This window comes from Trichechus manatus, unplaced genomic scaffold, assembly GCF_000243295.1.
Source record: "Trichechus manatus latirostris isolate Lorelei unplaced genomic scaffold, TriManLat1.0 scaffold00028, whole genome shotgun sequence".
NCBI lineage: Eukaryota > Metazoa > Chordata > Mammalia > Sirenia > Trichechidae > Trichechus > Trichechus manatus.
Window position 1 is genome coordinate 22382099 of NW_004443964.1, and position 59341 is coordinate 22441439.

General features: G+C 49.7%; 4 protein-coding genes across 8 annotated transcripts; 1 reads left to right on the forward strand and 3 right to left on the reverse strand.

Annotated features, from left to right (window-relative positions):
• Positions 1-259: 259 nt before the first annotated feature.
• On the forward strand, positions 260-7248 carry ATXN7L3 (ataxin 7 like 3). Of its 4 annotated transcripts, none has more exons than XM_023729408.1 (12): positions 260-1355; positions 1656-1788; positions 1980-2151; positions 2344-2441; positions 2631-2653; positions 2954-3020; positions 3228-3256; positions 3578-3646; positions 3901-3962; positions 4228-4299; positions 4390-4547; positions 4650-7248. In XM_023729408.1, the coding sequence occupies exons 1-12, from the start codon at positions 1164-1166 to the stop codon at positions 4796-4798; spliced, it is 1224 nt and encodes a 407-aa protein (XP_023585176.1). In that variant the 5' UTR covers positions 260-1163; the 3' UTR covers positions 4799-7248. The 4 variants fall into 4 exon arrangements, with proteins under 4 accessions (XP_023585176.1, XP_004374364.2, XP_023585177.1 ...); XM_004374307.3 differs by having other exon boundaries at positions 3919-3962; XM_023729409.1 differs by having other exon boundaries at positions 2975-3020.
• A 124-nt stretch (positions 7249-7372) lies between these two features.
• TMUB2 (transmembrane and ubiquitin like domain containing 2) lies at positions 7373-11508 on the reverse strand. Of its 2 annotated transcripts, none has more exons than XM_023729410.1 (3): positions 11269-11508; positions 8811-9377; positions 7373-8568 (listed from the first exon to the last, which is right to left on the reverse strand). In XM_023729410.1, exons 2-3 carry the CDS (start codon positions 9350-9352, stop codon positions 8205-8207), a joined length of 906 nt encoding a protein of 301 aa, XP_023585178.1. In that variant the 5' UTR covers positions 9353-9377; positions 11269-11508; the 3' UTR covers positions 7373-8204. The 2 variants fall into 2 exon arrangements, with proteins under 2 accessions (XP_023585178.1, XP_004374365.1); XM_004374308.2 differs by lacking the exon at positions 11269-11508 and adding an exon at positions 10638-11113.
• A 5165-nt stretch (positions 11509-16673) lies between these two features.
• ASB16 (ankyrin repeat and SOCS box containing 16) lies at positions 16674-22548 on the reverse strand. The gene is made up of 5 exons (XM_004374309.1): positions 22171-22548; positions 20145-20412; positions 17876-18368; positions 17408-17521; positions 16674-16877 (listed from the first exon to the last, which is right to left on the reverse strand). The coding sequence occupies exons 1-5, from the start codon at positions 22469-22471 to the stop codon at positions 16692-16694; spliced, it is 1362 nt and encodes a 453-aa protein (XP_004374366.1). The 5' UTR covers positions 22472-22548; the 3' UTR covers positions 16674-16691.
• Positions 22549-27606: 5058 nt separating this feature from the next.
• Positions 27607-40554, reverse strand: HROB (homologous recombination factor with OB-fold). The gene is made up of 10 exons (XM_004374451.2): positions 40240-40554; positions 39329-39379; positions 35726-36919; positions 34163-34246; positions 33039-33179; positions 32161-32269; positions 31885-31970; positions 31504-31629; positions 30037-30157; positions 27607-27770 (listed from the first exon to the last, which is right to left on the reverse strand). Exons 1-10 carry the CDS (start codon positions 40552-40554, stop codon positions 27679-27681), a joined length of 2319 nt encoding a protein of 772 aa, XP_004374508.1. The 3' UTR covers positions 27607-27678.
• Between the last annotated feature and the right edge of the window lie 18787 nt (positions 40555-59341).

A 59341-nucleotide genomic window follows, 5' to 3' on the forward strand; every position in this document is an offset into this window, starting at 1 on the left:
GCGCCCCTTCCCCTCCCCCCGGGCCGACGCGGAAACGCCCGGCTTCCCGGCCTGGCCCGGGCCCCCTGCTTTCCCCCTGTCTGGGTCCCCCTTGGGCGGGGCAGGGCCAGCCGGGGAGGGGGCGCGGGGCCTTTGTTAGGGAGCCAGGCCCCAGCACCCCGGACAATAGAGACACCCTCCCGGACTCCTCTCCCCGGCTGGCCGGGGCTGTCGGCGGGTGGGGAAGGAAAGGGGCCGGGACGCGTCCCACTCTGCCCACTCTCTGGGGGTCGGGTTGTCCCGAACCGGCTCTGGCCTCCGGCGGCTCGGCTCTCCTCCCCCCAGTTGGTATGATGCAGCAGCAGTGCCGCAGGGACGGGGGAAGAGCCGAGGCCCGGCCTCCTACCCTCCCCAGTGCCCCTGGCTCATTTGTCAGTCCCCACCCCACTCTAGGCCGGCAGCTCCTCAAACTCGTACCCTCCACTGAGAGGGGCCCCGCACTTGGGGCGCTGTGTCTGAATCCTTTGGTGGGGGTTCCTGGACTTTGAGGCTCTTAGAGAGACTTCCGGGCTGGTCCTGAGGGAGGGAGGGTGGTTATCTAAAAGAAGAACAGGTAAGGGGAGTGCCCACTCCTGGCATGCCATCCCACGGGGCCACCCCCCTCTTGCTCACAGTGGCTAGAAATGCCCCTTAGCGCTAGGCTTCAGCGGGCTCTGCTCCTCTCCGGTAGTGGCAGGCTTATTTTAAGGGAAGGCAGAGTGGGGTGAAGGTTGTAGAGGCCTAGGGCCATTTCTACTTCTGGTAGCAGTACCCCCCCAAGTGGACATCCTGGCTGAAAGCAGAGGTGACTCTGAGGAGAGCCTTTAGGGAAGGGAGGGTGTATTTAGGAGTCTGTGCAGTTCTTTGCCACACCCTGTGGGTTTGCTTTGAGGCCTTAGAGTTCCTTCTCCTCCCCCTGCTGCATTGCACCATGGGTATCAAAGAGGGGTTTGAGTTTTGGGGACCTAGGGTGAGCTGCTGCCTCCTATAGAGCCAGATCTGATTGGCAGTAGATAGAGTCCAGAGCCTAAGCTCAGGCCTGGGAAGGACTAGGCCACCTTTGGGTTTCTAAGCCTTGGAGGACCATCCAGAATTAGTGAGCCTGGGCCTTGGGGAAGGAGAGATCTTGGTGCCAGGATTAAGCTATGGGCTTAGGTGGGAGGGGAGGTGGCAACCTTCAGAGATACCTTGGACTCATACCAACACCCCCACCCCCATGTGTACAGCCGTGTTGCCACCCGCTGTGCTATGAACAGTCAGAGTGCCGTCTCCACAAGAGTTTACAAATGAAAATGGAGGAAATGTCTTTGTCTGGCCTGGATAACAGCAAACTAGAGGTGAGGGCTCCCCCACGTGTGCCTCTAGTTTTTTCTCTTGATGTCTCTATGTTGCTATACCTGGCATCCACACCAAAGAGGAATTTGGGTAGTCAGCTTTGTTTCTTAAAGGGAATAGCCAGCCGAAAAGGCCCAAGGATCCATGAAGAAGAAAGAATACAAAGTCAAGATGGGGAAAATAGCAAAGAAAGCATTATTTTTGGCCAGGGTGAGGTGGCAGGAGATTTAGTTAGTGAGAGTCACAATTAGTCCAGGGGGCTGTGATTTTCGTGACCGCGGATGTTCTCCCCTGGGGCCCAGGCCATCGCTCAGGAGATATACGCGGACCTGGTCGAGGATTCTTGTTTGGGATTCTGCTTTGAGGTACACCGGGCTGTCAAGTGTGGATACTTCTTCCTGGATGACACGGACCCTGAGAGCATGAAGGATTTTGGTGAGCTTCCCAGTCAAAGGAGAGTAGTTAGCCTTGCCCTGGGAGTGCTGGAGCTTCCTTCTCTGGATGCTGCACTAGATGTAGAACCTGGAGCTTAGACGGGGTATTTGAAGAGGTCATGGGGCCACGGGTGGGGACAAGGGGGGAGGCTCCCCTGCCCACCCTGATCGCCACGCCTCTCCTGTCCCCAGAGATCGTGGACCAGCCAGGGTTGGACATCTTTGGACAGGTTTTCAACCAGTGGAAGAGCAAGGAGTGCGTTTGCCCCAATTGTAGCCGCAGCATTGCTGCCTCCCGCTTTGCTCCCCATCTGGAGAAGTGCCTGGGAATGGGTCGGAACAGCAGCCGCATCGCCAACCGCCGGTGAGGGTCCCTCTCCCTGCTCGAACCACAGCTGCTTCTCTTACGCGGTCTGCACTATGATGTGGTCCCTGGGGGCTTTTGTAGGCTACAGAGTGTGGGGTTGTACTTGGCCCTAAATGCTCTACTCTACCTTTAACAGCAGGGGCAAAGAGGCAGTTGCCTTGACCCTTTTCCCTTCCCTACCCTTGGCAGGATTGCCAGTAGCAACAACATGAACAAGTCTGAGAGTGACCAAGAGGATAACGATGACATCAATGACAACGACTGGTCCTATGGCTCAGAGAAGAAAGGTGTTTGGGGATCAGGGGGATCTTGGCGGGCTTTGATGGTGAGGCGGGCAAGCAGAGATTGGGTATACAGTGGCCATAAGTTGTTTTCTTGAATAACGGGAGGAAGACTGAGTTTTGCACTTTTTTTTATATAGCTTTAAGATTAGAAACTGAAGGTAATCCTGTGCTTTATCCTTTTGTCCCACACAGCTAAGAAGAGAAAATCAGACAAGGTGAGAGCTGGGGCAAGCATAAGGGAAATTTGGGCGAAGGACAGATACCCTCCCCTTTGGGCAGGGAGTCCTCTCAAGGGTGTCTTGATTCAGGTCTGAGGTCATTGAGGGCCTCTCTTGGTTCGGGAAGAGGGTGTCTGTGGTGGGCAGAGGGCAACAGGCCTGGGGGGAGGGGTAGGAATATGGGTAGACTGATTTTACTGGGGGAGGAAGAGGAGGAATTTGAGGATGTTTCTTTGTCAAATCTTTTTTCCTTCCCTGGGTTCTCGGCTCCCCCTTATCGTTACCCTTTCCCCAAAGCTATGGTATCTCCCATTCCAGAACCCCAATTCCCCTCGAAGATCCAAGTCTTTAAAACACAAAAATGGTAAGTGGGCTAGAAAAACGGGAGTGCTTCAAGCTGTATTTTCTGGGACTCATTGCTGGAGGGTGGAGGTGGGGGCCTGGGGGAACAGGGGTATTGAGGGAGGGCCTGTGATCCTTCTGTCACCCCCACTTCCTCTCTGGTTATTTTCAGGGTTCTCTGTCTGTACCTCTGCATCAAACACCCTTCCCCTTCTTTTTTCTTCTTCAGGGGAACTTAGCAATTCGGATCCTTTTAAGGTGAGTAGAGGCTGTTCTTCTTAGATTCTTTCTCATTCTCCTTGTTGGGATTTGGACCAGTGGGGAAGCGAACTCTTTGTTAGGGGATCAGAATGCTGACAGCCAGAAGCGCTAGATGGGGTGATTTAAGTCTTACGTATTTATGTTCTTCGTGGGCCCACCCCCTACCCATATGCAGGTGGGATAGAAAAGATCACTTGGAAAACTACTAGGTAATCCTGAAGGCTTCTCACTTAGAAAGGAATGAAAGAGACTGATTGTCTACTCCCACCACTATTTCCTGTGCCTCTTCTCTAACCTACACCTCTGGTTCTCCCTCAGTATAACAACTCAACTGGGATCAGCTATGAAACCCTGGGGCCGGAGGAGCTGCGTAGCCTGCTCACCACGGTGAGGGACCAGGGAAGGGGAGGCCCTTGGGAGTGGGCTGGAGCCCCAGGCAATGGTCAAGGCCCTGGAGGAGGCTGGTGACGTAGCAATCAGGGCCATACAGTTCCCTCTCTGGAATTAGGTTTCTGGCCAGTAGTGGTCTGGGACCATCTGTTCTGGACACCTGGGGGCTGCTTCTGCTTGTGCAGTCTAGCGTTCGTACAGAAGGGAATATCTAGTTTCTAGAGTAGGTTCTCCTCCATCCCTCCTTTCAGCTTATATTCCTCTTCCAGCAATGTGGGGTGATTTCTGAACACACCAAGAAGATGTGCACAAGGTGAGCACAGAACCTAGAAAGGGGGCCAGGGGGCCTTCTGCACACTCACCCTGGGCATGCACCGAGAGTCCCCCTGGACTTGAGCAGTGGGACTCCTCTCCCCCTCCCTTCCTCTTCTGGTCAGGCCTTAGGCCACCATCTGGGGGCTCTTCATTCATCCCTTCCCTGTGGCCATTCTTCCTGCCTCTGCTGAGGGGAAGGGCTGCACCTGAGTTCCTCAGATACTCCCCTGCTTGCTAGGGTCTGAACATTCTCTCCCCTCTAGGTCCCTACGCTGCCCCCAGCACACAGATGAGCAGCGGAGAGCTGTGCGGATTTATTTCCTCGGGTCCTCAGCGTAAGTGATCCTCCAACAAGGGCTGGGGGTTGTGGGTTGGGATGCTGATCAGGATCCCTGAAGCCATTCTCTGGTTTCTCCCCTTTCCAGCGTCCTTCCAGAGGTTGAGAGCTCGCTGGATAACGACAGCTTTGACATGACGGACAGCCAGGCCCTGATCAGCCGGCTTCAGTGGGACGGCTCCTCTGACCTCTCACCTTCTGATTCAGGCTCCTCCAAGACGAGTGAGAATCAGGGATGGGGTCTAGGTATGTGAGATAGCTGAGCCTCTGACTGAAGGGGTGGGAGCACCTCCTCTTCTGCCATAGTCCTACCTCTGAGGCTCATCCCTTGTGCCTCTTCCTCTTCAGGTACCAACAGCTCCGAGTCACGGAAAACCAAGAAAAAGAAATCCCATCTGAGCCTGGTAGGGACTGCCTCCGGCCTGGGCTCTAACAAGAAAAAGAAGCCAAAGCCACCGGCACCCCCAACGCCCAGCATCTATGATGACATCAACTGACTTGGGTGCAAAGGATAGCCTTTGGCTGAGCAGAGCCCTCTCTCCCAACCCCCACCCAGGTGGCAGAGCCTGGCAAATGGACGGCTGCTGGGGGTTTGGGCTTGGGAAGCTTGGTGGGCCAGGCGGGCAGAGGATCCAATTACGCACCCCTGGGGGGTGGCAGGGTCCTCTGCAATGGAGCACGGACCCTCGGCGTGCAGGACTCAGACCTGGACATATTATGCCTTGGACATAAGTTTGGTGGGGAGACAGTTTTCCTATTTATTCTGTGAGTTACTGGATGTCCAGCCAGGCCAGGGGCCTGGCTTGGGCACAGTGCCAGGGCACTGCCTGCCCCCCACCCCAGGAACTGGACTACGCCCTGCTGAGGGGCACTGTGGCTACCTGGGAGGCTGTGGGTTGGAAGCTGAGCCTGGAGGGGGCTTCCCCCAGCTGCCCTCAGCAATGTGAATGGGTCCGGTGCTTGGAGCTGAGGGGCAGGGCTGGGCCGTGTCCTGTCTGCAGAATCCTATCAGATGCCCCCATTTCTAGGGGTAGGCAGGCACAGAGCGCTGTCTGCTGAGGTAGGCGTCTAGAACTGCCGCCACCTTCCCTGCCCCTTACAGGGGCAGCCCTTTCCCCTCAGTCCCCATGGGCCTCCTTGGCAGGAGGAGCTGTCCTTGTGTTGTTGGGTGCCAGGAAAGGGCCTCCAGCCTCTGCAGCTTCAAGGAATGGGAAAGGGGAGGGTAGAAAAAGGGAGCTGTGTATCAAAATTACTCCCCACCCTACCTTTCTTCCCTGCCCCAGGGCTGGTGAGGAGTGGGGCCCCAAGGTGAGAGGGAACGGTGCTGCTTTATTTGAAATGTTTTCTTACCTCATTCCCTGCCCCAGGAAGGGGCCCAGCCTCGCCCTCCTGGGGTGGCCCCATGTTCCTCCTGCCTACCCTGCCCTACTGGGGCAGCCCAAGTTCCCAGCTGCTGCTTGCTACCCCCTCTTCCACTTGATCAGCTTCAGTTCCTCTCTCCACGCTCCTGCCTCCGAAGCCTGCCCTCTTTCCCCTTCCTTGGCCGCTTTTAAGTTATTTATTCTGTACTTGTGGTTTGGGGCTCTGAGGAAATCCTGACCTTGTGCCTCCCCCCATTTGCTTAGGAGTAGGGTGGGAAGAGAGGGTACTCTCTGTGTTCTGGGTTGTTAGTGGAGGGGGCAGGGATGTCATGCCTAGGCATTGCCCCTCTGTGGGACTGTCATGCCAGTGTGCCCACCTGCCTGGTCGACATGCTGAGATGTACTATCCCACCTGTAGTGGGCACCACCACTCCAGGAGCCGAGCTGGAGGACCTCAGTCTGGGCTGGGAGCAGAGCTGACTGACAGGGTTGGAGTTAGTGACCCTGAGCCAGGTTCGTTGGCACTTGCTGGACATGTCCCCTGTCCTCCTCCCAGGAGGAGCCACCCCACATTGGGTAGCTAGTACCCAGGGCTGGTTGGACTAGAGAGTTAAGGGAACAACAGAGATGGGGCTGCAAGACCCTGTCTGGAACCCCAATCTCCCCCTGGGGTGGTTCTAATTGTGGCTGATGCCTGGTTACAAATTGGTTTTTAACCCAAGAATTGTGATTATTTTTTAAAACGCCAAGCAAATTTTGGCAGGAGTTAGGATACATCCTGGGGCCTGGGCTCCTCTGCTCTTGACCCGTCATAGCCTTCTCCCTTTAAGAGGAAGCCAGAGGGAAAGTCAGCAAGCCTCCAGCCTGCTTCCAAGTGAAGTCTTGGGAGTAGGTTGAAGGTGGAGGGAGGAAGGCTGGGGGGGCCACTCTCCTTTCTGAGAGGCAGCTGCAGCTCAGGTCCTAATATATCCTTTTCCCCTGGCCTCTCCCTTTCCCCATTCTGGCTGGAGGACGGAGAAGTGGGAAGTAGTTTCGGAACTGGTTTGTCCACATCAACTTCCCCATTGTTCCTTGGCCCACCCTCAGGGCAGAGCCCCCTGCCCAGGCTGGGTAAGAGATGGGCTTGGTCCAGCAGGGACCCTGAGGGAACAACCCCCTTTCCTTTTGGGGAGAGCGCCCCCCTACCATGTAGTTGAACAGGGGCTAGGAGCTCCCCACTCCCCTCCCTCTTAACAGCAGGCTGTGTGGGTTTCAATTCCCATCCTTCCCACCCCAGCTAGGTGTGTCCACCCTGTATCCTATCATGTGTCTTGAGTGTGTGTGGGGGGGTTCTGTACTGATTTCCATGGCCGGTGGCTTTTCCTTCCATGCATCACTCCCCCCCGCATGCCCAGGGGCCACCTGCCTGGCATTACCGCATGCTGGGGTCATTGGGGGAGGGGGGTGGGGCTCACGCTATCCTGTGGTCTTGAGATTTTTATTTTTGCATATGTAATCCATCCTGTACAGGTAGCTAACTTTGTAAACGCTGTGTATCCCCCGCCCCCATGGCTGCTGGTGTAAATAAACTGCATCTCCCATTGGTAGCCCGGCCTACCCACCCTCATTACCCATGTTACTGGGGGTAGAGCAAAGCCATTTTCTTACTATCACAGAAGGAGGCTCCACAGCCACAAAATGGAACTTTATTCAATCACAGACACTGGCCCTCCATCCAAGAGCCCCGGAGGCAAGGGCCTGGGGCCCAGTGCTCCATATGGAGCTCGTCCTTGGAGCTGGGCAGGGTAGGACACTGGCTGAGGGCCAGTGCTGTCTTGCTTACAGCCTTAGGCCTAGGGTAGCAGCAGCTGTGGCCTGGCTTCTCCCAATGCTGGGGGCTTGGCTTTGTGCCCCAATCCCCTTCCTAACTGGGCTCTATAAAGGATTATTAAAAAAAAAAAGAAAAGTGTTTAAAAACTGAGAACACTGGAAACTGTCCAGAACCTGGAGAACACCCTATTCCTGCTACAGGGGTGGAAGAAGAAGGTGGGGACGGCTAGGTGCCTGTAGGGAAAGCGGGCACAATCCTCATTCCTGCCTGTGTCATTTTAGTCTCAAAAGATCGATAACTATGGAATCGAAGGATACTCCAGGCTCCCTACAAAAGTATGCTGGGGCATGCTAAGCTGCCCTGGCAGGCAGCCCTGGGGGCGGGGGAGCAGACATGCAGGACACTGGGGAAAGGTACGGCCGCAGCTGGGAGGGAATCCTTAGAGCCCAGCCTCCCCAATGAGCTGGGCCATCGGCTCTGAACTGCTTTAAGACCCTAAAAAGTGAGGGAAGATGATGTCCTTGTTTCTACCTGAGTTGTGCTTGCACAGAGGGGTATCTGTACCCTCGTGGACATAAAGAAGAGGTGCCACACCTGCCTCCTGTGTCCTATGGAGGGAGCACCCACAACCTTTCCACCCCCCACTCCCAGGCCCTTGGGCACAGCTCTGGCCAGGAAAGGGGGGAGGCCACAGAGGAGGAAGACCATGCCTTTCATTTTCTCCCTATGTCCTTATCGTCCATACATCCCAAATACTAGGAAGCTGAAGAAGACCGTGACTCCCACCAGGGAGACAGTGGCAGGTGCTGTGAAGAACTGGCGGTAATTGATACGGAAGTACCAGACAACACTCAACAGAACCACAAACACAGGCACCATGAGGCTGCCCACGTTGACGCCGAGGCTGGGTGGCTCAGTGGTGGAGGGGGCCAGGGAGGCTGAGGGGCCTGGAACAGCTGACCCTGGGGGTGAGCGGTGGCAGTGAATTACACAGTTGTCAGTAATGTTCAGGGAACGCAGTGTGCGGGCTGGGTCCTGCAGCAAGCGGCCCTGGTAGATCAGTTTCATCTGGCTCTCCTGTCCAGGGAAGTATTTGCTATAAGAATGAAAGAGAGAGAGGGAAAGACAGGGCGAGGATGAGAAGGCCAACTAGCCTGGACCAACAAAGCACAGGGCAGTGGGGGAAAACGAGTGGATTTCTAAGGCAGTAAGTACCTTGCCCACCCTTGGTAGAGGCTGAACCTGACACTTCCCTGCTGCTCCTGCCAGCTTTGTCAGAGGTGACCAAGGGCTGGGGGACATGGGGTACAACGGCTTCCCGCCTTCCAGTCCACTCACCTCTTTAGGGCACCCACAGTATCCTCTGGCCTGGCCACAGCCAGCTCCTCAGTGTCATTAAGGAATTTGAGCCGTACATTGATGAGGCCGGGGCTAGGAGGGAGGCAGGTGCTATCCTCAGATCTCAGGGGGCTCTCTGGGCTGCCGCTCTCTGGGCCTGCTTGTCTTTTGGGCAGGCCTTGAATGTCCAGCAGATGCTCAAGGCTGGGCTCAACACCACCCCCAGCTCCAGGCTCCCCTGTGGAGTCTCCTCCACCTTCGCCAGCCTCTTCAGCCTTCTCGTCATTACCCTCTGATGAATGAGGGAGTTCAGTTGGCTCTGGGGTGCCTTGGCTTGCCATCAGATGGTCCACATGCCCCAGGTGGAGGACAGAGGTGTCACCTGCTGACACAATAGTGCCCAGGAGCTGGTTGTTACTGCTGTCTGCTACATAGGTAGAAAGCCAAGCTAGGACCAAGGCTAGAATCAGTACCACCACACCTGCCACCACCGTCACCTCATTACCCACACCCTCAATGAGTGTGACATCAGAGAGCTCCATGGTCTGGCTGCTGACTGGATCCACACTGCAGGAACAAAGGGGGACAACATCAGTGGGGCCTGTGAGGTTGCAACCAGGTTTCTAGTTTGTTTAGATTCTAACTGATCCAGCCCTGAAGGAAAATGGGAGTTCAGTGTCCTGTAGAAGGGGAGACAAACCTTCCTAACTCTGGACTCCCAACCTAAAGCTAAGGACTTACCCTTTGCCTCTATTGTGAAACTCTAGCTTTCAGATTCCACGCCCTTCCTCTCTCACATCCCAACCCCCCAACAAGCATGGATGGTCAGGAAAACCGCATAGCCTTGCTGTTGCTGTTGCTACTGTTTGTTGTTTCGGTAGGTAGGAAAAAATTTTTATTTCTTTGAACCCTCAGTTTCTCTAGGATTTCTATCACTAGCACAAGCAAATATGCCCCCTGAGCAGCCTCCACGGTGGCTTCAGGAAGACCAAAAAGCCTAGAATATTTTATTTTGCAGCCCTTTTAGAGGCATAGTGCAGCCATCCTTGCAAGATTGTCTCATTTGAACCCTGTCTCATTCATGGTCACAGTGCCAGGTCCAAATGTCAAGAGCCAAAGAAAATTATCACCAAAAGCAGAATCAGACCACTCAAAGGAACAACTCTGTAGGGGCCATCAGCAGACATTATATCTGCCTCCTCTGAAACCCTTCTGGCAAGCCTGGCGGAGCCAAATAGAATGGGCACCAGAAATGCCACCCTCCTTGGTCACCATGGGCTCACAACTGCAAAATGACTACCCAAGTGGAACTACCCAAGCTCTCACAATCCATATCTCAATCTCCCTTCTTGTACTGGGAAGGTTTTCCCTTGGCACGTTCTTAGAAAAGTTGGAAGGATCTCAGCTTGCTCCTTGGAGTACCTACTCTTTCCCTTGGAGAATGTGCTGGTTTCACAGCTGTCCCTGAGCCAATCCAGCCTGGTAATTATCATTATCAGACTATTCTCACAGCACCTACAAAACTTTACTATACTTATCTACCTGCCCATCTCCCACCACTAGATTCCTGGAAGACAAGGATCATATGTATTTCCTCTTTGTACCATAATGCCCAGCATAATGCCATAGTAGTTGTTCAAGGGAATATTTGCAGAACAAATCAACATCTGAATAGTTTCCAAATCCTTATTTAGCCCATCGGCCCTGGAGTCAGAAAAAACTAATTATAATCCCGGTCTTGTCTCCTACTAGCCATGTAACCTTGAACAACTGTTTTAGAGCCTCAGCCTCCTCGTCAGTAAAATGGAGTTAAAAAATAGTACCTACCTCATAAAATTATTTTGAAGATGACGCGAAATCATCGAAGCAAAATACTTAGCACAGTGCTTGGCACATTGCAATTGTTCAATAAAAAAATGGCAGCAATTACTTATCACTCCCACAAATAAACCCTGACGGTAAACAGGTTAGTAACATTAACCTCGATCTTCGGAAAAGGAAACTGCTGCGAAGAGGCGAAAACAACTGGCACAGACACAGTGCAACTTCTGGTGGAGGGGCCGGTCAGGACCCCAGCTCTCCCGCCTCAGAGGCCTTTGCTCGCTCCGCAGCCTGTGAGCGACCCTGACCGCGAGGTGACGAGGGGTCCCCGGCCTTTCTTTTTTTTGCGGCGAGGGCTCCGCGTTTGGGGGGCCCTATTCCCGCGGCGCTGGAAAGGGATCCGTGAGTCCACCCGAGCCGAAGGACTGTCGGGTCCCAGTAACTGCGCCCAAGCCCAGCTCTCCCAGCCCGTGAGGGGTAGTAGGGTCAGGTGAGGGGGGTCACAAACCATGCACACCCCTCAGTCTTCGGGGCGGGGCTGGTGGGCTGGGGGCGGGGCTTGAGGACGCGGGGTGTCATGGGAAATTAAAGGGGGCTGAGATCGGTACCTGGCCTGGGTTGGGAAGGAGGTCCTCACCTGAAACGGCCAGACTAAGTGTTTTGACTTCGTCGGGACGACCCCTGGACTCGCTTTTCCGTAGTGATCGGTCAGGGGCCCGGAAAGGGGCTGGCAATCACCGATTCTGTCCAGGGTCCGGTCTTCCGGCTTATCCCGGAAGCTGTTATAACCAGAGACAGGAAGTCCCGCCTCCGCGCCTTGCACTGATGACGCAGGGTTACGTAAGGCGGGCTGACGTAAACGTATTCTTTAAATAAAAGGGACAGGTTTCTCAGCGGAAGGAGGGGCGGAGTCATTGTTGGCGGGATCGGGGCCCTCCCGGGGCGGGGCCACGCCTGGTGGGCGGGGCCTTAGTTGGCCCAGGGGTGAGAGGCGTGGCCAGTCGAGGAGGAGCGAGTTGGGAGAGGTGCTTGGGAAAGGGGCTAGGGTTCGCTGCTGGAAGGCTGAGCGGGCTGGCGCTACGGAGGAGGAGCAAGGCTTCCTTCTCCCTTGCCCTGTTCTTCCGGCCTTGCTCCCAGCTTCCCAGGCTGATTTGTGTCCATTACTGCTCTGCAACGCACACTAAGCTCCGGGTTAGCGGGATGTGTAAGGACTGGTTTCTCTGACCTACAAGAGCTGAGTACAGGCCTAGTACAGGAGACGGACAGGAGACAATTTAGCTAGAATTCAGTGCTCCAAGAGTGCGGCCCCAAGTAGTATGGGACCGTGATAATTAGGCGGGAAAGCATTTCACTTGAAAGGCTTTTGACGAGGGCAGTGACGCTTCAGCCCCCACACGGGTCCCCTAAGGCACAGATTCAGCACAGGCTTGGTGCAGAAGAACAGGAGAGAGCTCCAAAAACACAGGGAAAAAAGTTCAGCTTCCAAAAACTTAGACTTTTGCAATTAAAAAATTCTGAAAACATACTGGGATTTGTTTTTGTTTTCTGTGAATTTTGGATTTAAGTATAAACGCACATGGGGCAAACACGTAAGCGAAAAGGTCGGCGGTTTTCATCAATTGAACATACCAGCGCCCAGATTAAGAAATAGAAAATTACCCTAGAACTTCCCTTCCAGTCTGCTTCCAGCCACTAACCTCCGCTGAATAACCACTTCTGATTTCTGTCACCATAGATTAATTCTCCCTGTTTTTGTACTTTGTATAAATGGAATCACACAATGTATACTCTTTGGTCTGGCTTCTTTTGATCAGCAGTATGTTTGTTAGAAGAAAAGTACTGTTTTAATTCCAGCATACATTTTGAGTGCTAAGGTTTAGTGTTTTTATTTTGAAGAACATGGCAAGGGGGCAGGGCATCATAGTCCAGTTAAACAGAATTTTGAAGAATGAGTAGAGATTTACCAAGCAGAGTTCCAGAGAGAACAGCAGAACAGATGCAAGGGCTCTCAAATATTTGTTGAGTGAATAAATAAACGACTGAGTTGAACCACTGTTAATGCTTTAGTATAATAATAGCCACCATGTGTATTAAGAGGTTACTGTTATCTCATGGTGCCCTATGAGGCAGCTATTATTATGCCCAATTACAGTATGGAAACTGTCTAAATTATACAGTTAGTGGTATAGCTAAAGTCACCCAGATCTTTTTTATACATATGTATATACGTATGGTGGCCCAACAGTTAAGCACTCAACTGCTAATCTAAAGATTAACAGCTTGACCCCACCTAGTAGCTCCGTGGAGAGAGACCCGGCAGCCTGCTCCTGTAAAGACAGTTGTTGTTGTGTGCTGTCCAGTCGATTCTGACTCATAGGGACCCTATAGGACAGAGGGGAATTGCCCCATAGAGTTTCATAGGCTGTAATCTTTATGGGAGCAGGTCGCCAAGGTCTTTTCTCCTGAGGAGCAGCTGGTGGATTCAAACCATTGACCTTTCAGTTAGCAGCTGAGCGCTTAACCACTGCACCACCAAACCTATAGGGAAGTTCTGTCACATGGGGTCAGTATAAGTCGAAATTGACTGGACGGCACCTAACACCTGCAGCTTTGCTGAGTGTGTACAGTAAAAGGACAAGATGCAGTGCAGTTAAAGGAGTTTTGAAAGAGCCTTTCAGGAGTGGGTTTTTGAGGGCGGAGGGATTACAAGAGAAAAGAAAAGTCTGCAGCTGGGACTATATCACTGCCCAACACTGGTCTCATTTAAATGTAACAACTAAAAACAAACAACGCAGTATATTTTAATGGATCATAACTCCTTGGACATTTTTCATGATATAGTTAATGCAATGTTTATTTTTCCTAAACTATTGAATTTAGGTATTTTTATACCTTTGTGTGAAATGTGTGATGGCTACAGAATGGTGAATGAATACATTTCTAAATCCTGGATGCTGCCTTAACTTGATATGTCTGTAGTAAATCCATTTTATAAAATTAAAAAAAAAAAAGTGCCCCTTTCCTAACCACTAGATTTTCATGTTTGCAAAGTTGATAGGCAAAAGGGTGTCATTTCTCTCTTAATTTGCATTCATTTGATTACTAGTAAGTTTGCACATTTTAAATGTTTCATTGACCATTTTGTAAATTATTTGTATGTGCCCTTTGCCCTTTCTTCCCTTAAATTTTTTTTTTAATTTTGCAAGAATCCATAGAAACCCTTTGCTAAGAAATTCAAATACAGCCCCAAGGCCTAGTCCCTCTCCCCTTCCCAGAGGGAAATTTTGGGAAACAAACCTTCCAGGCTTTTTTCTATTCATCGACAGTCATGTAGTTTTGTTTGCTGTACATACTGTATTCCAACCTACTTTTTTTCTCCTTAACAACAGTCTTGGCGATCTTTTCAAGTCAATCCACATGCTGGCCACTTGGAGTCCCTCCTCAGTTCTCTCCTGCTGTGGGTACTGCCTTCTGTAAGGGCTGAATTGTATTCTGTGAGTATGGATTTGTTTAATCACCTCCCACATTTTGGGTTGTTCTGTTTTCTACTGTTGCAAGCAATGCTGTGATGAATATACCCACGTTGTGAACTGGGGAGCAATTTTTAAAGAGACTGCCAAATTGCCCGCCAAACAGGCAATTCCTTTCCACCAACAGGATTTGCAAGTACTTATTTCTCCATATCTTATGGGCACTGAATATTATCAATCTGGCACTGAATATTAACAATCTTTAAACATTTTTCCAATCTAGTGGGTGAATAATATCTCATTGTTGTTTTAGTTTGCATTTCCCTCATGGCTGATGAGGTTGACCACCATCATTCATTGATTTGACAAATATTTGAGTGTCCACACTCTGTGAGTCACTCTACCAGGCACAATGGTGAACACAATGGTGAACGAAACAGATGCTATCCTGTCTTCACAGATCAAGGAAACGAAATCTTTTAGCTGCAGATAGTTTTTATAACATTTGCCCTTTACTTGTGTTCATGATTTTTTTTTAAATAACCAAATTGACACTTTTCTGTAGCTGAATCTATTAGTCTTTTTTCTTTTATGCTTATTACCCTGGAAAATCTCCTATCCCAAAATAATATACATAATCACACATGACTTTTGTTTTTTTTTTAAACAGGTATATTGTTGTAGTTGTAAATATAAGGGAAAAGGCCCAGCTAGCTGGGGCCTGCCTGCTGTCAAGGTGTGGACAGCTGGCATCCTCCTTTCAGAGAAGCTTCCAGCCGGGGCCTAGGATTTGAGGAAGTTCCTTTCTTTTTTCAGGCCCTCTGGCTCTGTGAAGGAGCCCTGGTGGCACAGTGGTTAAGTGCTACAGCTGTTAACCAAAAGGTCAGCAATTCGAATCCACTAGCCGTTCCTTGGAAACCCTATGAGGCAGTTCTACTCTGTCCTACAGGGTCGCTATGAGTTGGAATGGACTCCATGGCAACAGGTTTGGGGTTTTTTGTTTTTTGGTTTTTTATTTTTGCTCTGTGAAATTAAATCAAAAACCCTATCCTGCAAGAAGTTGCTGCCTTGCCAAACAAGGTAAAAGACTGCCTTTGCATGCAGGTGAAAGGAAATCTCCATAGATAGGAGACTCCACAGAGGAGAAAGGGCAGGGCAATGGCTGCAGGAGGTGGACCCCAGGCCTCCTGACCTGTCTCTACCATGTGACTCAATTGGTAATGGCTGTGCAGAGCCCAGGGTCACCAGCAAAAAGACAGGAGAACAGGCTGCTGGGAGCCTTTCCCCAGTTCTCTCCTGTGGTGGGTAGTACAGGCTCTGGGTCTATAAGGGACTTTGGGACCTATTATTATCTGTGTTGCTCCTATAACCTTTTTCCTATCACCAGAGTTAAGAGTTGCTCAGTGCAGAGAACTTGGAAGAGCACAAAGGGGGGAAAACAACTATGGAGTGGTAGGTTTCTCCATCACATTTAAATCCAACAACATCTATGCTTTGGATCTGTGCACACATCATTTATGTGCATTTGTTGAAACTGGGTTCCTTGAAATCTTCTTCTTAAAGATGAATGGTAGTATTTTTAACTCTGGAACCAGAGGAGCAAGTGAGAGAAAGAGGGTATGGCTGGTGGCTGGTCCACCTGTTATGGGGTCTCAGGGACCATGAGCCTGGTGACCACTGTTTAAGAGACCATTCATCACTTGCGGGACACAACCATAAATGGTCCCAGCCTCAAGCATTTCCTCCTCCCTCAACAACCATTTACTGAAATGCCTGTTTAAGGAAGACAGTCCCAGTCTCAGAAACAGACACAGCCACTTAACTTAAGTAAGTACACTACTAAGCAGAGACAGTACTATTTGAGCTGAGTCTTGAGGGTCAAATCAGCCTTGTCCAGGCCAAAAAATGTAGGAAGGGTATACCAAACAGAGGAAACAGCACATGCAAATGCCTGGAAGCAAAGGAGAGCAGGTCAGATCCAGCAACCAGGAAACAGTTTCCTAAGACTGGAACCTCAGAAGGGAGAAGGTCAGGAGGCCAGAGAGTGGGGCAGGGTCCAGGGTCCAGAAGCTTTGTCTGCCTTGTTGAGGAGTTTGGATTTCAGCCTGAGGAGCCACTAAAGGGCATGATCAGAGCTGTGATTCCCAAAGATCATTCCACACCAGTCAGTGAAGTCCTCCTTGAAATGACAAAAGCAGGTCAGGCAGAGGCAGTGAAGGTAGATGCAGAGTTCACCACTCTTTAGGAGGCTGAACAGGTACACGGGTAGCAGGGGAAGAGGCAACAGGAATCACCAACTCCTGGCTGCAGACCTGGATGCAGGGGCCCTCCACTTAGCAGAGGAGGAGGAAGGTGGGCAAAGGCTGAGTCTGGGGATAGGCCAAGTCTGCAGACCTTCCCGTTGGAGAAAAGATCTGAAGCTCAGGGCAGGCTGGAGGTCAGCAGGTGACTCAGGGAACCAGCGGAGGAATGAGCTGGCCAGAGAACGCATTGGGAGGGCGGGAAAGCGCCAGAGAGACTGATCCTCTAGGGTTGGGGGTGGGGGCAGGTGGAGGGGGCAGAAGCTGTGGGCACAACCTGGCCGTGAGGCTCACTGGATGCATCCCTCCACACGCAGCAGCAGGTAGTCCCTGAGGCGTGGGGGCAGTGGGAGCTGGGTGGCAGCCTGGCGGCAACGGCCACCCAACTGAGCACGCACAGCCAGCCGGGCCAGGTGCTGCAGCCGCCTTGGCTGGTTCACCATGCACAGGGCCGAGCAGTAGAAGGCTTCGTGCTCCTAGGTCAGGAGTGAAACAGGGTTAGATGGCCCAGCACTTTTAACTCTTTGCCCTCCCACCTGGCGTGAGCCAGTAGCGGGGGGGTGGGGCCTGAGATTTTTGCAACATGCATCCACCTGGGTAACTGGTGCATCTCAAGACTCAGATTATGAGCCAGAGAGGTTCTACAGGGGTGATGGGGGCTGGGACCACACTGCAGGGCAGGGTCTTAGCTATGTCTGCACCCACCCTCACCCCAGAAAGGCTGACACAATGCCCGGTGTCACAGGTGACTGGACTGGTCAACGTCTGTGCTTGATGCAGATGAGAGAGGCTGGAGAGGGTTGTGGAATCAGAGGTCAGACTGAGCTGTTAGGGGGCTGGAGACTCTGGAACCCAGGGGATTCACTCCGCCCATCTTCCTGCAGCCCCACGGACCTCTTGCTCCCCCCAGGAAGCCCGTCCTGGAGGGATAGGCCTGTGGCTCATCTCTCTTCTCCAGATCCCCTGTAGGGCCCAGGAAAGAGCTCTGTACCTGGGGTGGTCATACCTGCCACAGTTCTGGAAGCACTGCCTCAACCCAGGTATCACAGGATGGAACACAAGGGTAGGCATTAAGCAGGACTTCCAGGGCCCGAGGGAAGGAGGCACACAGTTTCAGCATCTAGGAATCAAGAGAGGGTCTCAAGGCACCATGCCTGCCCCAACCAAGGGCAGACCCAAATCTAGCCTACCCCCCTCCCCCCCACCTCACACCCTAATTTGGGGGCTAAGGTCTGAGTCTCTCCTCATCCTTTTCCAAGCTTCACTCTACTCCAGCCTTCAAGTATGCTCCAGCCTCTTGGCCCCAGACAGTTTCCTTGGAGGTTCTTTCCTCCGGGGGACCTCCCTTCCCCCACAATACACATAGCACTCTGGACCTCCTCCCAAGATGGAGACAGACCTCTGGCAGCTGAGGGTGGGCTTTCAGTCCAAGTGTCTTGGACCTCTCTATTCCCAAGACAAGCTTTCCACCCACCTCAGGGCTCACAGTCTGGGCTCCGTAGTCCAAGAGCACTGCAAAGAGGACCTCAGGCTCCCAGTTGGGGGCGTCCTGGACGGCCTGTAGAGCGCAGTCCATGGGTGTGTGGCCCGCTCCATTGGGGACCTCAACGTGGGCCCCATGGCGCAGCAGCAGCTCGGCCAGGCCCCCGCAACCATTAGCACAGGCGTTGTGCAGTGGCGTGTGGCGCTTGCGGCCAGACACCCGAGCATCAGCACCGGCCTCCAGCAGCCGAAGCGCCACGGCTGCTTGCTGCCGGTCGCAGCCTGGGTCCTCGGCTGCCGCACATGCCGCATTTAGGGCGGTTTCGCCTTGGCTAGTGCGCAGGCCCACGTCAGCACCATGATTCAGGTAGAGGGTCACGTGCTCCTCTAGGCCGCGCGCAGCTGCCACGTGCAGGGGTGTAACCTCGCTCTCTTGCGCTGCCAGGTTCACTGTTGCTCCCGCCTCCAGCAGCAGTTTGGCACACCTAGGGGCAGGCGCAAGGCCCCAGGGCAAATCTTGAGGGTCCAAGGCCTGACCTGGGAACCCCTCAGCCTCCTTCTACAGGAAGCCTGCAGTCAGCCCCACCCCTTTTCTTCCCACCCCCTCGCATCGAGGGCCAGCCTGGTGTCTGTCATCAGAACCACAGAGGCCCACGACGGACAGCAGAGTTAGAAGGACCGTCGAAGTCACCAGGAGCACCTTGGGTTTTTCAGATGAAAAACTTCAGACCACAAAGGTCTCCGTGCAGCCAAGACACACAACAAGGTAGTGGCTGTGTCAGAATTAGAACTCACTGACCCGCACAGTCCCTCCCAGAGTCTAACCTAGCAACTCCAGAGGGGGAACCCCAAGGCCTGGTTCTGAGTCATTTGTCAGTGGTCTCCTAACATTTTGACGGTGCAGAACTTTGAAAACATATTAATATGTACTTTATGAAGCATGGAAAATTAAAGAGTATGAGCTACAAAGAATAATAAATAAAAAGAGACATTTTTCTTCCTGCCCCCAAAACTAGAAGACCATTCTTCTAGACCAGCCACACCCACTCAGGCAAGGGGAGGCCCTTGGGGACCCACCTACTCCACTTTCCCCCAAACAAAACTAAACAAACAAAACACAGGTTTGGGGAGCACATGGTTCACAGTCTTCTAGTTCCTGGAAAAATTATAGGTCTAAACACCGTTGCTGCAAATATGCATCATTATGCACTGCGGGGTAAACCACAGATGCAACAAACTAAATTAATAATGAGAAAATTAAACTAACAGTAATTTATAATTAAAAAGCCAGAAAGGCAGCCACTTGGAAACTCAGGAGCAACTCCCTCAACCCTGAGGAAGCCCTGATAAGCAGGTGTCCTTCCCCCAAATGGCCAGAATCCCAGCGCTCCTGCACTGCACAGGTTCAGTAGGTGCAGGTCCAGTAGATGCTTTGTTCAGTGGCCAACAGTTGGCAGCAGCCAGTCTTCCATAAATGACTGAATTTATTTTCTCAGTAAATTCTAATCATGGGCTAATTTTGGTTTCTGAATGCTAAATTTAAGTAACACTTTAAAACTCATTCAGTAGGGTTCTAGAAAGTGGCTGTTCTCACCTTCCTTAAAAGGATATAGAGTCTGTGGAAAGGTACATCACATGCACATAAGAGCCCAAGAAAGGGCTGGCAAATCTGGATCACTTCTAGGTCCATCACTGACCTAGCTGTAGCTGTGGACAGATCCCCAGCGGGTGGGCTGTGGAGTGTCTCCCAGGAATCGAGTCCTTACCACCGCCAGGTCTGTAGACCTAATTTGTGAGAGCGCAGATACCATCAAGCAGGGAGTTAACTTCAGAAAGTGGGAGAAGGAGATATGGGGCCTCATACTGAGGCTGGGAAACACCAGGATAGGTCTTTTTTGGTGCTCACCTCAAAACAGCTAGGAATTTGGCTACAGAAGATTCACAGGAAATAGGACGGTGCAGTTGGAACAGGGTTTTTCCAAAAAGCAGCTGGGCCTCTGCCTCCAGGGCCTAGCATATGTGACCTTGGACAAGTCCCTCAACTTTTCTGAGTCTCAGTTTTCTCATCCATAGCATGAGGCCTGTCTCCCCGGTTATTGCGGGAATACATGTATGTGAGGTGCTTCGGGACTACAGAGCTGCATATAGATGTTAAGTTCTCCCCTTCTCCTGGCCGTGTGAGTGGGACACACACACACACACGCACCCCACCCCCACCCCCCCACACACCTCCCCAACCATCTCATCCCCTGGGCACCTACTGCAAAGAATTGGGGGCTGTACAGAGGTGCAGGGGGGCAGTGCCCTCCTCGGACAGCACATTGGCCTTGGCGCCAAAGGTCAGCAGCAGCTGCACACAGTCAGACTGGGACCGGGCGCAGGCCTCGTGCAGGGCAGCCCAGCCCCCAGTGCGGGCATCCAGCTCAGCCCCCTGCCGGATCAGGTGGCGGGCGCAGTCGGTGTAGCCTCGGGCTGCAGCAATGGTGAGAGGTGACGTCTGCTTGGTCTTGGGGGTCATCACCCAGAACCCTGGAGAGAGCAGGCAGTGTTGGGATGGGGAGTGTGGCAGACCGGTGGGCAGGGCAGGGAGTGGGGATGCTGGTCTGTGGCCAGTGGCTAGCCTTTCCTCTGCAGTTTGCTGAGCGCAAACACTGTGCCAGGCCGTACCACAGAAAAGGGGTCCGAAAAGCCGTGCAATGGGAGGGTAAACTGGAATAGCCTTTTAGAACGCTTTGGCAATCTAACCATAGTGTGTGTGTCATAGGAAAAAAAAAATTAATTGCTCTTTAAAACCACAGAGAGCCAACGAAGAGGGGTAGATCCTTTAAGGAAACAGGGTCTTTGAGCTGCTAATAGAGTTGATGGCTCTTTTTGTTCACCTGGGCCCTCAGGCTTTGGGTGTGGAGGGAAGTTATTATACAGAGGAGGGCCTGGAGCCCAGCTTGTGAGTGGCCAAGGAGCAGAACTGGAGACGTTTGGAGATTGGAGTTTAAGCATACTCCTTGGGGTAATGGTGAGGGGTGGGAAGTGGGGAGAGAGTAGGAGGAGAGGGGAGAAAGAGCAGGGAGAGAGGCGGATCCATGTGACTGGTGTTATACCCCAAACCGTGGAAATAGTCAGGACTTGTTTAAAGGACATAGATGCCTAATGAAAACCAAACCCATTGCCATGATAGTGAATTGTAAATTGTTTGCATTGCAGCAAAGTAAATCCGGTCTTCCTAAATTTTGGGTAAAGCCTTGTTTTGTTTTGCTTTGTGTTTAGGTTTGAAATTAAGGAATAAGAGGTTGAGTTTCATTTGGGGGATGACTGACATACTGCAGGACAAGATCAGGATGCCAGGGGTGGGGTCACACCCAAACTGAACTGTTGGCAGCCAAGCAAGAATTTAGAGCCTGTAGTGACTGTGAGAGTCCCTGGGTGGTGTGAATGGTTAACGCTCTCAGTTGCTAACTGAAAGGTTGGAGGTTCGAGTCCACTCAGAGGCACCTCGGAAGAAAGGCTTAGTGATCTACTTCTGAAAAATCAGTCACTGAAAGCCCTATAGAGTACAGTTCTGCTCTGGCTACATGGAGTTGCCATGAGTCGAAATCGACTCCATGACAACTGGTTTAACTGGTTGGTGATTGTGAGACCATAAGTTCTTCCAAGGATTTTGAACCCCCAAATCCATGGCTGTGGTTCAGGCAATCTCCTATTGATCTAAAGAGCAGGGCTGCCTCAGTTGAGGTATTTGGTTTATATATAGAAACCTCTGGTTTCCTAAGGAAATCATCTGGCAAGTGCACAAAGATGTTTATCATATTGTTATTTAAAATAGTAAAAAAAAAAAGAACCCAGTCTACTTGGGGGTTAGTGAAATAAATCATGGCACATGCATACAGTAGAATTTATGCACCTATGTAAAATATTATGTGGGCTATATTTACTGAGATGGAAAGATGTTACATGAAAAATGCAGGTTATGTAACAGAAGGTGGAGTGTCTCATTCTATAAAAGAAAAATATTCATATGTGGATATCTGTATATATGCAGGAAAAATTTGTGTTAGAATATAACTGTGTTACTCTTAATAGGTGTGATTATTATTTTTATAGACAGAAAAAAACTCCTAATTCTGAAAAGACATAGAAACCACTAACTGACTCATCTCTGTTTAGGAAGGAGTAGAATGGGTGGTGGAGAGGGACAGTCCGGTCTATGGCTTGGAAGGGGGATGGCGCCTAGACTTTCCCCCTCCATTGCTCTCTCTCCCTCCTCTTCTGCCCCCACCTGGTGCTCCCTACCCTGTTCGGCTGACCAGGCCAGCTGGTTGCTCATGGTCTCCACAATCATGTTGGCAGCCTCTTCATCTTGGAACAGGGCTTGGACCTGCTGTAGGTCACCGGAGAACAGGGCATTGTGGACAGCTGGGTCACGGCAGGAACGGCGAGGCCTAGTGAGTCGGGCTCGGGGGCTGGGGGGGCACCTGCGGCTCCGGCACTGGTGGGCGACAGCCCGCCGCCTGTCCTCCCACTCCAGCCACTCTTGCTGTAGGCGGAGAGAGCGCAGCGTGGAGGAGGTGAAGGGGAAGGTCTCCCTCGCCATGGGGAGGGGCACAGGTATCTGGGCAGGGACACCTGGGCAGAGCCAGGTTCCCTAGGCCCAGCTACCACCCTTGTTCTGAGGAGCCACCCTGCCCCCTCACGCATGAGCCAGAGAGAGGAGCAGCTGAGGCTATAAATAGGCCCCTCTGCTGCTCCGGTAAACAGTTTGCCCAGAGTCATGATCCTGGTGCAGAGGTGCTGGGCCAACCCCCAGCCCAGGGCTAGGGCCAGCCTCTGTCTCTGCTAATACCCTCTGATTTGGCACCGGGCCCTCAGCTGAGGCCACCCCTGGACCCCAGAGTCCCCATCCTTCTACTTCTGTTGGAGGAGTATGTCTTGGTTGGCAAGGTGAGTGAAACAGTCATTCAGGGAGATAGGCAGGCCAAGGAAGAAGAGGCAGGGTCCTCCCACCGCTCTGGTGTTGGCTCACTCCAAGGGGAGAGGGCAGACCTCAGCCCAGGAAGTAAGGGAGGTAGAGAACAACTTCTCCAGGCATCCGTAGTAATATGTACAAGAGCTTTACAATATTCAAATCACATTCACATTCATGTTCACTGGGGTGAACATACTTCCCAGCTTGCCCAGGAAATCAATAATTTGGCTTGGACAGTAAATTACATGGTAAGGCTGTCTCACAGTTCAACACCTTTGAGATGGGTGGTCTTATCCCTCTTTTACAGAAGAGGAACTCAAGGCTTAACATGGTCAAATGACTCACTCAAGATCACACAGCTTGTGAGGGGTGGAGCCAAAACTAGGACCCCAGTCAGCCTGACCCCATAGGTGGCGCTCTTCCCTCCAGCTGCTGTGGCCATGTAGCAAAGACCTTTGTGAAAGCCCCGCTCCCTCATCCCCACGTGGACAGCATGGTCTCTAGAAACTACACTCTCTGATTCTTGAAAAACATTTTTTTTTTTTAATTACCCACATCCCTGCCTGAGGAGGGCCAAGGGTTGACTTCACGACTCTGGGGTCTCTGACCAAAGGGGCTGTGAAGCCACAAACCCATTCACCCTTAGGAGAAAGCAGCTTTGCTTCCAGGAGCCTCTAGGGGGAGGAATGCGTCCATGAAACAGCACCTGGCTGGGCCTGGGAACAGTTTGTGTGGCTGCCAAGCTGCAGAAAGGGAGGGAGGGTCAGCCCTTTGCCCTCAGAGGTTCTCCTAACCCAGGACCTCAGTCAATGTGCGAGCAGCTGACCTCTCTGTCACTGCCACTCAGGGTCTGTCTGTCAAGCCCAAGCCCATCCAGCTACAGGTCTTAGCTGGTCTGCCTCCTACAGCAATTCACTTCCTCCTCTCCCTGGCCCTGCAGCAGCCCCCAGCTCAGCTCTTTTTGACTTCCTCTTCTCCCTGGGTCCTGGGTCCCCTCATACAAGTTCTAGCTCCTGCTCTAACATTTTCAGCTACCATAGGAAGTTCAGACCCTTGAAATTTCTAACCTGGATCAAGCCAGCCTCCTACCTGGTGTTCCTTCTTTGGGCTGCACCCCTCTCTGCTGCACTGGCCAGAATGATCTGTCTAAAACAGATCATTCTCTTGCTAGAAAATGTCCACTGACTTCCGACTCCTACCCTCTCCAGCTAAGCCCCAATTCCTCTGCTTGGCTTCACTTTACAAAACATTCTCATTACAGCTCCTCACCATTCCCTCTCAGGGCCCTTCCCTCGGCTTGGAATTCCCTTCTGACTTATTCCTCAAAGTCCATTTCAGAGGTAGCCTGCTCTGTGGAGACATCCCTACGGCAACCCCAGCCCCCAGCCCCACCCGCCCGCATGGTTCTGGCCACTTCCCAGTGTGTGCTCCTGAAGGACTTCCCGTGCACTTGGTAGAACACTTATCCCAGTGGGCTCCAGAGCAGGACCTGAATTTATTCAGTTGTGTTTCTGGTCCTGGCACATAGTAGGTTGGGATGTGGTATTTAGGAGCACTTGGCTCATAGCAGGCCAGCCTCTTACGTGTAGTGCATTGAATGAAGGGCCCTATTCTCTTCCAGAACAAACACCCATCTGCCCAGCAGCCTGGGCTTTTTCTGCCCTTACCCAGCTGATCTTCTACTCTCTGCCTGGCCCCAGCTTCCTGATGGTATTCCCGGGTGGGGGATCCCAGAGGTGGGATTAGATCACGCCCAGCAAGGGCTTGGGACTGTTATGGATTGAACTGTGTCCCCCTAAAATATGTGTTGTAAATCCTAACCTCTGTGCCTGTGGTTATAATCTGATTTGGGAATGGGTTGTCTTTGTTATGCTAATGAACAGTGTTTGTGTAGGGTGTGTCTTGAGTCAATCTCTTTTGTGATATAAAAGAGATTAAACAAGCTAGCAGAACAGAGATGGGGGAAGAGAGATGCCAAGCCACATGAAGACCGCCCAGGAGCAGAAGCTCAGAAGAGACAAGGACCTTCCTCCGCAGCCAACAGAGAAAGCCTTTCCCTAGAGCTAGCACCCTGAATTCAGACTTCTAGCCTCCTAAACTGTGAGAAAATAAATTTGTTTGTTAAAGCCACCCACTTGTGGTATTTGTTATAGCAGCACTAGATAACTAAGAGATTCTCAGAGAAAGGCACCTCTATAAATGCAGCTGTGATTAACCCTGTTGGAACCTATTCGGTGTTTTAATTGCCGTGCCAACGGCCTGACCGAGAACCCACAGCTGAGTTCCCAGGGTTGGGAGACTCGCAAGGCAGGGTGGGTATCCTCTTTCTCCCTGAGGCACACAATAGTCATGGCTTGTGGGCCCACGGCTATGCTGACCTCCCCAGCATCTATCCTGCCTCCCTGCCACACAGGCCTGAAGGTGCTGACTATAGCTTAGTCCCCAGAGCTAGTGTGTTCTGTCTGTCTCCTCATCCTTAATGTTAGCATCCTGAAGGCAAAAAAAGGCCTTTATTTCAATCCACCCATGGGCCCATAGGGAGCCCAGAAGTTCTGATGGAGGAACAGTGCCTGGCAATTAGGTGTCCAGCCTGTCTTCTGGGAGCTCAGAGCCTGTGGGGCCAAGAAGCATAGCACGAGAATGCAGGACGTGAAGCAGTTGGGGATCCGTCAGGACCATGAGCAGCAGATACCAGGGCTCAGGGAGTCCAGAGTGGGGAAGAGCACTGCAGGCCAGAGGCACCGGGTGGTTTAGGTGCAGGAAGACCACACGGAGTAGATGGCTGTGGCCCAGATCTAAGCCACATAGGCAGAGCTGGGGAGTTAGCAGGGGTGGAAGAAGAGTGGGAGAAAAGTGCATGGTCTACTTAGGCAAGAAGACCAAATGGCAGTGGGAAGGGACAAGGCTGCTGGTTGAGTTAGCCCCTTCTTGATCCTGGCCTAGGAGCACAAAAGCCTCCTAGAAAAGGGCCCCACTACAATCAGCAACCAGCTGAGCATGGAGTTCTTAAAGCACTTGCTCACTTCAGCCTTAAGACTGGAATCCATGGCATCAGCTTCTCTTTGGGAAAATGTAGAGATTAATGCCTTCCTCCAGAGCAGTGCCAAGCCTACAGGAGGCCCCCAGCTCTTAGTTGCTTAGTGAACTCTAAAGCTGAGAGGCAAGGGAGGCTGGCAATCAAACTGGGATCTTTAGACCACCCCCTCCCCACCACCCATGAGTTGGGAGTTTTTCCCTTCTGCCCTTCATTCCAGATAGGAAAACAAGGTTGGCAACTTGGTATAATTAGACCTACTACACCCTATCCATGTCCCTTGTCCAACTTGGGTTTGAAAGGTGGTACAGAGAAGTTACAGCAATAAAGAAGTTGCTTGGCATCAAAATAACCCAAAGAATAACATAAATATCCACAAGTCTACACTGATATAAATAAATGATTAAACAACTAAATGAGGGAGAATAGACGAATCTCCCAAGCAGAATTCCAGATTGTTTATGTAGATATTCTACCCTTAAGGAGGTGGAGCATTAACCCCCAACTCAAGTGTGGGCTGCTCATAGCGCTTCTTCCCAAAGAGTACAATATGGAAAGGGGAGCAGGTAACTTTCCAGTGGAGAAACCTGGCAAACACTACCTCAGCCAGGGATCAAGGTCAACATCAAAAGTGATGTTGACAGTATGTATATACTTTGAGATGATGGCATGAGAATGGCACTTTATGGTCTTTTCCCCCAAAACCCACACCCGACTCTAATTATTAAGAAACATCAGACAAACTCCAATAGAGGGTGTCCCTACAATATGCCTGCCCAGTCCTCAAAACTGTCAAAGTCATCTAAAACAAAGTCTCAAGAGACTGCCACAGCCAAGAAGAGCCTAAAGAGACATGACGACTAAATGTGTGTGCTATCCTGGCTGGGGTCCTGGGACAGAAAAAGGACATCAGGGAACTGAGGAAATATAAATGAAGTATGGACTTGAGTTAATAATTATGTATCAACACCAGTCCGTTAATTGTGGCAAAGGTACCATACAAGTGTAAGATGTTAATAACAGGGAAAGTTGGGTATGGGGTATGTGGGAACTCTGTACTATCTTCTCGATTTTCTGCAAATCTAAAACTGTCTAAAATAAAAAGTTTATTAAAAAACAAAGAAAAGAAAAAAAGAGTTGCTTGGCTCTGCCCTGGTCTGGGCATCTGCCGGAGCCCCGATCTGGCCAAGTACCGCCGGCAGGGCAGACAGGACAACCAGCAGCAGCCGGGGCAGAAAGGAAGGGGAGGCAGTTGAGGAAGGGCTGCTTTATTTCAGAACACGGTACAACAGCCCACACCCCTGGCCCTGCACCTTTATGTAGGCAGCTACAGGCCTCAAGAGACAAAGCAGAGGCAAGTCTGAGTGTGTCCTTCCCAGGTCAGAGGGGCAGGTCGCCACTTCTGTGGTGTGGCTCCTCTCAGCTCCTCAGCTGTCCAGGGACTAGGGAGTAAAGGGATGAGGACGTGAGATCCAATCCCCTCTAAAGTCAAGATGAGGTGGGGAGAGTGACACTGGAGGTGACACATCTTCCCTGTTGGCAGAAGAAGGACTGATGCACCAGAGGGCTGGAAGGCTGGAGAGCCAACCTTAGGCCTGGTTCTGGAATGCCAACAGAAGACCCGAAGTGACGGCAGTGCAGAATCCCAGGGATGAAGACGTGCTCAGGGAAAGCATCCAGGGTGTAGCATCCACAGGGGCCCCATGCTTTATGTACTCTCCAATTCTGCTGGTTGTCTTCTCTCCCTTGGGCATGGTCAGACACATCCAGAGCCTTGCCTGGGTGCCGAGAGGCTGCCTGCTCACGGCGGGTGCCCTGCCTTGGGGTAGTCCCAACTACTGGTCCCAGAGAAGAAGTCCTCAGGGAGCTCACTCAGGAGCCCATCCAGGTCATCTGCAGAGCAGGGGTGGGTGGTGGTTAGTGCCAACAATAGGGCTTCACATGATTTGGGTCCAAAGCTCCTGCTTCCCCAGGAGGCCTGGCCTGTCTGTATAGCTGGCGAGGTGGCTCCCCCTGGGCAGTGGGGCCTGTGCCAATGGGCCTGAGGCTGGTCTGCCTTCCATCTTCCCTCTGGTTCCCACATACCCACACACAACAAAAGGCATAATCCCCAGGCCATTCTGCTCAGAAAGAGCACCCCTCTGGGACTCAATGGTTCCTCTATTTCCACCCACAGGTACAGTGCCCGAGCAGGAATGCTTCAATGTCCCCTAACGCAGCCCTCTCATTTGACAGAGGGAGAAACAAGGCTGGGAAAAGCTATTAGATGTGTTCAGAATTACGAAGTTCATTCATCTGGTCCTCATCTGAAGAGTGGGAGACATCACCCCCTCCCACAAAGTGCCAGTGTAGGCGTAAGGAATGAGAGTAACTGCTCCTGACTGCAGTTCTCAGCCAGGGCGCTTACGTCCGAGAATTTGGAAACAGAGCTGGTCTCAGTAATTCCTATTGATGTTATTATTGTTAACAGTAATAGCTAACACTTACTGGGTGGTTGCTCTGTGCCAGGCACAGGGCAAAGCACATTACGCTCATCATTTACTGTTAAGTCTCTTAACAATAGGGCACAGGGCATCTCATGGCAGCTTCTGTTATAACCCCCACTTTACCTGAAAGAACAGGACTTAAAAAGAGATAAAACCATTTGCCCAGGTAAGCACACTCAGGCTCCATCTGACTCCCAGAGCCACTGTTTCCAACTGTAAAACATCCATTTAATGGATGGCATCAGGAAACCACAGGAGGAAGTCACCACCAGCAGTTTGCTTGTTTGGCAGATCTGCCCCTACAATGGATGTGACAGCAGCCACGATATTCTATAGCTAACTCCACCAGAAGGTTACTCCATGACCACCAGCAACCTTCTGAAGATGATCTGGCTTGTCATCAAGCTTACTTATAATGAGAGTGCAAGATCCCAGACAACGCGAACTTCCAGCATAAAGGACAGATGCTTTTTCACAGGATATGAATAAATGGGCTTTGTGGTTAATCCATTAGTCTCCTGTGAATTTGGTTAGTGTGAGACACCCATCTACAATCCCATGAACTTTGAGGCCACACAGGGTTGAATTTCTGGAATTGAAAAGCTAAAGATCAGACCATGGACTATGTTAGCATCATCTGGGTGATGCTGCCTCCTGAGGAATCAGCTGGCCTATCCCCAAGAAGTCTGTATCCTGGTCTGGTCTCCTCCCTAAAGGGCCCCTGAACTTAATCAGGATAGGGAAATCTGCCTCTGTGGTCTGGTCATCAGCCCACAGAAGACTCCAAGTAGGGCATAAGGATAGTGCCTGGCCATCTGGTAGCTAATAGCATAGGGTCTGGAAATCGGGGAGGCCTGTAGATCACACTCATATTGCTTTATGTGGCCCCCGTCATATCATAGGGTTGTTATGAGTTGGAATCGACTCATCGGGGCAAGGAGTTTTATCACGTCATTAACTAGTTCGTGACCTGAAGCCTTGCCAAACAAGATACCACATCTGATTTCTGTCAGATCTAAAAACTCACAGAAAGAGGAATAAGATGACAGCCTGGAAAATGGAGGCTGAGCTATTCAAGAAGAAATAGAAGGACTACCCTGAGACCAGAAGAACTAGATGGTGCCCGGCTACCACCACTGGCTGATTTGACCAGGGTCAGAAGAGATGATCCTGGATAGAATGGGAGAAAAATGTAGAACAAAACTCAAATTCTTAAAAAAGGCCAAACTAACTGGACCACCTGAGGACTCCCTGAGACTATTGCCCTGAGACACTCTTCAAACCTTGAACCAGGCTATCCCGAGATCACCTTTTAGCAGAAAAGAAGAGTGACACACAAAATAAAAGATATTATTCATTAGATTGGTGTTCCACTAAAAAACCGTCTATATGAGTCCAAAAGGTCAACATTTAATCCAAAACAAAGATGAGAAGATAAGGGGGCAGGGAAACTAGATACTAAAAATGGAACAATCAAAACACAACTAAAGACAATGCTGACTCATTGTGAAAAATGTAACTAAAGTCATTCATCAATTTGTGTGGAAACTGTCAAGTGGGAACCTAACTTGCAGTGTAAACTTTCCCCCAAAACACAATATTATTAAAAAAAAAGAAGAAGAAGAAAATAGAAGGAAAATCTCTCTTGCTCCTGGATGACTTGACTGCCTTACCTGTTTCCAAGTGCTCTTCCTCGGGGGACGCCCCTGCCTCTGGATCCTGTGCTGTTCTGAGGTCTTCCTTGGACTTCGGATCCACATCACGCTGGAGGCTGCCATGGAAGCTTCCTAGATCCTGGGGCAGAGGATCTGGTTACAATGACTGTGCCCCTGGAATCCCTCTCAATGGAGCTGTCTCCACCCAGACCACCTCAGAGAAATAGGTGGGGGGCTCAGGAAAGAGACAAGTGAAGGAGCATGGCCAGGGCCAGTCAGTTGTCAGGCCCCTGCTGAGGGGAGGGAGCCGAAACGCTGAACACCCAAAACAGCAGGTAATTCAAAACCAACATTTTTGGCTGATTTTCTTTCTTAATTCTGTTGGTATCTGGTGGTTTGAGGACTAGAGCAGAAAGAAGAGGCCATTCAGAAATGTGTTGAGTTAGCCTGGGATTAAAAATTATCTGCCAATAATCCCCAAAATAGGTAATATTATGGGCCAGTAATCAAAATCACTACATTATTAACCATGGTTAGTTAGCTCTAAAGGATGGGAGTGGGGAAGGCTGAGTACCACTTTTTACTTCATTCTGCACCATTTCAGTTTTGTTCAATGAGTACGGATGACTTGGAATTTAGAAAAATAGAAATTATTTTTTAGAAATTGGGAGATCATATACTTTTGAAAGAATATGGAGGAAGAGGGGGAAAGATGAGAGAAATGCAGAAAGAGCTAAAGGGCACAGAGGTTACCAAGAATAACCTACTGGTTTTATAGATGAAGCAATAGCAGGGGAGGGGACCAGCCTTGCCCAAGGTCACGCTGCACATTACCAGCGGAGCTGGGATAAGACCCTGGACCTCAGCCCCAGGCCAGGCCATGACAACAGCCCAGGACCCCAGAAAGGGCAGGGTGGCCACAGAAGTGATGGCCATGTGCTGAATCAAGCCCATGCTCTGCACTCTCACCCTAGCTGGAAGCCCATTCACCTCGAACAGATCCCAAATGCTTACCTCAGTTCCTAAAGGGGGTGTCCCCACCAGAGCTCTGTGTGGGGTCCCTGTCACCTAGCACAGGCAGAGGCCAGGAGAGAAGATGCAGAGCAAGTGCTGGTTCACCTGACAAGCCATGTGGAGCTCACTGGTCTCTCCCACTGGCCCCTGTAGCAGATCCAACCTTCAGTCATTTCCTGCCACCACCCCCTGGTGGACCTTCGACTTAATTAGTTTTCAAGTGACTCCTAGCCTCTCAGATGCTCAAGCCTGCCATCGGACATAGGGATCACCAAGAAGCCAGCTACTCCTTTAGGGACTGTTACTGTGCTGTCTGGTGGGCGGATGGACCAGGGACAGGAAAAAATGGCCCTGTGCCCAAAGCTGTTTCTTCACCTCCAGGTAACTGCCTCCCTCACACCTCTGTTCCCCGGGGTAGGGGAGGGAAAGAAGGGGGCTCCATCAGTCCCCATCTCATCCTGCCCCTCTTACCTTGGGGAAGGGCTGAGATGGCTTCAGGAAGTTCCCAACCCCAGAATCTGGGCTATAAATACGGACCAGGTTGTTGGGCGTCACGTTGAGGTAGTGATTCCGGAGCGAAGGAGAAAACACTCCAATCTGGAGCAGAGGAAGGGGAGGGTCAGTGCCCTGGTGGAGCACTAGGCCACCTGGTCCCCACCTGCCTCTCCTTTGGTGTCCTGTGCACAGGAGCCACAAGCCTTCACTCAGCTCCAGCCAGCCAGGGCCTAGCAGCAGCCCAGCCACTCACTGCCTGGTCTTGGGAGGGAAGGCAGCCGACAGATGTGGAGACAGACACCTCAGGGGCTCTCCCTGGGTGGGGGCGGCGCAGGTCCCCACTGGGAGCTGCCCTACCTGCTTCAGCAGCAGCACTGAGCCCGGCTTCAGCTCATTCTGGCGCATCTCCAGCAGCACCCTGTGCACTGTCCCCTGCATCTCCCCTGCAAACACCATACAGGCCCGTCAGCCTTAGAGTCCAGGCAGCACAGGGGCTGGTCTGGGGCCTGACTGGGAAAGTAGGCTGCTCACTGCCTCCATTTTCCCAGCTGCAAATGGAGAGGGTGACTCCTCCTCACCTCCTGATCTCAACAGAGGGCACTCATCAGACACTCCCAGGACCTAACTCCTCACCCGTGGGGTCCTTGAAAACCACGCTGGCGTCCACTGTGCTCCGGGTCAGGGACTTGATCATCACCGCCATGTTGGGGACCTTGTTCCTGGGCAGCTGCTTCAGAGCAGCCTGTTTACGAGGAAAGGCATCTGCTGAGCCAGCCATGGACGACTTGTAATTTCCCAGGTTTCCAAGTGGACCAGACAAATGAGCGGATGAGGGGTAGGAGGGCACAGGTGTGGGGATGATCTTCCTCTGTGGAGGACAAAGGGCAGCCCTACCCAGGGGCAGTTTACAGGGATCATCCCACCCCCTCTAGCAGACCTGAAGAGGCTGGCAGGCCCTTTGCCTCTCTCCCTTCTCCTTCCTTGTGTATATGTATTTATACCAGGGCTTCAAACTGATTCATTCCAGTTCGAACCCCTGCTGAGAATTTGCATGTATAGAATCTTATGTATAGAACTTCCCCTGGGATCTTGTTAAATGTAGATTCTGATTCAGTATACCTGAGGGTGGAAATGCAAATTCTCAGCAGGGGTTCGAACCGGAATGAACCGGTTTGAAGCTGATTTATACAGCACCCCACTGCCGCCGGCAGGGCTGTGTTAGCACATGTCCTGACAGGTGTCTGCATCCACCCCTTGACCACTGGGAGCTGAAAGGGCAGCAGGGTTCTTACCCCACCCACTCAGGGGCCCAGAGGTGCAGAGATGTGCCCATGCTCACCCTCTCCTGCCTGTCCCCAATGCTGTGGATGGTAATGAAAGGTAGGGGAGTAAGGATACAACCAAAGAGACAGGCCTGGGGTAACAGGGAGGAAAGAGATAGCTCCTTTCTGGAGGTGGGCCAGACAGTTGGAGAAAGGTCTTGGTTCGGGTCTCGGTGCCCAGGACCTTACCTTTCGCAACACCATGACGATGCTGTAGGTACAGAGGAAGCAGGTGGGGTCTCTCTCATCCAGGCCCAGAGAAGATTTCATGGTCAGCCAAGGGCCTCGCCCAAAATCCTCCTCTACTGATGCCTGGGAACTAGCAACAATCTGGCACCACAGAGCAGAGGGGGAGCCTGTGTTAAGGGATCCACCCTGCTACAGCCCCTTGACTGAGACAGGACGGTGGGGTGAGGGAGGACAGGAGAGTGCCCTGAGAAAAGCTCTGTGGGGCATGGCAGCCATAGTCCCTCCTCTCAGTTGTCTCCAAGCCCAGAAAGTGGTATGTGAAATCTTGTTGCATGCCACTTCTGTTACTAAGCAGCTATTGGAAAGGTTGCTCTTAAAAAAAAAAAAAGAAAGAAAGAAAAAAACCAGGTCCTGACTTTAATTACACTGAAGCCTAAGGCTATCCAGGCTTGTGTCTTATAAAAGACTCAAAAAGTCTTAGCGGCAGGCAGCCCCCACATACGCTGACAAGTTTACAGAGTGTCTTAGCCACTTTAAAACCAGTCACATACGTATTTGGGATGTCTCTAGCTTTAATCATTAACCTTCTTACATTACTAAATGCTTTGAATCCAGGTGGATATCTACTGCTTTGGCAGATCTGCAGAGCTACAGCAAACAGAAAAATCAAAACTGAGAGTGAGGACAGAGCAGGTCAGCCAGAATCCCAAGGAGGAGGGAGGCTGGGTCCCACCCACCAAAATAAAACAGTGTAGGCAAAATGAAGGCAGATCCTTCCCTGCTCCGCTCCCAGAAACCTGAGCAGGGTTCCTGAGATACAATCTCGTAATATTTAAGACACTTTCCTCCCCCATGGGAAGATGGAACTAGCTGGGCCTTTACTTCGTGGGTAGCAAAAGAAGGCTGGACCCATGGCGTTGGTGACTGCCTGGCTGGCAACAGAACAGGCCTCACTTTATGCCAGTAAAACTGCCACCTCCCCCAACCGCCTTCTCCAAATGCCCTCTGGTATGTGACGGCAGAGAACAGGCATTAACTCTGCTTCTCAACTCCTGAAACATGCATGGCTGCCCCTCACTCTCAAATGATCCCCAGGAAGTTAACACTCATATGGAATAAGTTACCTCCGTCCGGAATTTAGCCAGAGCACCATGAGTTGGAGTCTGGGGCGTGGAAACCATAATCTCCTCCAGATTTTTCCCACTATGCTAAGAGGGGAGCAAGGAGAAGGTGAGAGCAAACTCAGCAGCTGTTATTTACAAGTATAGCTTCTAGTCCGGGTTATATAATGAGTTCAGGAAACTATCAGGGACAATTAACACATATTACATCTCTTCTAACAAAGTCTCAGAAGCCTCGTCAGCAGCTCAAAAAAGATGCTTTGGGGATCGTTTTGGAAATGTGAGGAAGCTGGAGCTGGCCCGGAAGCAAAATCCAGGGCTGCCTGAAGGGGGCGATGACCCAAACAGGGCTTATGTTGAGCCAAAGGGAGGCTTTCCCCAAGTCCCTTCTGGAGGCCTAGCTCTTCCCTACAGGGAGATCAGCCCAAGAGGAACATAGATGGTCTCCTTGGATTCTCTTTAAAACGCTAGAGAAGAGCAAACAACAGGCAGAAATGGTTTCAAACACCCTTAAAATGAGGAGGAAAGGGGTGCACCTATCACAATCAGACAAGAATCTCAGAGCCCAATTATCTGGCATTCTATCCCAAGACTAAGGAGCCCTGGTGGTGCAGTGGTTAAGAACTCAGCTGCTAACCAAAAGGTCAGCAGTTTGAACCCAGCAGCCACTCCAAGGGAGAAAGATGTGGCAGTCTGCTTCCATAAAGGTGTACAGTCTTGGAAGCCCTATGGGGCAGTTCTACTCTGTCCTACAGGGTCACTATAAGTTGGAATTGACTTGATAGCAACAGGTTTGGTTTGGTATCCCAAGACTGTCCTTCCCCCACTGCTTAAATCCAAACTCTCAGCAGGGCCCTGTCTCCTTCTCAGCCCCAGCTTCCCCATCTTGACCCCTATACATCAGCCCCACAAGCTGTCCTGTGAATCTCAAAGAGCGCCCCGCTCTGATTCCTGTGTCTTTGTGCATGTTCTTCCCTGTCTTCCCACTGCTGGAATGTCCCCCAGAGCACAGTGCCCCCTCCACACCTGTTAACCTCCTACTCACCCACCTAAATCCCCCTCGGCAAGCCCAAGGCAGGGCCAGTGCCTCCCAGCATGAAGGTAATGTCCTCCACTCACACTCTGCATTCTGGGTATCATCCTTGTTTGTGCCCGCATCTTGCACTACACTGTAAGCTCCTAAAGACCGGCCTATTTCTGTTTTAACCTCTGTATTCTTAGTTCCAAGCAAACTACCTAGTTCATACAAGCCCTTAGCAAATGTGAGTGAAGCCTCCTGCCTCTGTGCCTAGCACACAGTTGGTGCTCAATAAACATATGAAAGTTGTAAATTCTCAGAATCCTAAGCACCTCTCTCACGTGTGGTTTTACAAGCATCTCATTCTTCCTTCCTACCTCTTTTGACTTCTTCTACAGCTTGGAAAACCCTCCCTCTCTGCTCCCTTCTCTCACTCCAGGAGTGAAGACACACTAGGATTGGACAGTGCTGGCACTCTGCATACTCCCTGGCCCACCAACGCCCTGGAGAGCTCTGGCCACTGCCAGAGAGATGATGACATCACTCACCTGGTGTGGCAGCAGCCCTGCTGGCCCAGGGAAGCGGCGGGCTTTGGCTTGGGTGGTGGTGTGCATGGGCAGCTGGGGTGTCCGGTTGGCAGCAGTGACCAGCTGCACCAGGTGGTTGGTGACTATCGGCGTCTGCAGAGCTGCTTGGGGAACCAGGGAGGAATGTGGGCTCTTTGGGGTGCCGGCAGGAGACTCGACAGAAGCCGCTGGAGATTGGGGCCCTGAGAGCCCCCGTGGACAGAATCCATAGCGAGCCCTTGAGGGAGTAGAACAGCCTGAGTTGGGAGTTTTTGGTCCAAAAAATCGAGGTTTGCCACTTAAACAGGCACCTGGAGACTGGAGTGGCTGACGAAACAAATGGTTTTGAGGGCTGCACTGAACAGAACTTCCAGCAGTTTGGAGAGGCTGGTGTGCTTGAAGAGGGGAGCCTTTGGCACAGACTCTCCAGTGGCTTTGTTGAGTGGGAACTGTTGATGCAGTTGGGATAGAAAGGTTACCCGAGGTACCAGGTCTCAGGTGGCACTGTGGAGGCCTGCCGTGGACAACAGGATCCAGAAGCTGGCACTGGACTGAAATGGGGCCATCATGCCTGTTGTGGGTGGCTAGAGTAGACCCTTTTGGGCAACATCCACTCAGCTCAGCTACCCGGGCCTTTTTGGCCAATACTGGGTCCTCTCCCTGACAGGTGAGCAGGACTCCTGTGGCCTCACTGCTAACTCCAAGTTTCCGCTCCATGCCAGACCCCTCCAGCTCCATGCTTGCCAGGACTGCATCAAATTCATCTTGCTCAGACCCCTCAAGGCCACCAAGCACCTGCTGTTGAGTCTCCAAGGTGGGCAGGGGCCGGGGGGCTGAGGACTGGGGTCTTGCTAGCTCTCTGGATACTTCTGTCAGTGTCATGCTTCTCTGATTGCCAGTGCAGCTGCTGGGAGTTGAGACAGGTCTTAGGCGGGCTGTCCCTGTGGAAGGGGGGCCCCTGATGGCCCTGGACACGCTGGAGGTAGGGAGGCGGAGTCCCAGGGCTGGCAGACCAGAAGTCTCAGAAGGAGCAGGGTGGTGTGACGGCAGCCACCCAGAGGACTGTGCCTGCACCGTGGCCTGTGGCCTGGAAGAGACAGGTCTCAGGCACCCAGCATTCACAAGCAGTGAGCCAGCAAGCTGGTTCTCTGCATCCTCCACAGCAGATAAGAAATCCTACAGGGGAGCAGAGACAGTGGGTCTTGGCATCTGGAGATCAAGAAACACTGTTTTTGCTGTTTCAGGCAGGCGGTGTGTATGTGTGCATGCAGACACACAAGCCAGAAAGGCAACAGTGTTTCTTGTCACCTTTGACCTTGCCCATGAGCCTACTGCCCGGCTTCTATCAGAAACATTCTAAGACGAAGTCTTCAGGTAGCTTCTCTTTCTTCAGTCTCTGGGGCAGTTATGGAAGCAGGAGAAGCAAACACATGAGGGCACCACCGAGTCAAACCAATCCAAGGTCACACACCCATCTCAAGGAGACTACCTTGCTGGGGTCCAGCCTGTGCAACAGGGATCTAACCAGCTGGTCATGATGCCTGTCCTCAGCCCACTCCCCACTGCCAATACACACACACGCACACACACACGCGCGCGCACGCGCACATACTGCCTTCAGTAAGCCAGAGAGCTTGGATCCAGCAAAATAGGCGGAAGTTAAATATAGATTTTCAGGCAAGTTAAATTAAATGTGGATTCCAGTTGGGAAGCAAGGTGAGATTGACACCTTCAAGAGCAACAGACCTGTTCTGAGGGTGTTTTTGAGTCAGAACCGCTGATTTAACTGACAGGAGGGTCCCCTCCACCCCCACTCCCTGCCACTGCATTCATTTGTCTGGGCTAGAAAAAGGTTTTTTCCTGCTTTGTGTATTATCAAGAGAGTCACAAACTCCAGCAGGATCACCTTGGGATTGAGCAATAACAATAATGATGATTAGAATTACAGCAGCAATAAAATCCTGATGATACTGGGGGTTGATGGAGCCCCTTCCTCCCAAAGAGCTCACTCTCAGACATGATGTCATTCTGCCTGGGTAAGGGGGAAAGGGTCTAGTCTGCCATTTTCATGAACTGGAAACTTGACCTGTCAGAACCCTTCACCCTAATTCCATTATTGGCCTAGCAGTTCTGCCATCATCTGGTAAGACCCAGAGGGTCACTGAAACAGTCACTTTTTCAGTCTGTAATCACAAATCTCCAAAGTTGAAAGACAAAGAAAAGCACACATCTCCTGTTGTAAAAACACAAATCAAGTCCCCAAGTAATAACAAAAACAGCTAATGGTTGAAACCCCATTGGGTGCCAGGTTCCATGTAAGCACTTCACCAGAATTCTCTCTATCAATTCTCACAGTGGCCCTATGAACAGGTACTACTATTATTCCCGTTTTATGGCTGCAGGAACTGAGACTCGGAGAGGTTTAGTTAACTCCACAGAACCAGGACTAGTGCCCTTGTTCCTCTGCCTTAGGTCCTCAGTGAATGAGACAAGCCAGAGACTGGTTTTTAAGAGGTCTGAAGAAGGTCCCTTGTTCCCTTCAAACCTCAGCTTCCAAATGCCTCCAAGGAAGGGGAGGGTGGGGCCTGGGCTGTCAGGAGGGCCCCTGCTGCAGCATCCACCACCATACCTGGCACACAAATTCAACATTGAAATGAGTTCTAGTTTTCAGGCAAAGTACTGAGAGATAAAAAGTAGGTTTTGAACTGTTTGTCCCTGGTAAAACAGAACAATTCTATTGTAGTAAATGTGTCTTAGTGGTTTGCATTATATTAGCCTAGGTTCAGCAGGCTGAGTCTTCATCCTGGCTCTTCGTGCCGTATTCTAAACAGGTTAATTTACCTCTTTGGGTTTTACTCACTTAAATCCTGCTTCTTTCTAAAAAGGATTTGAAGCAGCAATTTCAGCCCTCATGGATGAAACTATATCCGTTGGATCTGAACAGGAAGGGAGCTGTGGAGATCACTGGTTCAGTGGTCTCTGGCTGCACATTAGAAATACCCCTGCCTGGGTCCATCCCCAGAGATTCTGATTTAATTGGTGTGTGGGGCCTAGACACGGGTGATTCTAATGTGCTGGCTCGAGATCCAGTCTTAACATATCATCTATTGAGGAGAGGGAAGGAAGGGAGGAAGGAAGGGAATGGCATTTGAGGTAGAGGACCTCCCCTCATATTGCTGAAGAGAAAATGGAAGGCCATAGAATTAAGTAATTTGCCCTGACTCACATAGCCAGTTGGTGACCCCAGGCCCTTTGCTGTATTCCACACTCCCCTAGCTCGCCATAAACATTTTTCCCACCTCAAGTTTGTCATCATGAAGGTGAATTAAATCATCTACATGACACAGCTTCCAAGCAGGGGTCCTTAGAATTTAAAGGTATGACAATTAGGCAACTTATCTCTCTGGGGTTTTGTTTGTTTGTTTCTGAGACAGTTAAGTGGATTGTTTGCATTTCTCAGCCTCTCATGAACAAAAATGATATATATGTCAACTAAAATATATTTGGCTGCTCCCAAATGTTCCAGGCCTGGGTGTTTACATCTTAAGACCTCCTCTGCCACCTCTGATCACCAACACTTCTTACCTCATCTTCAAACTCCTCTTCCACAGCAAACAGCTTCTGCAACCTGCATGCCTGAAAGGTAAACAAAGCAATTGAGGTTGGAGAAGAAATGCCATTTGCAAGTACACTTTGTCTTCTCTACGCTTCTTCCCAATTCTAGCAAGAAGGCCATCAGGTGTACTGTTTTCTGCTAGTGCTGGGGGAGAAATAAGGGATGAGGAGAGAGAAGATAGGATTTATTTAAAGATTTAGACGATTTAGGATCCTCTCTTGTAAAATAATCCACTCAGATCCACCTGCATTAATCCTGGAAGGGGGTAGGGAGCAAAGGGAAGACTGCTAAGGAGAGCATGGGTCTGTTCTTTAGACTCAGCACTGTGTACATGGGCTTAAGGATTTTGCAAAATCCCTGAGGAACCCTCATCAAACCTAAGAGAAATCACCATAAATCCAAACATGCCCAGCACAGTGGACTTGTTTCTGAAAGCCAAGCCAGTGGTTTCCTTCTACCTAATCTATGCTCAAAAACCAACTCTACGGTCCCAGGAGGATGGGGTGCCCCAATCCATGGTTCCTTCTTTCTAGGCGGCAGGGTTGCTATGGCCAACTCCAGATGAGAGATGAACCCAGAGCCATGGGCTGTGCCTAACCCCATGTGCCAGAGCAACAAGAGCTACAGTAGAGATACCCGCCTCTAACTGTCTAAGGGTCACGGTGGAGGGGGGTTAACTGAGTGCGGGCAGGCTCAGGCGGCAGTGATGTTTGAGTGGGCAGGGAAGGATGAACAGGAGTTCTCCAACAAAAGAAGCCAACTGGAGGGAAACTGAGGCCCAGAGAAAGGGGAAGTGCCTTCCTAGAATCTCCTGGCGCGTCCACGCCAAGCCCCGACCAGCGCCCAGATCTCCCGACCCCAGTCGAACTCTTGCCCACACCCCGGCCCCGGCTTCGCAGCTCGCCCGGCCGCAGGTGAGGGCCTGGAACCCCGAGGGCGGGTCCGGGGGCTCCCGGACTAGAAGCCGGGGATACTCCGCCGTGGGTGCGGCATTACCATGGCGACGGCGGGGGGGCTGCGGCCCGTGGGTTGGCCTGGCGGGCCCCGACTGGGGGGCAGGCCGGGACCTCGGACTTGGCCCGGGCGGGAGGGTCGGAGTTCGGGCGACGGTGCCCCCTAGGAGGAGCCGGAGGGCGGCGTCGCTGCGACCTGGACGGGGGTCGAGGAACAGTCTCCGGGAACCTGGGGGCCGCATTCGAAGCCGCCGCCACTCCAAGTGTCTCCGCCCTCTTAAAGGGCCGACCTATTTCTAACCTGCCGACACAAAGTCCTTCACCCTCCAGCCTTCCGCCCTGGCCTTAAAGGGGAAATGAATGGGCTCTCGGTCGCCCCCCTGTGGCCCTTCGGGCCCGCTCGACTAGTTCAACACGCGTTCAGGTGAGAGCAAGGTTGGGGAATCTTGGGTCCATTCTATCCATCCCTGCCCACCCTCCAAGAAGCCTGGTGATGTAGTGGTTAAGTGCTCAGCTGCTAACCAAAAGGTCGATGGTTTGAACCCACCAGCCGCCCTGCGGGAGAAAGATTTCAGCCTTGGAAACCCTACGGGACAGTTGTACTCTGTCGTATACAGTCACTAAGAGTCGGAATCCACTCAATTTCAAAGAGTTTTTTTTTTTTTTTGGCCTACCCTCCTCTCTTCTGTTAAGCTGGGGGACTAGGTATAGTACTGTAGCGAGACTCTCATTTACAGCAAAACCTACCCAGTCGGTTTATCTGACTGTTAGTCTATCCATCTACCATGTATCTATTCATCTATTCGGCTGATAACAACAACCCTTGCAACACGTGTTTATTAAACAAAGATGTTCTTGTCTGACTCTTTTAATCCTTCATGTCTCAGCTCAGATGTCAGACCTTCCCTGCACCTTACTCTCAAGTAACACCGCCCACATCACAACATATATCCTAAACAGCACTTGTCATAATTTGTAATTATCATGGTTTGCATCTTTATTGTGTGTTATCTCACTAGAATATAAACTCCATGAGGGTAGGGACCTTATCTAGCTTGTTCAGCTTTGTATCCCCAGTACCTAGCACAGTGCTCAATAAGAGCTATTGAATGAATGAGTGACTATGTATCTGGCACAGTGGATGTTGGGATATTGGGGATAAAGAAATGAGGAAGACTCTTGTGCCCTCAGGGAATTCACATGCAAGTCAAAGAGACACAGATCAAAAGACAGAGTCCAGGAAAGTCATGCATAGAGATGGGCAGGGACCCACTGAGCTAGGAGGGTCAGCTTTCTTCACTAAAGCCTGCCGTGGTTAATGACCCTAAGTCCTACCTCAGTTTCCCTTCTTGCTTTGCTGCTAGAGAGCTAGTTGCAGTGACAGCAAGAGCTGTGTAGTTTTGAAGACTCAAAAGGCAGGAGAACGGTAGCTGACTCGGGTGCTTAGCCATGTGATCTGAGCTGGCCCTGGGTCTTCCCGAGGGTGGCCTGGCTTGGCCTCACCTCAGGGTAGCCCGTAGCCTCCATTAGTGCTGCACATGGGCCAGTTTACCCGTCGTATGTCAGAATGGAGGCCAGAATGCAATGGGAGACGGAACCTCAAAGCACCAACTCCCATCCAAGTTAGGGATTCCCTCAGGGCCTCCACGGCTTCTGAGCTGGGGGACAAAGCCCTGACCTTCCCTTTATAGGCTTCTTCTCCTCTGTGTCACAGGAATTCCAGGCACAGTTCATCCTGCCCAGCTGCAGATAGTCCTGGAGACCCAGTCATAGGGCTACCCACAGATCTGGGCCCTGTTGGCTCCAGCTAAAAGGAGATCACAGCCTAAAAGGCCAAGAGGAATAATAATAATTCCTATCCACACTGTAGTTCACAACGTCCAGTTTTAACTATTAACTCATTTTGTCCCCATAAAGATCCCATGAAGGGTGAGGGACAGGTATTACTTTACAGATCAGGAAACTGAGGCCCAGAGGGGGAAGGGACTTGCTCAGGGACACACAGTCCCTTAGTGGGGGATCTTCTGGTTGAAATCCCGTGCTTTCTCCTCCATCACACAGTTAAACGGACTTGGCATCTGCTTCTACCACCTGCTGCCCACCTCCTGTTAGAACCAGTAGCAGATGTGGAGCTGGAACATTTTAGAGAGAGACTGGTAGTACACAGGCAGGAGTTTAGAGCTGGGAAGGGCACAATGCTTCCTAGCCCTATCATCTCAAGGCAAAGGAAAGGACTGGGTCTTCATAGTGATGGGGCCTGGGTCATCATCTTCCTCCTCTCAGAAGAAGGGTTAGGAGGCTTAACTCTTTAATAACCAAGTTTGAGGATTGTAGAGACTCAGACTAAAAAGGAAGGGGTGGGTTCAAGGAAAGGGAAAAATGGGCACTGGGGCTTGGGCAGCAGGGCCCACACCAGAGGATACCAGATGCCCACTGCGAAGTGGTGTACAAAGGGGAGTGAGTGTAGTGAGGGGGTCTCAATAGCAGTTTGATTTAACCCCATAATAATAATGGCCAATACTTCCTGAGCATTTCTGTGTGCCATATACAGTTCTAGGCACTTTATGTGTATTAACTCAATTATTGTTAACAACCCTTGACATAGGTGCTAGCATCAGTTCTGCTTTACAGAGAAGGGAAAGCTCAGTGCCTTGCCCAAGGTCACGTAGCTAGTAGGTGGTGGAGCTGACATTATGAACCAGGCAGTCTGACTCCAGCATCCACAGGTTTAATCACTGTGCTGTTTTGCCTCATAGAATTCCAAGGAACTGAGTTTTTAACCTGGGGCTTTTGGGAATATAAGACCCCTGTAATCATGTGCAAAATATCATGTGCCTATGCACATGTACTTTGTTCTGAGAGAATTTCCATAGCTTTTGTCAGATTCTTATGGGTCAGAATCCTGTTGCCTTGCTCTAAGTCAGAGCCAGGCTACACTCTTTTGGTCCCCACCTACCACCTTATCCAGATGCTTTACAATCCTATTGCCTAGACTATTGCAGTAGCCTCTCCTTAGTCCAAATGTTTCTTCCTTCTGCCCATTCTTTCTAACATGCAAATGAGATCCCATTTTTCCACTGTAAAAATTCTTCAAACTCTCCCAGCCACCAGAGGATGACATAAGCCCCCAGGACCTGCAATGCCCTGGCATCTGCCTCCCTGCTCTATCTCATCTTTTGTAACACCAATCCCTCTTCATCTCTCCACCCCACTTGTTTTTCAAGCTCCATCTCACATGGTGCCTCCTCCAAGAAGCCTTCCTTAATTGCTCCAGTCAGACCCAGGATCCTTCCCCATGTTATTGTTGTTGGTTGCTGTCGAGTCGATTCTGACTTATAGCGACCCCATTATGCAGAGTAGAACTGCTCCATAGGCTTTTCAAGGCTGTGACCTTTCGGAAGCAGGTAGCCCGCCATTACTTCTGAGGCGCCCCTGGGTGGATTTGAACAGCCAACCTTTTGGTTAGTAGTTCAGTGCTTAACCATTTGCACCATCCAGGGACTCCTTCTTTACCAATGGTTTCCTGCATTTGGGCTTATCTCTATTATTCAATTATAGAGCGTGTCTATTGTATGTCCTGTTTTATCTGCAGATCCCCCTCACACCTCCCTGCTGGGCTCTGAACTCTTTCAAGGCAAAGACATGGCTTTTCACCTTTGTGTCTCAACATGTAGCACAGAGTCTGGCAAGTAGAAGATACCTGGCAAGAGTTTGTTAAATAACTTAATGCCATTTTTCAGGAGGGAGTGTGAATGAGTCTAGGCAACTCCATGCTCACTCCTGCAAATACCTATAGTTGCTGGGCAAGCAGCTTCACCTTCTCGGGTACAAAGGAGAGTACATCATCTGGAATGTGTGCATGTGCATTACAATGTTTGTGTCTGGAGATAGTGCACTGGCTTTCGAGTTAGACAAATCTTGGTTCATATTGACTCTGCTACTGTGTTACTTCAAGGAAGTTACTTTACCTCTCTGGACCTTAGTTGCCTCATCTATGAAAATGGAATAATATATCTCCCCCACAGGGTTGCTGTGAGATGAAGTAAATTAATGCATGGAAATGGCTAACTTTGTGCCTGGCACATTGGCAAGAGCTCAACAAATGTGGGTTCCCTTCCCCCTACTCGAGTTTGCAAACATGTGCTGGGATTTGTTATGAGAACCACATGGCTCGGGTTTGCATCTATTTCAGCATATTTGCAAATACATTTTGCCCTAATTTGTATTTTTATCATATGAGTAGTAGTATGTGAATCGGTGTGATGATGTGTGTGTTTATGTGTTTATTTTTACATTTGCCTTGGTATGGACGGTGGCATATTTGGATAGGAATTGTGTACACACACCAAGAGTCTTGTGGGGCTGTGTTGGTGGGTGGCTGTAGTATGCTGAGTGGGTGTGTGGAATGTGTATAGAATTAATGTGCGTTGTATGCTGCATGTGGGGTTTGGAGGAGTTGCGTGGATGGTGATGGTTAGGGGACTGGTCTGTGTGTGTGTGAAGGTTGTGGATTTTGAGTTAGCATGTAACCAATGAGTATGTTGACCAGCGCTGTCCATTAGAACTTTCTATGTTGATGAAAATATTCTGTATCCATACTGTCCAATAGAGTAGCCACATGTGGCTATTAAGCACTTGAAATATGGCTAGTGCAACAAAGGAACTGAAGTTTTAATTTTAATTAGTTTTCATTTAATAACCAGAGGTACACTATAGACAGAAACTTCTAGGTTGTTCTCCATACACCAACCAGGTGGAGGGCCTTCCCCTTCCTCTTACCGTGGAAAGCCCATTCATCTTGTCCAGCCCCAGCATGTAAATAGGCTCGCTGCGCGCGCGCGCGCGTGTGTGTGTGTGTGTGTGTGTGTGTGTGTGCAATGTGAAACGCACGGGGGGGGGGGCTGCTTCACCCCCGCCGCCCCAAGTCTCCAGCCTAGCCATGAATCAGCCTGACAATGAGGTGAGTCATTCATGAAGTGCTAGCGGCCGGCCCAGCAGGCGGGAAGCAAACGTCAGCCTCCCAGCCCCCTTTCCCTCCTCTACCGCGGTGGGACCGCTCTACCCCACGCACTGCAGATGTTGTTGAAGAAACTGACACGGGTGAATCAAGGCGCCAAGAAGCTCATCTCAGCCTCTCGCTCTGGTATGCAATTCACTCATCTCCCCAGCCCCTCTCTCGGCTCCGTGGCATGTGAGTCATCTCACCATCTCCCTGAGGACCAGGACATCCAGCTCCTTTCTCCTCTACGCCCCCAGTCCAATACCCACCTCCTCAAGCCTATCTCAGCTGGCCCTCCTCCAGGGCTGGGGAGGGGACCCGGAAGGTTGGAACCCATGGTGGGATGCCAGGGTCTGGCTTTGGAAGCTAGGCTGACGCAGTTAGCGCTTTGGGGATGGGGCGGGGCTCAGGGCAGGTTGCAGCTGGCTGGATCCTGGGGAGCTGGCATCCAGCTTGCTTGGAGGAGCATGAAGACAAACATGCGGCCAGCAGGCAAGAAGTGGCTGAGGGGTTCTGTCTAAATCACCTGTGGCTGGTGCTGAGGAGGGAATGAAGATGGGGCAAGAGTATTCCTTTTGTTTCCAGGGAAGTCCCACAGAGTATCCCCCCAGTGTCTGACAATCTGCACAGTCTGGTAGCTTCTCTCCTCTGCCTGTCCCACCTTGGGCATCAGTCATTCTTGCACCGAACATTTCCTGAAGCTTCTGACTTGGACAACTTTGTCTTTTGGTAGTGTCTCTCACCGTGTCAGAAAGTAACTTCAAAAGCCTTAAAAATGTGCAGAGCCTTTGGCAAAGCAGCTCCACTTCTCAGAATTTATCCTGAGAAAATAATAATGGATGTGTGTAAAGATTTAGCTCTAAGAATGTGCATCACAGCATTATTTAAAACAGCGAAAAAACTGATAACAACCCAAATGTCCATCAAGACAGGATTGAAGAAAGAAACCATGGTAAAAATACAAACGACTACTATGCAACCACTAAAAATGATGTACAAGAAGATTTGATGCCATGGGAATATTTTCATAATATATTACATCAAAAATGAAATTGTAGGTATTCTACACAGTGGGATACAATTTTTGTAAGAAAAATGGGCATAAAAACTATTAGAAAAGTATTTACCTAATTGTTAATAATTGTTCACACTGGATTATGGATTTAGGAGTGGTTTTCTTTTCTTCTTTCTACTTTTCTGATTCCCCACTCCCCAAAATTTCCACAATAAGAGTTCTTGACTTTTTACAGCAGAAAAATTAGTTTTATTAAGTGTTTTAAAAAAGGCATTTGTGGGGGTGGGAATGGAAGTTAACTATAAATGGGCATTTTATTGGGATAATGAAAATGTTCTAAAACTGGATTATTGTACAGCTTGGTAAGTTTTAAAAAACATTGAATTGTACTCTGAAAAATGGGTAAATTTTATGGTATGTAAACTATACCTCAATAAAATTGTTTCAAAATTTCTTTAAAAAAGCCATTTTCTGGGCTTTCTACCATTGAGGTCAGTCTCCTAACTCCACAAGCTTTTAACCAGTTGCGGCCCAGTCACTTCCAACTCATGGCGACCCCATGTGTGTCAGAATAGAACTGTGCTCCATAGGGTCTTCAGTGGCTGATTTTTTGGAAGTAGATCGTCAGACCTTTCTTCCGAGGTGCCTCTGGGTAGACTCGAACCTCCAGTCTTTTGGTTAGCAGCTGAACACATTAACCGTTTGCACCTCCCAGGGACTCGTCCACCTTCCTTTAAGAGTTCTAAAACAAACCTGCGTTCTGGGTTAGCTTTGCCAGATAAAATACAGGACACCCAGTTAAATTTGAATTTCAGATAAACAATAAATATTTTTAAATCTAAGTATAAAAATAAGTAACAAGTTTAAAGAGTCATGAGCTCTTAATATTAGTATTTTAAAAATCATTCATTGTTTATCTGAAATCCAAATTTAAGTGGGTGTGCTGTATTTTTATTTGCTAATTCTGGCAACCCTCGTCTGAGGTCCTTGCTCCTTTGAGATCTTGGGGCAGGGAAACAGAACTTGGAGGTGGTCATCTAGGCTTGTACCCTCCCTCACCACTACAGAAATTCTACACAGCCTAGGAGAGTGTGATGGGGAAGCCCAGGTGCTGGAAACAGCAAGGTGAGAAAGGGTGAGGCAGTGGCCATTTCCAGTGTGGAGGGTGATTCCTGGCTCAGTGAGTGGGTGTGGCAGTGGCATTTCAGCTGGCCAAGAACCAGAGAGTGGTGTTTCCCATTCTCCTTGGGCAGTGGTCAAGCCATGCCAAGGCTGGAGGCGGGGGAAGAGGTAACTGTTCAGGCCTCGTGGTAGCCCTTCTTGCAGGTACTTTATGTCATTCCCCAAGAGCCCAGTGAGGAGGATGTCATTGTCCACCATTACAGAGGAGGAAACAGAGATTCCCAGAGATTATGTAGGCTTCCCAAACTCACACAGCCGGTAAGTGGCAGAGCCACAGCCCAGGTCTAAGTCTTTCCCCTCTCACTGGGGTAATTTCCACAAAGGCAGTGTAGTCCAGTGGTTAAACCAGTCAGGCTTTGGGCTCAGAGAACCTGGGGTCAGACCTCTGCATCTTCACTGACTTGGCTTTTGGCAAGTTCCTTAAGTCTTCTGAGCCCTAGCTACTTCATCTTAAAAGTGAGGATAATAATAGTAATCCCTACCTCGTGAGGTTATTGGGAGGATTAACTGAGATGGTGCAGGTAAAGTCTGTTGTCTGCTGGGCAGGATGTATGAGAGACCCTGGGGATGGTGGAACACGCCTTCCAAACACCATGAATCGAGGACTTCCCATCAGGGTGTTCCGGGTCCTCGGGGAGTTGCCAAGAGAAAGGGGACATGGTTGTCTTTCCCTGTTTTGGGGAGACACTCTCAAACCTGGGGAGACCGTCTGGCGCTTCACCTAGATAGCCTGGGTTCTGCACTAGCCCTGCCATGTGCTGGTGGCTTAACCTCCCTTATCTGAAAGATGGAGTGTATAGTATCTACCTTGTAGAACTATTGTAAGAATGATAATGTAAAGAATGTGACCGGGTCCTTCACGGGAACCCTGGTGACGCAGTGGTTAAAGAGCTCGGCTGCTAACCTAAAGGTCCGTGGTTCAACCCACCAGCTGCTCCTCGGGAGAAAGATGTGGCAGTCTTCTCCTATAAAGATTTATGGGCTTGGAAACTCTATAGGGCAGTTCTACTTTGTGCTTTAGGGTCGCTATGAGTCAGAATCAACTGGTTGGCAGTGCGTTTGGTTTTTGGTTGGTTGAGCCCCTCAGAAAGAAGGAGTTCAATAAATGTTCACTGAGAAAGGGGGCAACACGTATGTTGTTAACCAGAGACTACTTGCTAGGGGGAAGGTGGTTGGGTGAGTTTTTGTATGCCAATAGTCTGTGCCTCTCCATGTAGCATTTAAGTCCACTGTGTCTTGTTTCATGGACCTCAGAGCCAAGGGGATCTTTCAGAATCACACAGTCCAACCCTGCAGTCTCAGAGGGGAAACTGAGACTCAGAGAGGGCAAGCGATTTTCCTGAGCTCCTACAGGCAGAGCTTGCCTGCGTCTCCCAGGCGTCTGCTCTCCGTGCTACACCACCCAGCCTTCTGTGGCCACAATATTTCCACAGGATTGGAAAATCCCAGGGGGCAGATACATTTGCATCCTCTGTCCCCTCACCAGCACGCACGCACTACCCAGAGAAGACGCTCTGGAAGAACCTGCTGATATGTGGGACGTGACTGGTCATGCTGTCACTTGCACTGTTGTGTTCATGTGGCCTTGACTCCTGAGCAGGCAGGCAGGAACCCCATCCAGTCCAGGAAATCCTGGGCCTCAGTTCCAGGTCCCAGCAGGGAGGTGGAGGAGAGGATAGGCTTCCTTCCCAGCCATCCCCTTAGACCTCCTGCTCCCCTTGCTGCTGGAGGGGTAAGAGGGCTGGGTGTGGCGACACCAAACCCTGGGGGGAGCTGAGAAGCCTTGTCCTAGGGTCCTGCCTCTGTCCCAGGCCTTCTGATCACCTGCCATCCTTTAGCAGGTAGCTGGCTGCTGAGGAAGGCTCTTGGTCGATGTGAGATCTGCTGACCAGGGAACTGGCTGATTTTCTCTTCTCTCTCCCTCTCTCTCTCTCTCTCTATACACACACACATATATATATAGTCTTTAATTTTTTTTAGGTGCTGTGACAAACGGTGGCAGCTGCACCCAGAATAGTCTTTATTTTTAAACAAATTCACAGCTCATTTGGAGAGCCATGATGCTGGCTTTCCCCAGGCTTGGCCATTACTGAGTGTACAGACAGTGGCCTGCCCCCAGCCTTTAGGTCAGGAAGGCAGGAGGTGGGGGCACTGGGAGGGGACAGAGGGTGTAAAGGGCCAGGTAAGGTTCTCAGGTGAGGAATGACTGAAGCCCTTGCCTCCAGCCAGGTTCTTTTTTTTTTTTCTATCGTGCTTTAGGTGAAGGTTTACAGAGCAAATTAGTTTCCCATTCAAAGTTTATACACAAATTGTTCCATGACATAGGTTGCACTCTCTGCAATGTGTCAGTACTCTCCCCATTACCACCCTGAGTTCCCCAGTTGCCTTCATCTAGTTTTCCTGCCCCTTCCTGCCTTCTCGTCTTTGCTTTTGGGCAGATGTTGCCTTTTTGCTCTCATATAGGTGATTGTTCTAAGGAGCACCTTACTCATGGGTGTTATTGTTTATTTTATAGGCCTGTCTATTATTTGGCTGAAAGCTGGTATTTGGGAGTGGCTTCAGTTCCAATTTAGAAGGATGTCTAAGCGCCATAGTCTCAGGGATTCCTCCTGTCTCAGACCAATAAATCTGGTCTTTTTTATGAATTTGAATTTTGTTCTACATTTTCTTCCCACTCTAACTGGGAACTTCTACTGTGATCCTGGTCAGAGCAGTTGGTAGTGGTAGGTGGGCACCATCTAGTTCTTCTGGTCTCAGGCTAGTGGAGGCTGTGGTTCATGTGGTCCATTAGTCCTTTGGACTAATTGTTTCCTTGAGTCTTTGGTTTTCTTCACTCTCCTTTGCTCTGGAAAGAAAGAGACCAATAGTTGTATTTTAGATGGCCACTTGTAAGCTTTTAAGATCCCAGACACTAGTTACCAAAGTAGGATGTAGAAAGTTTCGTTTATGAACTTTGTTATGCCAATTGACCTAGATGTCCCCCAAGACTATGGTCCTTAGCCTTCAAGCTGAGCAATTCAGTCCTGTGTGGTATTTGGTTATGTCTAGGATGTTTCCATGACTATTCCCCCTATGTGCTCTATTACATATGTGAATATACATGCAGCACATACAAATATGTATGTAGAAATAGCCACAGCCAAACCTGTATATGCACTTGAGTGTACTCCCATATGCCCTCCCACACCTATTCAGCATACATATGTACCTATGTATCCACTCATAAATTATTGTTTGTTATTACTGTTGTTGCAGGATTGTATATGTTATAGTATTTACTGTCATTGTCTTTTATTCTTGTGTACCTCTCAGTGTCTTCCCTTGCCTTGGTCATGTTTTGCTCACTTCCCCCATATAATCTACTGCTTTTCCCTTCACCAAAGTTAACATGTGTCTACTCTCTCATTAGTGATTTTCCGTCCCTCCCCCCTCATCTCTGGTAACCATCAAAAAATGTTTATTTCTGTGTGTAAACCTTTTCTTGACTATTTCTAATAGTGGTCTCATACAATATTTGTCCTTTGTGATTGACTTATTTCACTCAACACAGTGTCCTCCAGATTCATCATGTTGTGAGATGTTTCATGGATTCATCATTATTGTTTATTGTTGCGTAGTATTTCGTTGTGTGTATGTACCACAGTTTGCTTATCCATTCATCCGTTGATGGGCACTTAGGTTGTTTACATCTTTTTGCTAGTGTGAATAATGCTGCAGTGAACATGGGTGTGCATATGTCTATTCTTGTCACGGCTCTTATTTCTCTAGGATATATACCTAGGAGTGGGATTGCTGGATCATATGGTATTTCTATTTCTATGTTTTTAAGGAAGCGCCATATTGTTTTCCATTCTGGTGCACCATTTTACATTCCCACCAGCAGTATATAAGAGTTCCAATATCCCCACAACCTTGCCAGCATTTGTTGTTTTCTGTTTTTTTGATCAGTGCCATTATTGCCAGGGTGAGACGGTATCTCATTGTAGTTTTGATTTACATCTCTCTAATGGCTAATGATCGCCAGCATCACTTCACGTGTTTTTTAGCTGCCTGAATGTCTTCTTTGTTTAAGTGTCTATTCATGTCCTTTGCCCATTCTTTAATTGGGTTGTTTGTCTTCTTGTTGTTGAGGTGTTGAAGTTTTCTATAAATTTTAGAGATTAGGCCCTTGTCGGGTATGTCATAGCCGAAAATTTGTTCCCATTCTGTAGGTTCTCTTTTTACTCTTTTGGTGAAGTCTTTTGATGAGCATAAGTGTTTAAGTTTTAGGTGATCTCAGTTATCTAGTTTATCTTCTGCTGTTTGTGCATTTTTAGTTGTGTTTGGTATTCTCTTTATGCCATATATTAGGGCTCCAAGCATTATCCCTATTTTTTCTTCCATGATCTTTATGGTTTTCTTCCCACTCTAACTGGGAACTTCTACTGTGATCCTGGTCAGAGCAGTTGGTAGTGGTAGGTGGGCACCATCTAGTTCTTCTGGTCTCAGGCTAGTGGAGGCTGTGTTCCTGTGGTCCATTAATCCTTTGGACTAATTGTTTCCTTAAGTCTTTGGTTTTCTTCACTCTCCTTTGCTCTGGAAAGAAAGAGACCAATAGTTGTATTTTAGATGGCCACTTGTAAGCTTTTAAGATCCCAGACACTAGTTACCAAAGTAGGATGTAGAAAGTTTTCTTTATGAACTTTGTTATGCCAATTGACCTAGATCTTTGATCCATTTTAAGTTAGTTTTTGTGTATGGTGTGGCTATGGATCTTGTTTCATTTTTCTGCAAAAAGGATATCCAGTTTTGCCAGCATCATTTGTTAAAGAGACTTCCTCTTCCTAATTTAATGAACTTTGACCCTTTGTCGAAGATCAGCTGTCCATGGGTGGATGGATTTACTTCCGGGTTCTCAATTCTGTTCCATTGGTCTACGTGTCTGTCGTTGTACCAGTACCAGGCTGTTTTGATTACTGTAGCTGTATAGTAGGTTCTGAGATCAGGGAGTGTGAAGCCTTCTGCTTTGTTCTTCTTCAACAGTGCTTTGCTTATCTGGGGCTTCTTTCCTTTCCATATAAAGCTGGTGATTAGTTTTTCCATTTCATTAAAGAATGTTGTTGGAATTTGGATCAGGATTGCATTATATTTGTAAATTGCTTTGGGTAGTATTGACATTTTCACAATGTTAAGTCGTCCTATCCATAAGCATGGTATGTTTTTCCATTTATGTAGGTCTCTTTTGGTTTCTTGCAGTAGTATTTTATACTTTTTTTTGTATAAGTCTTTTATGTCTCTAGTTAGATTTATTCCTAAGTATTTTATGTTTTTGAGGGCTATTGTAAATGATAGTGTTTTCCTGATTTCCTTTTCAGAGTTCTCTTCATTAGTGTAGAGGAATCCAACTGATTTTTGTATGTTGATCTTTACCCTACCACTTTGCTGAATTCTTCTGTTAGTTCCAGTAGCTTTCTTGTGGAGTGTCTGGGATTTTCTATGTATATGATCATATCATCTGTGAATAGGGATAGTTTTACTTCTTCCTTACCATTTTGTATGCCCTTTATTTCACTTTCTTGCCTTGTTGCTCTAGCTAGGACTTCCAGTACAATATTCAATAAGAGTTATGATAAAGGGCATTTTTGTCTGGTTCTCATTCTCAAGGGAAATGCTTTCAGTCTCTCTCCATTGAGAATAACATTAGCTGTTAGTTTTGTATACATGCCCTTAATTACGTTGAGGAATTTCCCTTTTATTCCTATTTTGATGAGAGTTTTTATAAAGAATGGGTGTTGGTCTCCTTGTTGTTTGTTTGTTTTTGAGTTACAGCTCTGGAATCATTAGCTGGCCAGAAACCAAAACCCAAACTCGTTGTCGTCAAGTTGATTCCGACTCATAGTGACCCTATAGGGCAGAGTAGAACTTCCCCATAGGGTCTGCAAAGAACAGTGGATTCAAACGCCGACCTTTTGGTTAGTAGCTGAGTTCTTAACCATTGTTTCCACCAGAGCTCCAGATTAGCTGGCAAAGCTAGAAAAATCCTCAGAAGTCATTCATCAAACCATGCCACTTTACAGATGAGGAAACAGGCCCAGTGGGGTGTTGGCTTGCCCAAGGCCGCTGTCTGGTGCTTTTCCTCCAAAATTCTCAAGCTTTCCCCAAACATCTCAAACAGGCAAGGGTGACGGTGTGCTGAATACTGGTGCCAAATCCCAGAGGAGAGGCCTCTGGGGGGAGAAGGAAGAGAAGGGAGGAGGAAACTCTTTTCCTACCCTTCCTTTTCAACCTCATCTTGTTGGACCAGCCAGAAATGTCTCCAGCTGGAAAGAAGGGAACCTAGTTGAACCCTCTCATCCTAGAGATGAAAAAAAAACAGACAGAGGAAGGCACTTATCCAGGGTCACACAGGGAGGTCTGGGCCAAACCCAGGGGTCCTAGGGGCAATTTTCATGACAACCTGCATAACTCAGGCCTTAATGACGCTGCTTTTGCTTTGTGCCTGGGGCACATGGATTGCTGGCTCTGAAATAAACTCTCTCCCATGCTCTCCTTGTTTCTTCTGGCTCCTGAGCTCATTATGAACAGCCCAAGGGCAGGACTGGGCCATAAAGCATCCAAAAGGAATGACGGTCCAGCCTGAACTCTGAAGCTGGCACTGTGCTGGATGCTGTCACGTCTGCCATCACCTTTAATTTGGGACTCACCGAGCGTCAGAACTGAAAGTGACCTCAGAGAAGAGAAGTCCTAGCCCTCTTTCCGGATGAGGAGACCAAGGCCCGGAGGGAAAGAGACCTATCCAACAGCACACAGGAAGGAGCTGTCCCTATGTCCCGAGTTTCCTGACCTCTTGTCCTGTTAGAGTCCCTGGGTGGTGCAAATGGTTAATGAGCTTGCCTGCTAATTGAAAGGTTGGAGATTCAAGTCCACCCAGAGGCACTTGGAAGACAGGCCTGGTGATCTACTTCTGATAAATCAGCCATTGAAAATTCTATGGAGCACAGTTCCACTCTGACACACATGGGCTGCCAAGAGTTGGAGTTAATTTGACGACAACTGGTTTTTTAGTCCTGTAATTTTTTTGCAGGCCTCACAGCACCTAACATTGAGCTGGCCTCATAAGTTTTCAATATGCTCGATAAATTCTTGCTGAATGTAATACAAACAAGATGCTCCTGTGTACAAGACACTCTGAAAATTGATAAAAGCTATAAAGCATGCATATTTCCTTTGAAAAGTGTCTAATAAAGGCTTATTGCTTGGGTTTATCAGCTCAGTTCTTTCTCGATCTTTCTTATTTTCTCCTCAAGGCTGTATTTAGGCAGAGCTGGACTAGTTCCACCGCAGCCACTCTTCGGGAGCTGTTAGAGCCACTTAAGTACTGTTCCACTAGAGACCAAAACTGGGGGCTAGACCATCCTAGTCAGAGCCTCCCCAGAGCCCTGGCTCTGGAATCCTGCCTTTGGCTTGGAAGTTCCCGTCCAGGAGACATGCTGGTGAGAGATGGGAGGTGGGATACATCTGACCTAAGGGTCCTGTCTGTTCCCCAGGCAATGCCAACCTTAGAGGGCACAGACTCTGGGTGAGTGAGGAGTGTGGAGGAGATGGGTGCCAGCTGTCAGTTCAGCAGTGCCCACCAAGTAGGGAGGAAGATTGCTCTGTCTTCTACCCTTAGTACTGGCCAGGACAGTTTCTCATGATGCCAGACAGGAGTTGCTGCTCCCAGAGCCCCTTGCAGTGGTGCTCACCATGCCTCTTTCCACTCCCCAGCCCTAATGTCTCCTTCTCAAAGTCTAACAGTGCTCCCAACCTGGTGGCTATAGGTTAAATGCCTGGCTCTCCTCCGAGATTTATTTCCTCCTACCAAGAAGCCAAATTCTCTGCCTGTTTCCAGGATCAGAAGTCTCCCACATTGCTGTCAGCTACTAGATCCCACCTGCAGGCTCACTCTACATCGGGGAAAATGAGGTAGTGGTTAATGAGACAGCCCCTCCAGCCCTGTTTCCATGGTGAATGGTCTGGGGTCTCTGCCTACTCTAGGGCCTCAGAACAAATGATAGCTCTATTCTCTGTAAGGAACTGTAAGGTCATTACAGGCAGTCATCTCTGTATTCCCAGTGTCTACCACAGTTGCTGAAGAAATATGTATAGAATGACTGCTGAGCTATTTAGCCCCCACCTGAGAAGGGGACATTTGAGTGTTCTCCAGGGTTCCATATGGTGAATTCTTATAACTTCTGGGACATTTGGCTGCTGGGGGACAGGGTGATACCCACAGAGATCTCCAGAGAAGAGGGCAAGAGTGCTGGGCTTGGGAGCCCAGCTCCTCCAACCTTCTGGTTCCTGGGCTTGAGGAACAGATAAGAGAGATGTGACTTTGGATCCCAGTTCTATCTGTATAAACTCTGTGACTTCGGGCAGGTTTTTTTAGTGTCTCCAAACCTCAGTTGCCTCATCTATGAAGTGGAAAGTGCCTAGCCAAGGTGCTCAATGAGATAGTTATTGAAGGTTATCTGTCATACCTGATGGGGAGATCTTTTCCCATGTTCCAAAATCCCCAAAGAAGAGATTCCAGAGTCTTTCAGTGTCCCCAAGTCTTTATTGAGTGCCTACTGTGTGTGAGGAGTCCTGGTGGCGCAGTGGTTAAGAGCTTGGTTGCTAACCAAAAAGGTCGGCAGTTTGCATCCACCAGCTGCTCCTTGGAAACCCTATGGGGTAGTTCTACTCTGTCCTATAGAGTAGCTATGAGTTGGCAACGGGTTTTTTGGTACTGTGTATGAGGCAATGTGTTAGGTGCTGGAGAGGCAAAAAGAACTACATATGCTCTTGTCTCTTTTCTCAAGTGGCTCAGAACCTGTTTGGGAAGACAAAACATAAGCACTGAGAAAGCAAATTCCCAGCCTAACACAACCACCCAAGAGGCATTGCAAGGTAGCACAAGGTGGCACCATCATTATAGGAAAGAGGCAGGAGGGAACCCTGTCGTTGGAGTGACATAGGATGACTTCATGAGAGCCCCCTTTCTGCTCAAGGAGCCCATTGTTCAATCAGAAAGTGCCCACCTTGGTTTAATCTTTTAATATTCATCCATTTCATTCAACACATATTCACAAAGTCTTTCTTTGTGCCAAGCACTGTGCTGAGTGCCATGCTGGGAAGACCAAAAAAAAAAAAAAAAAAAGGAACCCATTAATGTTGAGTCAATTCCAACTCATGGTGACCCCATACGTTATAGAGTAGAACTGCTCCATAGGGTTTTCTTGGCTGTAATCTTTACAGAAGCAGACTGCCAGGCCTTTCTTTTGAGGTGCCGCTGAGTGGGTTCAAATTGACAACTTTTAGGTTAGTAATCAAGGGCAAACCCACCAACGGTTTGTGCCTCACAGGGACCTCTCTGGGAGAGTAGCAGTAAATAAAAGAGACGCACGGTTTGGTTTCCGCACTCAAGAAGTTTACAGTTTGGGGGTGAGATGCATATTGAACCAATAACGCCATAGATAGATGTATACGAATTGTTATCAGGGTCAACAAAAGCATATATAACAAGGGAACCTAATTTAATTACAGGATCAAGGAATGTCTCTTTCAGGAAGTGATATCTAACTGAGCTCTGATGGATGAGTAGGAGCTAACTACATAAAGAGAAGGGGGGTGGGACATTCCAGGTAGAAAAAACAGCCTGTACAAAGGCCCTGGGAAGCAAGGACCTAAGGAGAAGCTACAATGGCTGGGGTACAGAGAGCTAAGGAGAGGGAGGTGAGGGAGGCAGGGACCAGATCATGTAGAACCTCGTAGGCTGTTTTTTTTTTTTTCCCCCTTTTTTCCCCAAGTGTGAGGAAAGGAGCAGCTGCAGCAGAATCCCCTGGGGAACTTGTTAAAAATGAAGATTTCTGGGCCTCATCCCTATTGAAATATAAGCTGTAGCGGTGGGGCCTAGGAATTCACAGTTTTAATAACTTCCTCATGTGAGTAAGTACCCTAAAGTTTGAAAACCACTTTTCTAGGCCAGTTAAGGATTTTAGTCTTTATCCTAATGTTGTTGTTAGCTGCCGTGAAGTTGGCCTCCCCACTCATGGCAACCCTACGCACAGTGGAACAAAACACTGCCTGGTTCTTATCCTAACCCCATGATCGATTGCGGATCAGACCACTGTGAGCCATAGGATTTTCACTGGCTGATTTTCTGAAGTAGATTGCCAGGCCTTTCTTCCTAGTCTGCCTTACTCTGGAAGCTGTGCTGAAACATGCTGAGCATCATACCAACACGCAAGCTTCCACTAACTGAAAAAATTGGAAAGGTTTTAAGCCCTTAGTTGATTAGATTTATGTACTAAAAAGCTTACTCTGGCTTCAGGAGAAGGCTAGCAGTGGACAGTAGGGGTGGCTACAGTATCCCAGGAGAGGGGTGACTTGGCTTAGAGGGAGGAGTGGGGAGGAGTGGGAATGGAGATGGAGAGAGGTTGGCAGATTCATGAGATAGTTTGTAGGAAGAAGGTTTATCACTTATTGTTAGTTGCCATTGAGTCAGTTCTGACTCATGGCGACCCCATGTGCGTAGAGTAGAATTACTCCATAGGGTTTTCAAGGCTGTGACCTTTTGGAAGCAGATCAACAGGCCTTACTTACAGGGTACCTCTGGATGGGTTTGAGCTGCCAGCCTTTCTGTTAGTAGTCCTGCGCTTAACCATTGCACCATCCAGGGACTCCTTTATCATTTATTACAGAAACACTTATAGATACCTTTTACTTTCTCTAATTAGATAAATAATACATAATATTGTAAAATTTCAGATATATAGAAGAAGATAAAGAGAAAAGTAAAGATAAATATTTTAGTATATATTCTTCTAGGATTCTTTAAAAATATACCTACATATTTAGATATATGGATCTAATTTGTTGCTGTTTTTTACAATAATGGAACAATTCTGTAATACTTATTTAATTCCTGATTTTCAAGAAAACAATGTATCACGAACATCTTTCCAGGTCAGTGTAAACCTATGTAATTTTTAGTGTCTAAACCATTTTCAGTAGTTTTCACTGAATGGATGTGCCTTAGTTTATTTGCCAATCACCTACTGATGGATATGTAGGTTGTTGCCAACTTTTCACGTCATTTTAAGCAATCTCTTTCCTTCTACGCTCATTTTTGTTAGTGGAACTGCTGGGTCATTGATTGTCTAGGTTTAATCATACATAACTCACATGATGTCCTAAGGGGAGGGCACCTAAGTCAGGGACCGGAAGTCTTTCTTGCTCCTGTTCTGTCCTTTGGAAGGCCTTGGACTGTTACAACCGTGTTCCTGCCTTTCCCAGCTTTTCTTTCCCCGGCACGGATGCAGGGTGTTCTGTCAATGCCTACCGGGTTTTATACCCGTCGGAGTCAACCCCCCCACCTTCTGCAGCCTAGGCCCCCTAGGAATCTACCCCCACTCCCCCTCCCCCACCTAGGGAGAGGCTTAGGAAGACAACGATTGCACCATCCTCAGCTTGAAAAGGAAGTCGAGGAAGCGCAGGGAGGAAAGTGGTGCGTCCCAAGGGCCGCGTACCCGGATCCAGCCCCTCAGGTCCGGCCTCTGCAGCGATCCTTCCATCTCCACTCGCAGGCACCGATCTCTTCCCGTCCCCTTCCCCAGCCCAACTCCTTGCTGGGTACCGGCCCTTTAAGAAGCTGTCACGGTGGCGTTGCCGGCCCCGCCCGGCAGGGAGGGCCGAGAGGGAGGGGCGGGGTTGGTGGCGACTGAAGTGCGCGGGGCGGCGGTGGGGGGGGTCTGGGTCTATTTTTAGCTCCGGGTTGGGTCACGTGACGGGACTGACGTCTCCGACTGTTGTTGTTGGTGGCGGCGGCGAGCGG

What these genes read in the sequence shown, in the direction of transcription:
- ATXN7L3 (XM_023729408.1), top strand. Translation starts at nt 1,164, where the DNA reads ATGGGCTTAGGTGGGAGGGGAGGTGGCAACCTTCAGAGATACCTTGGA. An exon ending in TGGATAACAGCAAACTAGAG is followed by an intron (nt 1,356 to 1,655) that starts GTGAGGGCTCCC and finishes CCTGGGGCCCAG; the next exon opens with GCCATCGCTCAGGAGATATA. An exon ending in AGAAGAGAAAATCAGACAAG is followed by an intron (nt 2,654 to 2,953) that starts GTGAGAGCTGGG and finishes CTTTCCCCAAAG; the next exon opens with CTATGGTATCTCCCATTCCA.
- TMUB2 (XM_004374308.2), bottom strand. Translation starts at nt 10,672, where the DNA reads ATGATTTCGCGTCATCTTCAAAATAATTTTATGAG. An exon ending in CTTCAAAATAATTTTATGAG is followed by an intron (nt 9,378 to 10,637) that starts GTAGGTACTATT and finishes TTGTTCCTGCAG; the next exon opens with TGTGGATCCAGTCAGCAGCC. An exon ending in ACTGTGGGTGCCCTAAAGAG is followed by an intron (nt 8,569 to 8,810) that starts GTGAGTGGACTG and finishes TCATTCTTATAG; the next exon opens with CAAATACTTCCCTGGACAGG.
- ASB16 (XM_004374309.1), bottom strand. Translation starts at nt 22,471, where the DNA reads ATGGCGAGGGAGACCTTCCCCTTCACCTCCTCCACGCTGCGCTCTCTC. An exon ending in ACAGCCCCCAATTCTTTGCA is followed by an intron (nt 18,369 to 20,144) that starts GTAGGTGCCCAG and finishes GCCTGCCCCTAG; the next exon opens with GTGTGCCAAACTGCTGCTGG. An exon ending in TGCTTCCAGAACTGTGGCAG is followed by an intron (nt 16,878 to 17,407) that starts GTATGACCACCC and finishes CTCCTGACCTAG; the next exon opens with GAGCACGAAGCCTTCTACTG.
- HROB (XM_004374451.2), bottom strand. Translation starts at nt 40,554, where the DNA reads ATGCGGCCCCCAGGTTCCCGGAGACTGTTCCTCGACCCCCGTCCAGGT. An exon ending in TCGTCATGGTGTTGCGAAAG is followed by an intron (nt 32,270 to 33,038) that starts GTAAGGTCCTGG and finishes CCTCGTAAACAG; the next exon opens with GCTGCTCTGAAGCAGCTGCC. An exon ending in CAGTGCTGCTGCTGAAGCAG is followed by an intron (nt 31,630 to 31,884) that starts GTAGGGCAGCTC and finishes CCTCTGCTCCAG; the next exon opens with ATTGGAGTGTTTTCTCCTTC.